We start from the raw sequence: 59,953 nt of genomic DNA, 5'->3' as shown, positions 1-59,953 counted from the left end.
TACATAACCGATTAAAATAGAGAGATAGGAAAAATCTGTTATATAAGTAACATAATCTATGAAGAAAGGCAAATAGATGACTAACTAGGCTAAGTGGCAAGATAATCGATTATATAAGTTCAATAATCGATTAAAATTGAAAGCAAGGTCTAATCTATTACACAAATAGCCTAATGTGTTAAGTCTGTTAAAAGAATCAGTTACAGGCACATATGTCAAAATAATCGATTATACATGTGTTATAATATGTTAAAATAGAGGCAAAAACATAATATATTATGTTGATAATATCATCGATTAAACTGCGTTAGGATTTGAATTTTTTATATAAACCTGACTCTAGACCTGTTTCATTAAGTTTTAATTTTCAAATACTGATATACTTTCTGAGTTTTGTGTACAGGGTCTCTCAAGAATAATTCTTGGAGAATTTCATGCTTCCTTGGTGATCATACATTCAAAGATTCATTCAAGACCAAGTGGACTTCATTGTTGCTGATATATGTCCACTTGAAGAGTGTGTTTTCATCAGTGTATCATTCTTTCTACATTATGTAGCACTTGTGCGAGTAGGCCAGGTTAGAGATTGAAGGTTTTCATCTCTTGTATTGGGTGAGAGTGAGTGTTTTCCTATCTTATTTGTGTTGTAATTTGATTTGAGAGTGATGAGGATAGCAATTGAGAGTTTCATTGTATTTTCAACTCAAATTTGATTTAGTGGAAAACTTCTCAACTTAGGTTGTTGGGAGAAGATTGGATGTAGGCTTTTGATAAACTGAACTAGTATAAATCTTGGTGTTTTTTGATCTTTCTTTTACATTTTCTTTACTTAATTGATTCATTTAATCTTTGAGTATTGATTTCAAGTTTTAAGAACTCTTTAAAGATTTGAAAAAGATTTTCGAAAAAGGGTTAAATCTAATTCATTCTTGGATTGAGATATAAGGCTTCCTATTTTTGACATTAGACATTTAAGAGATAATATTTCCTCCTTGTATTGTATTATTCTTATCTATTATGAGGAGCTAACTCTCTTAGAGTGTTGAAGTAAAGATGTAATAACCCTTTGGAAATCTCTTGTATTAGTATTGTTTTATCTATCAAAGTATGCTTTTATTATGTGTCTGTGAATTAGTTTATATTTATTGTTGGATGAACTGCGTCTTTTTTTACTAGCTTAAAATTGAGTGGGAATTAGTTCCAAATTGTGGTTTAACAAATTTTCCTCCTACTTTTAGATGTTAGGAATAAATCGTTTACCGCAGGCTTTTTTGAACACTCTCATTCATCGCTTGCACAACTTGGTCTCCCCACTCATGAGGGGTCACTCCACACTCCTTGGGGTCACATGACATCACCAAGCACCATCTCCCAACATTCAAACACCAGGATCTTCCAAACACAAGTGCAAAAGTCAGTCAAACTCATTGGTTTTGACAATGGTCACCCCTGTAACCCTGACTGACTACTTCTGTTCAAGTTTCTGTACAAAACCTCATTTTCTCTTGGGTAATCGTTAACGCACACACTGTAAACGATTACCACAGGCTTTTTTGAACACTCTCATTCATCCCTTGCATAACTTGGTGATAAGCTGTCGTCGAAGCTATCAAATTAATACTACTTTTCAAGGCAACATCAGTATTGCCAAGTAGTATTCAAGAAGGTAGATAGGGCTAAAGTAACCCTGAGTCGTCTCCCAACGAACACGGAATTGCTTCTGAATATCTGACTCTTATGCTATGCAATGCTTATGAATAAAAATGATGTTTGAAGAATGTTTAAAGAACAAATAATAAACTTAAAAATAGTTATGATTAAATAGGCTAATTCCACTGCTTTTCCAAGATAGATTCGTCATCGGTTATTCTTAGATAATTGTTCAATTGATTATTATTTAAGTTTCAAATTAATTAAAGGACATTCTTAATTAATTTGAGGGCGATCATGCATTTAACCAAAGTAAATTCTCAATCAAATGCAAAACCTTTCTAGATTATTCACAATAAATTCAACCAAAGTACATTCTCAATCAAATTTTATTGTGTTTAATCATGTCTATTCTTAAATCTCTTAACCAAATTAAAAGTTAATCAACCAAAGTAAATTCTCAATTGATTATAGTTGAAATTATTACTACCAACCAAAGTACATTCTCAATTGATAGTAAAAACCATTTAATCATATGAAAGTTTCTAAATTAAATCAAAGTAGATTCTTAATTTAAACCTAGAAACCCTAAAACTCATATAATCAATATGCATATAGATTCAAACATATTATGATGCAAAAATCTTTGCTTTTAACAAGATAGAGAGATGAAAGACATAGAGAGAACAACTTAAATCGATAATCAAAGTAAACACTTGCATTAACTGAACATAACCTCAGAATCCGTCTTGGAATTACAGCAGAATAGCCCTAGATGCTTAGCTCTCCATGAATGGAGTTGAATACAAGATGAAAGAAAAATGAGAGGAGTATGAGAGAATGAATGAAGTGAAGTCCCCCGGGTCTCTTTAAATAGGCTTGATTGGGCTTGGACTCTGAATATTCAGTTGATAGAATATTTTATCTTATATCTTCCAAATAACTAAAAGATTTAAATAACTATAACATTATTTGGAAGATATTTTCTGTTAATATTCCCAATTTAAATTAATTCAACAAATGAATTTTATTTTTTATCTTTTCTGATTTTCTAAAATTACACAAATGCCCCAGAATTTTCTCTATCTGCACTTTAGCCCCAACTGAATTCTCCAAAATTGCACCAGAACCCATGTTGACCAGCTTTGACTGAGGAAGGGCGCGGCCAATGAGAGCTTGCCACGTGTCAGCCCTTTCCCACCCAATTAGGGTTTTGCAAATTGGGGAAAAGGGCTTGCTGCTGCCGTCACGCGACCTGCGTTGCACCGTGAATGGAAAACGCTACTTTGCTTCTCGCACTAGGATTTTCGAATGGAGATGGCTCACGGCTTCTGAATTGGATTTCTGTGTGGTTGTTAAATCTGGTTTCTTCTTGCAGGTGATGCGTTGTAATGGAGAAAAAGTTCATGGTGGTGAAGATGAAGATTGTGGCGGCCTTGCGGTGTGGCAGCGGGAAGAACTCGCGTCTGGGTGTTGATGATGGAGAACGGCTTCTAGGTGGCTGCCATGGAGGAGCTGTGGTGAAGATAATGGATGGTGGCGAAGGTCGCGGTGGCTAGTGCGACGGTTGCGTGTGGTGTGCGAGAAAAATGGCGCATGATTGAGGCGCTGTAATGGCCGTTCTTGCGGCGGCTTTGGTGATGATTTCAGAGGAGCTTTGCATGATGAAGATGGTGGGGGAGTATTGACGATGGCGGTCTTGGTTGCGGCGAGGTGGTTGCCTCTCGCGAGGAAGAAGAAAGGTTGCGCGATGAAGGATAAGGTGCTCTCGTTGATGGCGTCCATGGCGGAATCACGATTTGCGATTGGGTTCCGAGAATCGAGAAGATGAACGGAAGTCGCGGCGTGGTGGTGACGGCGGCACGGCAGTGGCGTTGGGCTTGCGGCGGCGGCACGACATTGGCTGTCTGGTGACGGAGACGGCACAGTAGTGGCTGTTCGGTGACGGAGCGGCGGAAGCGGAACGACGGCTGACGGCATTGGCGGCTAGGGTTTCTACAGAGAAGGTGGAAGATCATGGTTAGGGCTGACGTGGCGAAACATGGTTGGCTAGATCTGTGTGGGGAGGATTTGGACACATGGCATGATCTGGTGGAGTCTAGCTTAGGAGGGGTATGGGTAGGAAAATTTAGGAGGTGTATTTAGAATAGGGTTACTGTTTGGCTTAGTATTGGGCCTGTTTAAGAGAAGAGGGGTGTATGTAAGGAAATTGGGAGGTGTAAGGATAAAAGTTGCCTGTTTGGCCCATCTGTACATTATTTTCCAAATAAAATCTGATTTTGGGCCTTGAATTGCCATTTGGACCAATAAAACTTATATTCTCAGCTGCACAAATAAACATTAGAACATCCAAGAATAATTTATGCGCTAAAACTTACTTTTTACGTTTCTTTATTTCCCAAACCCGATAATTCCAATTATCACAAATTCACTTAAAATCAACCATTTAAACACAATTATCCCATCAAAATTTTAATTTTCAAACATAAATGTGGGCATAAATATGCACTCATCACTTGGTCCCCCCAGTCATGAGGGGTCACCCCACACTCCTTGGGGTCACATGACATCACCAAGCACCATCTCCCAACATTCAAACACCAGGATCTTCCAAACACAAGTGCAAAAGTGAGTCAAACTCACTTCTTTTGACAATGGTCACCCCTGTTACCCTGACTGACTACTTCAGTTCAAGTTTCTGTACAGAATATGGATTTCTCTCGGGTAATCGTTTACCAGGACACTGTAAACGATTACAACAGGGTTTTTTCAACACTCTCATTCATCCCTTGCACAACTTGGTCTCCCCACTCATAAGGTGTTACTACCCACTCCTTGGGGTCACATCACATCACCCACCACCATTTGTCAACAGTCAAACACCAACATCTTCCTAAGACAAGTGCAAAAGTGAGTCAAACTCACTGGTTTTGACAATGGTCACCCCTGTTACCCAGACTGACTACTTCAGTTCAAGTTTTTGTACAAAATATGAATTTCTCTCAGGTAATCGTTTACGCACACACTGTAAACGATTACCACAGGGTTTTTTTAACATTCTCAGTCATCCCTTGCACAACTTTGTCCCCCTACTCAAAATGTGATTGAAATGAACTGGTTTTGATAATGGTCACCCATGTTACCCTGAATGACCACTCAAACACCAACATCTTAAAACACGCCTGCAACATATCAAACACAAAACTTCACCATATTCTCAAATCCACAAACCCACAAATCATAATAACAATGCTATTCAAAAAATAAAATATGTGACCGACCAAACCAAAAACTCAAATTTTATATCATTCAACTAAATCCGATACATTACACTTTGTTTTCTTAATCTATTTACAATGATCATTTACTTTCCATTAATCAACTGAATACACATATCACTCATTTTTTATTCTAAGCACTACGGTTCTGGTGTATGGAGTCCTAAGTGCTCTTCCCTTGTAACGCCTTCGTGATCCAACCCTAACATACGTCTTCAAAGGTTGTTGATTTCCGTCAATGTCAGTAGGGGATACAAAACCAGTGTTCAGGGATGGTTCTGTACGAGGCACACTTTGTCCACCGTGATCTTTATTTTGTCGTCTTGCCTTCTCTTCAGCCAATTGTGCCTTCAAACCTTCAACCCTCCTTTTAAGTTCTTCAATTAGAAATTCTTGGTCCTATAAGGCACACATAAAAGTTTCTCTTCGATTTCTTTTTTGTTTCTTATTTGGTCTTGGTTTAGCATCCTTTCTTGTTGGTGTTGGTCTGTATTCCTTCTTATCCTTGTTGAAGCACCAACATAAACATCGTGAACAACTTGAAATTTAACCACACATTTCAGACTACACAAGTTTTGTCAATATATCAAAACATAACAAAACTTCGGATAACAAACCACATACCAAACCTGTCTCCATACACCGTTTTATGAACTTGTCTACAACATAAAATCAGTAAAACTACTAAACCCAATAACTAAAACAAAATGATACGAACCCCAAACCTTAACCCAAACCAAAAAACCATGGTATGAAATGAAACGGAAAACCACTTACCTTCGTCGTCGGACAATGCTCACCGGACCTTGCCATTGCGCACAATAACTTGTACGAAAAACACCACCTTTACGAAAATGGAGGGAGGCAACACGATGCACACAGAACAATCACAGAGAAAGCAAAGTCAACAGGCAGGGAAACGGGACCTTCATTTCCAATGAAACAGACAGGGGTATTTTGAGATTTTCAATTAAAACAAAACTTACGTACTTTCATTTTCACGGTTTTTAAAAAATATTCATTTTAAACCAAACCAATGAACATGTGACACGTAGCGTTGTAAAAAAAGTGTTAAAAAATCGTTGTTAGAATATGACAATCCTATTCCTATATACCTGCTCACAACTAACAAAAAAAAATGCAATAAGGTGTAGAGTAGTAATAGGTTGACACGACTCCTTGTCACTTACACTTGTTTGACACGGTACAGGTCAGTTTTTTTTAAAAAAATTGCAAACTAATGGAGGGTAAAAGTGGAAAACTGTAAATTGGAGTTTCTTTCTTGGGTTCTCAATCGAAACCCCGTTTAGGTTATGTTTCAAAAACCTTTCTCCATCATTCTTTGTTGGCGCATTTGCTTCTCATTTCTATGTTTGAGGCGCTTCAATAGTTGGTTGTCGAGCATTTTAATGGCTATGAAGTTGAGGGTTGTGGAGGATTTCGGTTGGCATCTCGATTTCGCTTGCATTTGTTGTGTGTGTGGCTTTGAGGTAGCGGTTTTGAAATTTTTTTCTCTCGTAATTTCGGTAGTTTTTGTCTGTGTAGACCGCTTGTATGTAATATTTTAGCATATGAGTTTTTTCACGGGGGTTGTGGGGGGAAAGAGTGACCAAGCTCTTGTTTTTGGGTTGACGGGAGCTGAGTGGCTTTGCTGGTGATGTCTTCTCTGTTGGAGCTTTATGTGTGGTGCGAGAGGAAGCACACGAGTAAAAAGTAAAAAGCTTGAAACTTTTCAATTTGATTTTGACCTTGAGGAAGAAGGGTGTAGGCGTAGATTGAGACGTAATATGAAGTCGATTTGGTTAAAAATTGGAGAGCTTCAGAAAGTCACTGATAATTTTTCATCTAAGAACTTGATTGGCCGTGGTGGGTTTGGATTCTTTATAAGGGAACCTTACCTGATGCAAAATATCAGATTCACCCAAAATAAATTGGAAATAGTTATAATATATATATAACTGTTATTGTTATGCATGATAAAATAAGTTGAATTACTACAAAAATCACATTTTACATGACTTTTTGTATTGATAACATTTTCTTTTTGAGAAAAGCTTCATTTTCATCGAAATTGTGTTTATCAGTTAGTTCCGTGTTATATAGTTTCATCACTGTGATACCAAGCAACTCAGAAGAGATATTAAAGTACAAATACCTTGGTCATTTTTTATCTGAGTACCTTCGAAACAGATTCTTTTCTTGAATCTTCTAGTTAACAAGAAGCTTTGTTTGTTTTGCTTTTTTATTTTTTGTTCTTTTAAGTTCAAGTTTATCTAAATAGAGTTTATACATTAATTGAAAGGTTGTGATTTTGAAATAAGATTGAGTTGTGTTGTGTGGCAGGGACTGTGCTCGAAACTTTTGAAGATAACAGGTATTAGTCTGAGTATAAGAAATCGACACTTAGATCGGTTGATATCATCGGGCTTGGATCTGGGCCTAAATTGGAGAAGAAACTTAAATTTGCAACAAATGTTTCTTCTGGAATCATTTTTGGAAGGGAGCTTGTGAATTCTCCTGCCAATGTGCTAACACCATGTTCATATTAAACTAATGTTTATATGTTGCAGATAGGTGAATTTGACTAAACTTCTTACCAAGCTCTATAAAGAAAGTAAAATAAAGCAAACTCTTAAAAAAATTTAAAATTAATTCATATATCTCAACTTTAATCTTGTATTTTTTGTTCATGGGTTTGGTTTGACCGCCAATGTTTTTTGTTTTTTTTTTCTCATTTTCTTTTAATAATATTTGTCATGTGATGACAAATGATAGATGTATTTTAAGGTGCCGACTTAACTGAAATGTTAAACTACAATGATGCCATTTATAATAAAAAAACTTAAGACTTGACTAGAACTTTGGCAATTAAAAGGTTCTTGCATATTGAAAGGTAATAATACAAGATGGACTCTTTATTCAACCTTATGACAAAACAATTGGAAGAAAGCACGACACAAGTGTGCAAAGGTAAAATATCACAAATTCTTAGATCTATATATTTATATATATATTTTCATTATATTGTGCATGTAGAAGATAATTGTTCATATTACACACTACACACGAAGATCTTTATTTCCCTTCACATAAGCAACAAATGTTGTGTGTTGTATAGATACTAGGTATGCTTGCTTGTTGGGTGGAAGATCCAAATGGAGAAGCTTTGAAAAAGCATCTTGCTAGAATCCCAGATTATTTATCGGTTTCAGAAGATGGAATGACCTTGCAGGTAAATTAGATTATATTTTTAAATCTGAATTAAAATTAATTTATTATATTGTTATATATTATTATCAATAACGACAACTAAATAGGTAAACATAATAAACTTGAAGATTGTGTATATAATGAGGGTTGTTAGATTCTACTGTTTGGAAGACCAAGTGTTTGGAAGAGTCCTTGATGTAACACTACCTGTACTAAGTAATATGACCTTTTATATTTAACTTAAAACATTTGTTTTAGTTGTACATAACAAAGTTAATAAATAATCACATAGCACTTGTTATATAATTACTTACTGTACTAAACTAATATCATAAGCATTTTTTTAGTTGTACAAAACCAGCTTCAGAAATAACCACATTAGAATGAGTACACAACCAATTACTGGACTAATAAATGTGATGAAATTTATCCTTAAGAACCACTAGAATTGTTCTACATAACGATTTTAATTGTACAGAACCAGTTTCATAAATAACCACATAAGAATAAGTACATAACCAGTTATTGTACTAATAAATGTGATGAAATTTATCCTCAAGAATCACTATATTTGTTTTACATAAAGTGTTTCATATTAGACTAAAAACCCTTGATTGAATAGCCACTTATTGGACTAACTAATTTGATCTTTCGTATTCAACTTAAGCATTTTTGTAGATGTACATAAACAACTTAAGAAATAATCACATACAATTGAGTACATAACCAGTTACTGCATCAAACTCATTTGATCCTTCATATTGAACTTAAACCGTTTTTTACTTGTTCAGAACCAGCTTAAAAAATAACCACATACAAATGAGTACATAATCAGTTACTACACCAATAAATGTAGTGAAATTTATCCTCAAGAACCCCTAGATTTGTTCTACATAAGGAGTTTGATACTACAACACATACCCTTGATTGGATAACCACTTACTACACCAAAATCATTTGATCCTTCATATTGAACTTAAGCAGTTTTTTAGTTGTAAAAAATTAGCTTCAGAAATAACCACATACGAATGAGTGCATAACCAGTTACTACACCAATAAATGTGATGAAATTTATCTTCAAGAACCCCTAGATTTTTTCTACATAAGGAGTTTGATACTACACCACATGTCCTTGATTAGATAACCACTTACTGCATCAAACTCATTTGATCCTTCATATTGAACTTAAGAGTTTTTTAGTTTACAGAACCAGCTTCAGAAATAACCACATACGAATTAGCACATAATCAGTTACTACACCAATAAATGTGATGAAATTTATCCTCAAGAATCACTATATTTGTTCTATATAACGAGTTTCATACTAGGCCACAAACCCTTGATTTGAATAACCACTGGACTAATTAATATGATATTTCATATTCAATTTAATCATTTTTGTAAATGTACATAACCAGCTTAAGAAATAACCACATAGGACTGAGTAAATAACAAGTTACTGCACTAATAAATATGATGAAATCTATTCTCAAGAACCACTACATTTGTTGTATATAACAACTTCCTTACTACACCACATACCCTTGATTGGATAACCACTTACTGCACCAAAAGTAATATAATCCTTGATATTGAACTTAAGCATTTTTTTTTATTTGTACATGATTAGCTTTGGAAATAACCACATAGGACTTAAGACATAACCAATTACTGCACCAAAACTTGTGAAATCAATTTTTGACCAACACTTGTTTAATTTGTGTTTCATTTGTGCAGAGTAGGCGTAATTAATTGCTTTAGTCATTCTACTTTGCTGTGATATGATTTAAGTCTTATTCAAGTGCAAGATTGGATGACCCCTTATTTTTGTATTAATGATTTCGTCAGTTGTACAAAACCAGTTTAATTCATAACCACATATTGCTCAAGGTATAACCAGTTACTGCACCATATTGTCAAGTTTTTTTTATATGAAAACAACATGATATAAAACTTAGAACATAACATACATTACATAACCACTTAATGCAACAACTAATCTATGAAGTTGACTTTAGTACTTAACAAATTTTACTACAAAACACATCTATGTAAAGATAGACAATATTCCACACTGACAATAAAGATAAATCTGAAATACAAAACAAGAAATTAATGAAGTCCTAAAATTTTTCAATATTTAATATTCTTGTTTGATCCACTGTCTTCAGGTTTGTTGTTGTTGTCAACTGGTGGAATGAATTTGCTAAAGATGTCATCAACGAAATGTGTTGGAGGCTTGTTGGTAACAACTTGTAGTGATATACGTACTAGCTCATCAATTGGAAACACCTGCAAATACCGACACTATTAAAGAAAGTGGTCAAAACAAGTTAACAACAGGAATCAAAACATGGCAATATTATTAAATTTAGATGGCCATACAAGTTATCAATAGGAATCAAAACACATGAAACCAGAATCATTTGAAACAACACAACACAACCTATATGATCAATTCCACCTTCAAACCAAAATATTTGGTACAAATTTCAATAACATTGTGTGTGACAATGTGAATTCTTTTTCATCCTTTTGAAAGCTTTAACTATTTATAAGTATGAAATGTTTTTTATTTTGTTGATATAGCCTTGGCACTGCCCATAAAACATCATCTTGAAGCTATATAAAGTAAATTGTTATTCATCATTACTCGTTATTGTAAAATTTATATTTTCCAATTCATACATGTAATCTAATTTATAACACCACAAAGCATGAAACCATTCTTCCAAGTCATAATAATCTCCCCATACCTTTTTTGATTTCTTCCCTTACTCCAAAAATCCTACTTTCCCTTTCCATCTTTGTCTCCCAATTCTAACATCTCCTCTCTGATATACCACCGCTCCCTCTCTCGGTGTTTCTCACTGCCTCAACTACCACTAGCAGGTATTGCCCAGCCAGTAACGTCTGGACTCATTGGATTCCCTTTCTTCAATGTTTAACGTCAATTTGAGAGGGTATAGGGACATCTGGAAAAATTACAAAACTCACACAATTGAAAAAAAAAAATCACTACCACCATCAATCCAACCAAATATGAGAAAACCCAAAATGAAAATAAACAACATAATGTGAGAGAAGAAAAGGGATTCATCGCACTCAAATAATAAATTCTATCGAAATCAGTTTCCCCAACTCTATAGCAAGCCGACATTACTAATATAATGTGAGCATCACATATTTAGCTATATATAATTGAATAGGTCTAGTCTAAATTCTACATCTCTAATTTACTAATTAGGATTTTTGAGTATGAAGCAAAAGAACAAAAATATTCTGCAAAAACTGAGTTAATCCTATCAAAACTCCAACTTTGAGTTAACGCAAAGAGGTTTAGCAAAACAGGAAGTAATAAATTTACTGATTGAAAGAAGATTTCAAACTGAAGAGCACAAATGAAAACCCCTTAAAGCCTAAACCATTAACTAAAGGCATGAGAAACACACGTTCAAGCAGTCCATCAGTTATCAAAACCAAAACAAATTTAATGTGCATTGAAAACATAGAGAACTCACAACTTTCTCGAGGTATATAGAACAAGGAAAACAAAATGTCCGGGCCCACGATATTACGATTACAAATTCCAAACAGTGAAAAAAGGTTGATTAAGAAGATTGAGAAAAACCTTAATATCCCATTAACACACAAAACTCAGAAAGAAGGGAAAAGCTACAATGTGTAAGACCTGCTGAATAATGGTAGAGGGGAATGCAGAGGAAGTCGTGAAATAAAGCCAAAAGCAAAGAGAGAAAGTTTCGTCCTTTGCTTCAATTTCGATTGTTGAATCCTTCAGCAAAGAGTACTCTTCGCTTCCCATTGAATCAAATTTTTCAAATTTTACCACACCACAATCGTGTTCGACTTCCCGCTTTCGTGCACACAATATAAATATCAATTTCACACTTTTTTTTGCTTTGATTTAGGGTTGCTTGAGCACCATAAAGAAGGAGATTTTGTGTTTGATTTAGGGTTTTTGGAACAAAATAGAGAAAGAGAAAGGGTATTGCGTTCCTAAACCATTAAAATGAATCCAATGTGTGGAGAGACAAAGAGTTGGTTTTTCAAAGGGGCGGCCACTTTCATTATGCAAAATTCCAAACTTAATGACATTCATAAAAATGGGGTCCACCGCGTGTCAAATGAGTGTCAATCACTATAAGTGTCAAAATATTGTTTTTCTAAGGTGTAATTGACCTTTGCCTCACATTACACAACTAAAAAAAATGCAATAAGGTGTAATAGACCTTTGCCTCACATTATAACTAAACTTAAGATTAAAGTTATTTTGAATACTTGTAATACAAGTTTTTGAGCACACCAATTGAAATATGAAAAAAGTAGCATTTTGGATTTTATTTCTAATCCAAAATTTCCACCTCATCAACCTTTGCATTTTTGAATAAAACCTTATTTCTATGTTCATATACTTCAGATTAAAGTCATCCATGTAACCTTTCAAATAAGATTTCCTTTTCTATTCAATTCTAGCATGTTAAAATGATGAAAATGTTGCATGACTTTGTTTTTATTATTCCTATCCATTTATAACAAAGATCCCAAGCTAAGTTCGCTACCTTACATTCAAAAAGCAAATGTTGAACTGATTCTTCGTATTTTGTACAAAATCCTCGCATCTTACATGATACTAGTATATTTTTATGATGGAGGTTATCCTAAGTTGTCACACTATTCAAACCTACTCTCCAAATAAAGTGCTTGAGATTAGGGATTGCATTTGTCTTCCAAATCATATTGAAGAATTCACCCTAATCACCACAAGTATTACTTTGTAGAATTTTGTTTGCAAATTTTGCAGGTATATCTCTGACTTCCATTTCCAAGAATCATGTTCGTGTATTCGTGGTGCATACTGTATTAATATTTGTCTCAACATATTTACATGTGTTAATTAATTCCCACTCAAACCATTCCCTGTTCCACATTATTTTCCATTCCCATGCACATTATTCCATACACCAATTTCTAATATTGTAGCTTGTTTAAGAATGAAGTTACTATATAACCTAGGAATTTTTCAGCAAGTGATATTTCATCAATCCAACTATCTTCCCAAATTTTGATTTTTGTTCCATTTCCTATATTCCATTTAATATTTTTATACAACAAACTTTTGTCAACGTCAATACTGCATACCTTCTTCAGATCCTTCCACCATACTGATTCATAATTGGATTGCTTCATGTTCTCTAACTCTCTCTAATCCCCATATTTATATTCTAGTATGTTTCTCCACAATCCTTTATACTCATATCTATATCTTCATTTCCATTTTGCTAAAAGTGTCTCATTAAATCTTTGTACATCCAACCTCCCATCTTTTTTTGGCTGGTGACCATTTAACCCATGCTATTTTCTTTTTATGTGTTCCCATAAAAACTGTCTTTGCATTTTGGTGTTCTCTTTTACAACTATTTTTGGAACTTTAAATAATGATAAATAGAAAAGAGAAAGGGCACTTGAGACCAATTTCATCAAACCTTCAAAGGATAACTATCTACCTTTCCATTGTCTCAGTCCCTTCCCAAAATTTTGTATAAAATTGGATCCCAAAATTTACTGATGATTTTTAATTGATAAAAAATTACCGATGAACTTTTGATTAAGATGTAACATCAAAACATCTTTAAATAGATTTCAAGGTCAAGACGTTTTACATTTTATCGTCACACAAAAAAAAAAAGATATCACATGTGGTTATTTTTGTCTCTCTTCTTCCTATTTTGGCTACATTTAGAAGATGTAAATTTCTTGTTTGTTTACTTTACCGGGAAAGATTGCTAATTGGAATGATCTAACTACTTTGAATACACAAACACTAATGTAAACTTGATACCCCAAATTAGGATAAATAATCACGTGATGTTTTCTAATGATAATAGTTAACCTAAAAATGATTAATGGTTAAGGTTGTCAAACTGGCTAAATGAAAATAGGATTTAAGACCTTAATCATAATCTAATTAAGATAAAGAGTTTTCTCTTCTTAGTTTTATCATATGTACATATATGTATTGTAACTTCTCGTATTTATTCGTAAAAACTTAAAAAAAATACAATACATATAACATATGTTTTCTATGGTTTTTTCATCAAATATTTTGTTTTATTTATTTTATTTAATATTCAACTACTTATAAGTATAATACATCAAATACAAAAGAATAGTAGATGAAGAAGACTAATAAAATAGATGGAATGGAGGAGATGAGGTAAAGAAGTTTAACAAAGAAGATAATTGGGAACGAAGAAGATGAATGTAAATAAGTCTTGATATAAAATACAAATGTGGATGAACTAAACAAGTATAAAAAATTTATTAATATAATAAATGAAGGACATAAGTACGAGAAAATTTATATTTAAATTCAATGAAGAAAATTATAAATAAAAGATATGTTATTTTTAAATTTTGACTATTAAATTAAAAATATTGTACCGTTTTTTTTTCAATTCATAAATATATTAAAAAATGGGTAATATATAACTAAATACCGATTTGGCTTAACTAAACTTAAATAAATATTTTTTTATTAATACGTGTTAATTCATATTAATAGAAATATTATTCATTAAAAAATATTAAAAATAATTTTACATCTTTTAAATTTTCAAAAAATTAATTCTTTGCATCTATATTGGTATCATAATGTAGTAAACTCTAATATTTATGAGTTAATTTTACAAAAAAAAAAATTATCCACTAAATAAATATATTTAATATAACAAAATATGGGTTATAATTTTACAATTTGTTGTAGTAATTATTTTATGACACTTTGTAGTTATACACGTGTATCATGCAAATGGTTGTTAGGAATTTCTTCCAAACAAGATGTCTCTTGGAAGCAAGATATAGAAAAGTTATGAAGAACGTTGTCCCACGAACAAAAGTGACTCAAGCATCTCAAGACAAGTATCTCTTGGGCATTACACTAATACATTAATACATTAAGTAATAATTAAGTGAAATTTCTTATTGCTCCAATTATTAAATATAGCATGACTTTATTATTAAAACAGAAATATATTTGAAACATTTCTAATATGTGTATGGATGTATCCACTGAAAACAAAATTCTAAAATGGGAACTACTAATAACTAGTATATGCCTACTACAATTAAAAAATAAATAAATGTTATTTCAGAAGTGGGGTTGGGTATCACAATCACACTTTGGCATAACGGTAAATAGAATATATTACTGTATTAAAAGAAGAATATTAAAAGAAAATTTTATTATGAAAATTTTGTTGTATTTCAGATTTTGATTTCATCATTAAACAAATAAAATTTAAAAAAGACTTAAAATTTAAGTAGGTTGGTCTACAATAAACTTAAAATTTAAGTTTGTCAAATCTAAGTTGTTGTAAAATAGACTTAAAAAACTTAAAATAACATTTAAAAAAGCCCATTTTATAGTGGTGTTCACACTTTTCTTCTAGTTCTTAGCATTATCTTCAGTACTTTTAGTCAAATTTTTTTATATTCTTAATGTCTAAACTCCAAATCATACGGGCGATACCTGTTAAAGATATTCTAACGCTCAAGTCAGTAATTTAATATATCGATTATCATAATAAAATCTTAAATTCACAATAAATGCAATCATATGCTTTCTTATCTCAGACTTATATTTATAAGTTTCGATATAAACTTATGATTAACATAACTGTAATCATGGTCCAATGTCTAATAAATAAAACTTACCTATAAATTTGATTAAAAATTGTGTTTAAGCTTTCTTAGGATTTGTACCAACCGATTGTAATCCTAATTAGTATGGGGTGTTCAGTTTAACTCTTAAAATTAAAACTTAATTTTAGGATTACAATAGATAACTTCATGTAAGAAAAAATAGAAAAATAAATAATATATAGAGAAAGTTATATATATATATATATATATATTACTGTTACTACTACTCTTCAAAACATTATTAATTATTATTTTTATTCAAAAAAGAACATAATAAGATAACACTTTCGTAAAAGAAAAAAAACCTGCAGAAAGAATATAACAATTTACTTGTTAGAGGAGAAAGTGGACAGGGAAACTGAAATAGAAGAAAGAGACGGGTCACTTAAAATCCTTTTTCTCATGAATGAAGCATAAAAGAAAAAAGTTATATATGTTTTTGTACTGTAACAACCGAACAGTAAAGATCAAGTATCTAATTAAAGACGGAATGGTCAGGAGAAGATCGAGAATCTGTCCATAAGAAGATTAGCTTTAATTATAGATAACTTAAAATAAAATGTAATTATTATTAATGTGATTGTAATTAGACTGATGAAAAATTCACTGAAATATTTATAAATATAACACTAAAGTAAGAAGGTAGATAATTATATTTAATATTCAAATATCAAATTTAAAATAACTTATTTTTATATTTTGAAGTGTAATATTACTTGTGGAAGTTGATCTCCATCTTATCTCAAAACATTTTCTCTTTTTAAAAATTATACTTTTTAATACAATATAAAAAAACGTTAAATTTACAACCGATTCAAATAATATATATATATATATATATATATAATTTATATTAAAATATGAAAGAAATATGATTAAAATGTTAGTATATTATAGTATGAAGCGGTTTAATTTCTTTGGTTTAATACCAATTTTGGTCCCTCGATTTGTAGGATATGTTCAAAATTGTCCTCTCTTTTTTTAAAGTTAACTAACATCTTACTTTTTTCAAAAACAATTTAAGTGGATCCTTTTTGCTTATGACATTAAAAAACTAACGACAAAGTTGCTCTAGTGGCCAAAATTAGATGACGTGTCCAATTAGTTGGCAAGTTCAGCCAATAAGAGACTGCCACGTGGCAGTCCCCCTTTGCACTCAAAAGCTTTATCACACTTCTTCATCTTCATCATTAACCAATCACACTGTATTCAGTTGCCAAGAAACAAAAATATCAAAGTGAGGGAGAAAAACCTTCAGAGGGTGAAGACCAGCTTTGAGTTCATGAGATTGTTGTTCTTCGGTTTCTTTGCTGCTTGAATCAAGTGTCGACGTTAACTGAGAAGAAGAATCTAATGAAATCCATAATGGCACTGTTGTTCTCTGATTCCTTCTTCTCCGCTATGAAATCCATAATCGCGTGCCAAACCCTAATCCCCTTTCCCCTCTTCCCAAACCCTAATCCCCTTTCCTCTTCCCAAACCCTAATCTCTAATCGCACACTGCTGCAGAAATAATTTAATGTGTTTTTATTTATGTTTATATTCAATTTTGTTTTACTGGGATAAAAAACCTCACTATCTTCCAATCTCAGTGTCTCACCGTTGCCGTAAACCAAGATCGTCGTCGCCCGTACGCCTTCGCTCTCTCCACTACTGCGACGCGCCCCATCTCCCCGCCCTTCCGCACTCAAAACAAACAAACAGTTTAGAAATACAGTGCAGGGAGGGGCGACAAATCCCTCCGGGGGCTCCGGGGGGTTGAAGTCAATGTCTTCTAATGGGTTGACGTTGTCGAAAAAGGAGGTGTCAATGTAATAGGAGGGTTTGCATTTGGCGTAGAGGATGGAGGGGTGGTTTAGGGTTTGGCGAAGAGGAGGGAGACGGTGTGCATCGGCGAAGGGAGGAGAGAGAAGCGGGAAGAGGGAAAAAATGAGAATGCCACGTAATAATAAACTGTACAGCTAATTCAGGTTTCGCCAGGTAAACAACTCTGTCGTTAATCTTTTTAACTCTGTAAGCAAAAAAGACTAACGTGCACCGTTTTTGCGAAAAGTAAGATGTTAGTGAACTTTTGAAAAAAAAGAAGAGAACATTGAACAGATCTTACAAATCGAGGGACCAAAATAGGTATTAAACCAATTTCTTTAAAAGAGTGTCAACTTATCATTTTCTTTGTTATTTTCCTTTTTATTTTTTATATATTTTTATTCCTTTAAACCACATAATATTTCTATTCTTTGACTATTTTATAAAGTAAATATTGAAGGTAATGATACATAGATATCCAATTTTTATTTAACAAATTTTTAATATCAGTAAAAATATATTTTTTTAAAATAAAAAATAATTTAAGATCAATTAATTAAAAGAGTATAAATATTAAATTTTTATTAAGTATTGAAAAGGAGTAGATAAATGATGAGTTATGCATGTAAAATTTTCCAAATATTTATCTGTTACTGCAGTCCTATTTATGTTAGTTTTATGTTCTCTTTTTTATGTTAGTTTTAGAGTTTTTTTTATTTAAATTTTAAGTTTATTATAAATTTGAAATGTTTTAATTAGTTTCTCTATAAATGTTTTGTAATATATTGAATTTTTCAAAATTAAAAATTTTTCAATTGAGTTTCTCCAATTAAATTTTTCTGGTAATTAAGTAATGTAATTAAGTTTTGTTTTTATCATACTTATTTGAATAATATTGTAAAATTTTATAAAATTATAAAAATATAAATATGAAATTGTATGTAATGAAAACTAAGATGACAGAATAATGAAATAATCACGTTATCCAAGTTAACAATAAAATTTAAGAATAAGATGATCAATTTAAAATAATCTAACCATAAGAATTCAATTTAAAAATTTTAAAGTTTTTAGAATTTAATAGATTACAAAAAGATTAATATAATAATTCAATTAAAAGTTTTTAAATCTATCATATAGTTCAAATTTAATTAAACTTCTTTTTTTCATATGTAAAATCTTCTTCTCTTCTTTGTAACACAAAAATTTCCTCTTTTTGTTCTTTGCTTTGATACTGTGTGATATCCTTGCCTCCCTTTAAAAGCAACACCAAACACAATTATAAAATTTTGTCTTCCTTTATATATATATATATATTACAAGGCATGGCAAGATAATGTATAATGGAAAGCATTGGTGTTGCATCCCGAGGAATAGTTCGTGAAGTGCTCACAAGATACAACTATCAAGAATGGGAAACTCTAATGAAAAACTATTTGAGGGGGGAAAATCTGTGGGAAGTTGTGGAGAGTGATTCTGTTTTTGATGCACAGAGAAACGCAAAGGCTCTGCATATTATTCAACTATCATGTGCACCAATAATTTTCAAACAAATTAAACACCTCCAAACCGCCCACGAAGCTTGGAATCACTTGGCCGAAGTTTGCAGATCTGAAGTCCAACCGCATATTCGACACGGTAAGTGTTTAGATGCATCTTCAAATTTTCTTTATATAAATTATATATTTACACGTAATACTAACTCAAATATTTATTTATGTTTTAATGTGAATTGGACGCACATATAGGTGTTGTATCTGACAACGTTAGTGAGCACAAAGATTTATACAAGTTTGTGAAAAACGGTGATTGGGAAGGCACGAGCTCATACTTGAGGGATCAACCGAATGCCATATTTTGGGCTCCGCCTTCAGGTAGGACGGTTCTTCATGTTGCAACAATAGAAGGACATATGAAAATTGTGGAGTGGTTAGTGTACTTAGGGAAGAAGCAATTAGTAGAAATGCAGGATGAGGATGGTAATACTGCTCTTGCTCTTGCTGCTATTTATGGAGACATTAATATAGCAAAATGTTTTGTAAATGCGGAAGGTGGCTTCGAATTGCTTGCTATAGAGAACAAAGAGGGTGAGATCCCTCTTCTTCTGGCCGCTAATTCAGGACGCAAAAGAATGACTCGTTTCCTATTCTTTAGAACTTCTTCCGATGTCATTGATCAGCAGTCTCCAGACAATCGAGTTTTGCTTCTGGAACGATGCATCCAAGCGCATATATTTGGTAAGCAAATAAACCACAATACATCCATATACACTGCTTCCCTCATTCTCTTCTCCAACCCTCAATCTTCCTCTCCTTCACCATTTCAATGATCCTTTGATTTACGACACACACATATATGTTTAAGAAAAAAGAAGTTAGAAAATGATTGCATGGTTTCAACTCGCAGATGTGGCTTTGAGATTGCTTAGATGTTATGAGGAACCGCCCATTGAATCCTTATTACCTGTCTTGCGCCAATTGGCTCGAATAACTTCTGCACATTTACAGCCCAGTCTTTGGCAGACAATAGTTTACAGTTTGAAAAATGGTAAGATTTTCCTTTTTTTTTTTACCTAATGCTTTCTTTTTTCTCTTGCATTAATTAGACAAGTTAGATGCGCTTTTCAACATAAAACAACATATTTTAATCATTTTAACTGTTATATTTCTTACTCACTTATGCAAATATGTACGTAATACAGAAGCTAAAATACTAGTAAAGGAGAAAGTAAAATAAAATTATAGTAGAGAAAAAGTATTTTCAAAGTAGATGGAAAATAATAATAAAAAAAGGTTAAAAGTTATCTTCACTTACTTAATTGAGTGGAAAATATAGATTAAACAAATAAATTTGATGAAAAATTGTATTAATTAACAATATTATAAAAATATATTAATTTTACAACAGAGGTTTATAAGAAATTGATATCGTTATATAAGATTGCTTTATGTGATGATAATTTTCTTGAAAAAATAATAAAATTCAAGTTGAAGAAGGAAACATATGGTTGAAGAATAGTTTATAACACCAACAACGTTTAACTATTTAGCACAAAAGATATGCGACTGACTTAAACTTCTTCTTATAGTACTTTTATCAATATATTATATATGTTGATAACAAATGCTACATAAAAATATTCTAAAAGAAATTAACTGTTTGAAAATGATAGTCTGATGCTTTTTTATGAGGTATATAGTTAAAATTGGATAATTTTATAAGAAATAAAAATATTTAAATATGTTATTAATTACATGATGGTATATGTATCAACCAAGGAATTTTGAATTTACAGACTAGTAAGATATACAATTTAACTTTTATGAGTGTAACCAAGTTCTATTCAATCTACCAAGTTGAATATTTGGTTGAATTGATTTAATTTTGTGTGTCTAATTAAAATAAATTGATAATGTGTTCATGAGTTAAACTGGTCGAGTCAATCTAATTTAATTTCATAATAAACATATAAAATAAACAGGCATGCTCAATTTCATATCTTGTATCCATTTTTGGATCATATTTAGTAAATTTGATTTTTTTAAATTATTTCTTTGATTAACTAACTTCAATTTGAAATAATATTTAGTAAATTGTAAAATAAATTTATAATCATTAAATATGGTCAAAGTATATAAACTGATTATGTGGATATGGATTTTAAAACAATGTTTGTTAAGAATTAAAGATATGATGATATTTTTTATTTTTGATTTGAATTCCAAATCAAGTTGGATTAGCTTATTAAACTAAAAAAAAATACAAACTCAAACAAAAATTGATTTAAAATTACATTAATGGTAAATATTCAGATTCATTAATTACAATAAATTCTGCTACGCAGTCTAACATTCAGGAAGGTTAATTCTGAAATTGTTTGTTGGTTCAAATGATCAAATGTCTAAATATCTTTTGTTAGTAAAACCAAACCATAAGTAATTTTGTGTTCTCTCCCATTGTTTCAGAATCGACAATTATGGATTCATGTGGACTGAAATCCCAAAATAAAGAGAGAGTACTTGGACACAAGAAGGAATTTCTACAAATATTAAGGTATTATAAAGATATTATTTCGAAGTTTAATAGTTCAGAACTCCGGAATGCTTTGGTGTATGATGCCATGTTGGAAGCAGCAAAGCATGGAAATGTTGAGTTCATAAATTATATGAGGAAGGCTAACCATGACGTCTTACGGGCAATGGACAATCATGGAAGAGACATATTTTCGTATGCGGTTCTTCATCGCAAACACAATGTGTTCCAACTTATGCATTATCTCTGGAAATAAGGATATAATTAACTATTCAACAGACAAGTTTGGCAATAACCTATTGCACTTGGCGGCACACTTAGGACCTTTGTCTGATCTGAATCTCAGACCCGGTGCTGCTCTACAAATGCAAAGAGAAATTCAATGGTTTAAGGTACATTAATCTTCATTAGTTTTCTCTCTCTCTAGTGCAATATATAGTCCATGCTTGCATTAACGTGGATGAAATGAGTGCAGGCAGTGGAGGAAGTTGTGCATGTCAAATGTAGAGAGGCCTTAAATGATGAGGGTAAGAAGCCTGAAGAGATGTTTAATGAAACTCACAAGGAGCTGATGAAAGATGGAGAAAAATGGGCAAAGGAAACAGCTGGGACATTTGCAATTGTGGGTGTTCTCGTTATAACTGTCACGTTCGCTGCACTCTTCACTGTCCCAGGGGGTCTCCATGAAGACACTGGAATGCCGACTTTGATAAAGGAAAAACGGTTTACTGTGTTTATTGTAGCTGATGTAATCTCTTTCTTGGCTTCTATATTACAGTATTGATATATATTGACCTTCAAACATCGCGCTATGCTGCAACAGACTTCCTAGAAAGATTGCCCACCAAGATAATGTCAGGGCTTGGGTTCCTTTCCCTGTCCCTAGTGTCCATGATGATTGCCTTCTGTGCTGCTCTTGGAATAGTTCTACAAAAATCAAGCTTGTACAAGCACCTCTTTGTAGGAGTCATCATATTGGCAGGCATTCCCTTCATTTTACTCATACCCTCACTGCTCCTACTCCTACTTCAGATTTTCCCATTTATAACAAAAAATCCCATCACCATTCACCACAAGTGAACCTTCATCGGAAAATTTTTTCCTAATCTGTTATTGTTGCGTGTCAAAGCATGCCTGATACAACTGGGAATATTAGACTTAAAAGAATGACCCGAAGGCCTGCAGGGTGGTCAACTTTTATCCATTCTTAGAATGATTCACTGTCGTACACATTTCTTAAAGTATTCTAGAAGGAGTTTGTTTTATTTCTGTTAGGCCTGTGTGCCACGTAGCTAAAGGAATCTTATCTCTATCTTTCCTTTAATTGTAGCACTTTGCATTGAATGAAAGGGGGGAAAATTTATATTCTCTTCTTCCTTATTACCTGTTTTAAGGAGGCTGCACTGACCTCAAATCCAGTGCCTAATTCTCCATTATTTAACAATTGGTGCTTTCATTGTCCTTTTCCCATGGCTGACGGTGCACGTTTAAAAAATCTCTCTGACAAACTGGATGAGGTGCTCACACAAATATCCCTTTTCTCCACACAAATGACAGATATCCATACTCGTGTCTCCCACCTCGAAGCTCACCCTCTCACCCCTCCTTCTTCACCGCACCGTTTTCATTCCAGTGCCACCTCCTCTTCTCAACGCCATTTTCTAAAACTTGATGTGCCTTGTTTTGATGGCACCGACCCACTCGGATGGATCTTCAAAATCACACAGTTCTTCGACTATCACAATACTCCTGAAGAAGAACGCATTACCGTCGCTTCTTTTTACTTAGACGGAGCTGCCTTGGCCTTGTTCCAGTGGATGTATCGTAATGGCCAGCTCCATTCATGGCAACAACTGCTCCAAGCTCTGGAAACGAGATTCGCTCCTACGGCATTTGACGATCCAAAGGGCAAACTCTTCAAGCTAGCCCAAACCACAACTGTCTCAGATTTCCTCACCGAATTTGAATCGATTGCTAACCGTGTGGCTGGGTTACCCCCTTCGTTTCTTCTCAGTTGTTTCATCTCCGGTCTCAAGCCCGAAATCCGCCGTGAGGTGGTGGCCCAACAACCCCCAACACTATCTCATGCGGTGGGATTAGCTAGGTTGCAAGAAGAAAAAATTTGGGATCTCAACCGTGTCCCGAAACCCAAATCTGTGTCTCCTTGGCCTCCTCCCTCTATTAACCGCACTATTACGTCACAGACCCAATCACAAACCACAAAACATCTTCCCCCACTCCTAACCTCTCCTATCGAAAAATCCCTTCCGCCACTTCTAACCCCTCCTCCGCCCAAAACCCGTTACCGACAACTCACTGAAGCCGAGATGGCGGACCGCCGTGAGAAGGGTCTCTGTTTTAACTGTGAACAAAAATATTCCCGTTCCCACCGCTGTCCAGCTCGTTTTCTTTTTTTCATTGCAGAGGAAGCTGACTCTGTTGGGGAAGGTGACTTAGAAATGCCCACTTTCGATGGCGTGTTGGAGCCAATGGGTGATAGCCCAAATCAGTCAGCCCAAATCAGCCTTCACGCCCTTTCTGGCACTGGGGCTCCCGAAACATTGCGTCTTATGGGCCAAATTGGGCTTCATCAGATCAGCGTTTTAGTAGATGGGGGTAGCACCCACAATTTTGTTCAACGCAAGGTTGCTCAATTATTAGGTCTGGCCCATTCTCCTTCACCTCCTTTGAAGGTTCTGGTTGGCAGTGGTGAGGAGCTGACTTGTGCCCATGTGTGCCAAGGGGTAGAGCTCTTTCTTCAAGGTCACTCATTCACATTGGATCTGTATGTCCTAGACATGGGGGGTGCCGATGTGGTTTTGGGAGCCCAATGGTTGAAGCAATTGGGGCCTATTTTGATGGACTATCAAGCTCTTACCATGAAGTTTGTCTTCAACGAATCTACTATTGAACTGCGCGGTGATTCGGGATTGAAGCCTTCATCCATTTCACTTCATCAACTGAGGCGGGTTGCGAGAACAGACCCTTCGGCCCAATTCTTTTCACTTTCGGTTCGTCCGTCTCACCCTCCAGACCCTTCTCCATCTCATCATAACACTCAAGTACAGCAGTTGCTTCAATCGTATTCCACATTGTTCTCTGAACCAACTTCGCTTCCCCCCTCAAGAGCCACCGATCATGCCATTCCTTTATTCTCACATGCTCAACCAGTCAATGTACGACCTTATAAATACCCCCACGCACAGAAGTTCGAAATCGAGCGTCAGATTTCGAAGATGCTGGAATTAGGATGGATCCAACCTAGTACCAGCCCATTTTCCTCTCCGGTCCTTCTTTTGAAAAAGAAGGATGGCTCTTGGCGCATGTGCGTTGATTATCGGGCATTGAATGCAATAACGGTGAAGGATCGTTTTCTTATCCCAACCGTGGATGAGCTACTGGATGAATTGGGTTCTGCTCGTTGCTTCTCCAAATTGGAACTCACTTCGAGGTTCCATCAGATTCGGTTACAGTCCAGCGATGTGCACAAGACAGCCTTTCGAACTCATGATGGCCATTACGAGTATTGTGTGATGCCATTCGGATTGTGCAACGCCCCAGCAACCTTCCAGTCCACGATGAATGAGATTTTCCGACCCTTATTGCGTAAATTTGTTATAGTTTTTTTTTATGATATCTTGGTTTTTAGCACGAATTTTGAACAGCATTTATCTCATTTAAAGCAAGTCTTCCATATATTAGAGCATCATCAGTTCTTTCTGCAGCCACACAAGTGCTAATTTTTCCAGCCACAAATCTCTTATTTGGGGCACATCGTGGCTAATGGGGGTGTGTCTCCTGATCCCGTGAAGATACAAGCGATGGTTCAATGGCCTACACCCAAATGCATTAAAGGGTTACGTGGGTTTTTAGGACTCACTGGATTCTACCGGAAATTTGTTCAAAATTACGCCGCCATTGCACTGCCTCTCACGGATTTACTCAAGAAGGGGAAATTTCAGTGGTCTTCATCAGCTCATTCAGCCTTCGAAGCCTTGAAGTCAGCCATGACCAGTACCTCTGTCCTCAAACTTCCGGATTTTTCTAAACCATTTTATGTCCAGACGGATGCTTCGGGTTCGGCCATGGGAGCTGTTCTATTGCAGGACAATCATCCAATTGCTTTCTATAGTAAGGTTTTTTGCCCTCGCTTGTCTAAGTCCTCCGCATATATCCGTGAGCTACACGCCATCACAAGCGCCGTAAAGAGGTGGCGTCAATATTTATTGGGTCATTTCTTCATCATCCAAACAGATCAAAAGAGCTTGCGTGAGCTTTTAACTCAAGTAATCCAGACGCCAGAGCAACAACATTACTTAGTAAAATTGTTGGGTTACGACTATGAGATCCAATACAAACCAGGAAAATTGAACGTTGTAGCTGATGCTTTATCTCGTTCTCAAGAACAAATTCCAGCTAATCTTCTCGCCCTCACTATTCCCAAGTTTGCTTTCCTGCGAGAATTGAAGGCTTCCTTGCTCACTGATCCCGAATTCATATTGATGCGTGATAAGGTTATCGCTGATCCCTATTCCCATCAACTATTTCGAGTGCATGAAGGGTTGTTACTGTTTAAAGGAAGGATTTGGATTAGCAATAAATCTGAATTTGTGCCACTGTTATTGCGTGAGTTTCATGAAACTCCGATAAGGGGCCATGCTGGCGTCAACAAAACTTTAAGGCGTTTGAGTGCAAACTTCTATTGGGGGTCTATGGCTAAAGATGTGAAGACCTTTGTTTCTCAGTGTGTGGTTTGTCAACAAACAAAGTACAACACTAAACCTCCAGGGGGACTTCTTCAGCCCTTGCCCATTCCGACTGGAGTTTGGGAGGACATTTCTTTGGATTTCATCACCGGCTTGCCTCCCTCAAAAGGTTACACGGTTCTCTTAGTGGTAGTGGACCGTTTCTCTAAGGCTATACATATAGGTGCCTTACAATCCAATTTCACTGCCTACAAAGTTGTAGAGCTCTTTGTCTCTATTGTTTGCAAGCATCACGGTTTACCCCGCAGCATAGTGTCCGATCGCGACCCCATTTTTATCAGTTGTTTTTGGTCAGATTTGTTCAAATTCAGTGGCACACTTCTTCGTATGAGCTCCTCGTACCATCCACAAACAGACGGACAAACCGAAGTTATGAACCGAACCATCGAACAATATCTTCGTGCTTTTGCTCACCACAAACCCAGTCTTTGGTTCAACTTTTTGCCCTGGGCTGAGTACCATTATAATACTTCTATTTATTCTGGTTCAGGTTTGTCTCCTTTTGAAGTAATGTTTGGAAAGCCGCCACCATCAATTCCGCATTACATCGAAGGTTTCCCCTAACGATGGATGTGACAATGTGCTCTCCTCACGTGAAGAAATACTTTCGCTATTAAAACGTAATCTGTTAAAAGCACAAGGGCGTATGAAAAAGCAGGCGGATGCTAAACGCCGCGACGTAAATTTGGAAGTTGGTTCATGGGTCTACGTAAAACTGCAGCCCTATAGACAGATTTCAATATCTGGTAACAAATATAATAAGCTTTCTAAGCGTTTTTATGGGCCCTTCAAGGTCTTGGAGAAAATTGGGCCGATTGCTTATCGCATAGAACTTCCTTCCCACTCAAAGATTCATGATGTGTTCCATTGCTCTATGTTGAAGCCACATGAGGGTCCGACTCCGTCCCTCATAGATCAAATTCCTCCTACTTCTGTTGATAATAATCCTCTCATTTCACCCTTGGCAATCTTGGCTTTCAAAACAGTGAATATGGGAGGTAACCCAACGCGTTATGCTCTGGTTCAATGGAAAGGACTCTCGCCAGATGACACTTCTTGGGAAAAATGGGATGAGCTTAAATCACTCTTTGACCTTGAGGACAAGGTCAATGTCGAAGGGGATGGTATTGATACAACTGGGAACATTAGGCCCAAAAGAATGACCCGAAGGCCTGCAGGGTGGTCAACTTTTATCCATTCTTAGAATGATTCACTGTCGTACACATTTCTTAAAGTATTCTAGAAGGAGTTTGTTTTATTTCTGTTAGGCCTGTGTGCCACGTAGCTAAAGGAATCTTATCTCTATCTTTCCTTTAATTGTAGCACTTTGCATTGAATGAAAGGGGGGAAAATTTATATTCTCTTCTTCCTTATTACCTTTTCTAAGGAGGCTGCACTGACCTCGAATCCAGTGCCTAATTCTCCATTATTTAACACCGACATTAAGTATCATTTCAAATTATTAGTTAATGTTTTAATTTTTCTATACTGTTAGCCACGTTAGGTTATGTTGAACGTGTGCATTTGTTTAAGAGTTTTTCTGTTTTCCTGCAGTTTAGCCATGTTTTTAGGACGTTATTTATTTTAATTACTCATTTAAGTCGAAATTTGGTATTTTGCTGCTTTTACAATTTGTTATTTTGATTTTTTTTCATTATCTATATTTAAAATCGATTATTATGGAATGAATTTATTATTTTTCCTCCGTGAGTTTATCGTGCTTTCACCAACAAATTGGTATCATGAGTCTAAAGAGGGATACAAAAATCTATAATTTTTTCGGATAATCTCCGAAAAATATACTACCTGCAGTTAAGAAAAATGTTAAAACAAACTGCGTCTAAATAATTACTAACAGTTTTTTTAGAAACCACAATTTTCACATATTAGTTCTATGTAAGAGTCTTGTTTGTAGATTTTCTTTTGTACTTGTTACTGTTCGTACTTTCAATTTATTTCTGCAAGATGTTTCCACGCCCTCAACGCTGAATATATAATAATTTAAACTCACTATATAGTAAGTTAAAATATGTAAATATGTTTCTCACATTAAATTTATAAATAAGCTAACAAGGAATAATACTTTTTGTTTAGGTAGAAATCTTCGTGGGAGCAAGACACTAACCTTTATGACGTGTTCTTCTTATCCGACAATCTGAGCCTTGGTTCTGTATTTATAGGTTATCACGAGCCTAATAAAATATAAACAGATTTACCTTAAAATCCGGTTGGTTGCTAATAAATAGTTTTACGAATATTTTTAATCATATATCTTTAATTATTTTATCGTCTGCTAAACTATTGGGCCAATAATAACTTAAACGTTGGCCCAATTATGGGTCAACATTTGTTGTAGCGATTGGACTTAACGACTTTGAGTGGATGGAGCGAACGGCCCATATTGCATACCATACACTTTTATTAAAATTATTTTAAATATTAAAATTTTAAAATTACAAGTGTCATTTTATATTACATTTTTAATATTTTTAAAAAAATTATAATTTTAAAATAGGGAATTTTTTTATAACTAAACATATATAAAATAAAATTAATTTCAAAATTTAGGTAGAGTAATTTGATGTACAAATTAGAAAAAATTATTTAAATTATACTTATATATAAGTTCTAATTAAGAATATTAATTTGATCTCATTTTGGAGAGATAACATTTTTTTCTTAAAATAATGGAACTATATTGAGTCAAAATTTTAAATATAGAAACTAAATTAAATACAAAAATTTTAAATATAGAAACTAAATTAAATACAAAACACAATCACGTGACATTAACATTAATACAAGAACTCTAGGAATACATACCACATGACATATAGGGATGGCAACGGGTTGAGTCGGGCACGGATAGTGCCTACCTACAACCCGACTCGCATGTAAAAAACCGTACCCACAACCCGACCTGCTATCCGCATAAAAAAAATCCGTAAATTTTTTTCAACCCGCGGATACCCGTTTTCAACCCACAAATATTTAAAAAATATATTTTGTGAATTTTTAAATAAGGTTTAAATTAAATTACAAGTTAAATAGAACAATTTAGTATATTTGCTACATATTAAAAAAAGACAAAATGTAATTTTTAAACAAGTTAAAGAAAACAAATACTGAACAACTTTTGAAAAAAAATAAAAGATATGAGGAAGAAACACCCAGTAATTGAAGTCTCAATTTAGTCACAGGACTAACCCACAAATACCTATCAATGTATGAAACAAAGATATAAAAAATTTCCAAGAGAAAGCAAACAAGAACCCTAAACCCAAATTCCGAAAACGAACAATCTCCAAACCGCGATAACCACTAGGGTCTTCAAAAATCCAATCTGCATTAATGAACTAAAATCCAAAAAAACTCAAAACACTCATTCGAATCATAACCCCAAAATCGCGTCACCGATCAACAAGGAAGAAATCAAGAAACGAACTCCCAAAACACGAATAAAAAAGAAACCCCCAAAATCAGAGAACAAATAAAATTCTAATTTCAAATCCTAAATTGGAACAAAACCCCAATCAGAACCAAGAGAGAGAAGAAGAGGAAATGAAGCCTAGTCCCTACGCGAGCTGAACCAGAAGGAAGAAGAAAAGAGTCCTCCATGGATTCTATGTATATGTCTGATATCTCTATTAGGGTTAGGTCAAAAGTAATATAACCTTTTTTTTTCTCTTTTTCTTTTAGAAAAAGGTAATTGAAAGGAATCCTAAGTCATTGTTATTAAAATTTCCCTTTTTTAAGAGTAATAAAAAAATTTAATTTTAAAAAAATATTAATTAAATTTTTATTATATTTTTTCGGGTAACGGGTACCCGCGGGTTAGATAGTATAATACCTGCATCCGACCCATTTAGAAGCATGTATTAAAATACCCGCTACCCGTTATCCGCGGGTAATAAATATCCGCGGATAGTAACTATCCGTCGCAGGTTTTATCTGCGGGTGCAAATTTTTTTGCCATCCCTAATGACATAACAATAAAGGGTTAAATATGTTTTTAGTCCCTCAACTATCAAGGGATTTTATTTTTCGTCCCTCTTTCAAACTTTGGTATACTTTGATCCTTGTCTTTAAGGAAACTATACTTTTTCGTCCTAAAAAACTAACACTGTTTAAAATAGACTAAGCTAGCCACGTCACTTTTCACTTTAGTCAAACGTGTCAATCCTCTCTCTTCTTACTCCCGATTTTGTTTGTTCCTTCAACAGTTGTAGCTCTGATGGCCATCAAGGGTGACTTGACTGACCCTTAAAACATTTTGGAAAATTGAGATTCTAGTTTTCTTGATCCATGTAGTTGGAGAATGGTCACGTGTTCCTCTGATGGCTCCGTTTCTACATTGTCGTGGCAGTGTTGGCATTAGAATGTCAAGAGCTTGCTTGACCAACATTTTATTTTCAAGAGCTTGCTTGATATGCCTCCGAGAAATGGCAAACATTCACAAATGCCTATTGTTTGCTGGTTGTGTGTTCTCACTTAAGATGATTCCACCTAAACTTTATCAGTTCCTTTCTATGATGGACAAGATCTTTCTGAAGATATTTAAGAAGCAATGTAACAAGCTGCAATAGTTCTATTCTTAATGGCTCATCAATGCCATATGTTCGACACAATGCCTTTTAGAAATTTGCACTCATAGGTCGCACTCCTGCGTGTCTGTTGTAGTTCGAAGCTCTTTGAATGAAAACCTTTTTAAATGACCAAGACGCACCTCCTGTGTGTTGTCACAGTATGATGATGAGCAACCCACTTTTTGCAAATTTGCCATAAAGTTTACTGATAGAGCATAAGAGATAAAAAGAAAAAGAATTATAAAAAGAATTATAACCGTTAACATCAAAGAATATCTGTTGGTTGGGTCTATATCGCCACCAAACAAGAGACCCAACTATACTCACAATGACAAATGCAGTACCAGAAATAACAACAATGTTCTTTATTAAAACCACACTATAAAATCCACACTTTTTTTTGCCATTTAGTAATCCTTAAACGCAGAACCAAAAATAACAACAATGTTCTTTATTAATCCCATTTTTGTTTAATGGTTAAGTGGAGTATCCTTTGTCAATACGTGTTCTCTTCTCTGTCTTCTTAGTTCTAGGCTGTGACCACTTGGCAGCTGTTAAACCCTCGACAAGTGTAATCGAATCGTATCAAGTAATAATAAATGGTGATACCAAGTATCGTTTCTGAATGCAAATGCAATAACATAAACATGAATGCAATTTGATCAATTGAGGTTAAACACAAGAAAGAATGGATGAAGTTGATGATATTGTTGTTGGGGTTTAGATTTCACATAATTTACTCTCATGCATATATGAATTCATCTTTCTTTATTAATGTTAATGTCACTCTCTAAATTACCTTAAACCCGATGTCTCGGCAAAGAAAGCCTAATCATAATCACTAGTTTACAATGTCTTGTCTCCCTAGCAATTATTCATGCATTACACAACATAGAAGCTTAAAGGAAACCAACCATCATATCCCTCTGTCTAGGCAATACTACTATTGGGAGAGATTCCCCAGATCTAGATTTCCCCGTATGTGTCCATATCGACAAAATCAATAATCATGACATCGAATGAGTTAAACAATGCATGCTTAGAGCAAAGAGGAAAAACTCTAACTATTAATGAAAGAAAACATATATCTTAAAGATCTTAAAGAACAAATTCAATACATGATAGTTTACAAAAGTTACATCTTTCCCAACAACAATAAGGTTTAGCCCTCCATCGTCATGGAAAATCTAGATGAATAATGGAATGAAAGAGATAGAAAAATCCGAGAAAGAGAAGAGAAGAGCCGTCACCATCTCCAAATCTACCCCCAAGGGGTGAAAAGTGTGTTTCTATGCTTAAGCCATCAAAAGATACTAACCCTAGGACATCCAAGTCCTTAAATAGAACAAAAAATGGGTACAAGCCCAAAACAGATCATAAAAATTACAGAAAATTGGCCCAAAGCCCAATAAAGTGGCGCTCAGCGGTAATTACCGCTCAACGGTAAGTGCGTTTCTTCTATTTTGCCCCTCAGTTGCAATTTTGCCCCTCAGCTACAATTTTGCCCCTCATCGGTGACCGCGGGTCTTCAGAGTGCCGCTCAGCGGTAATTGGCGCTGAGAGGTACTTGCGACTCTTCTTTTATGCAGTTTTTCTTCATTTTCTGAATCCAACTTGTGCCTACTTCACTTCTTTCACTCAATTCATCTTAAAACCTGCAAAAACAAGGAAAACCGAGCATAAAACTCATCCAACTCTCTTATTTCAAAAACATAAGCAAAAACATGATTCCAAGCTAGTTTCTAAGTCATAAAGGGTGTTTTTAATATCAAAATTAAGTATAAAAATAACGGTTTTTCAACCGTTATCAGTAGCCACGCTTCAATTACCTTTTCAAGTAGGTTTCATCATCACTCATTAGGAAATTTGTGTTCTATATAAATAATAGTGGAGACCCTCTTGGCTGTTCACTTTTGTTTTGTCTTACTATTTCTTGTCTTGTACTGTAGTGTCTGACGCAATTTGGGGATTTATGATGCTAAAGTGTAAGGGTTTCTGACTTGCAGTGTTTCTTTTTCTTTGCAGATCTAAGTGAACAACAAATGGTGGAGCAGGTGCTGATGGGATGAAGCCACGGTGTTTGATGATGGTAATGGATGTTTTGGACTGTATTTGAGATGATAGACCCACCAAGGGTGATGTGACTGCGACGTGTATGTGGTGGTGGCCAAGGAGGGGAGGTGTTCGACTGCGACGTCGATAGGGGATTTGACGAGGAAGAAGAGTGGAAGATGGAGGGAGGAAGAGAAACTCAGCGCGAAGATGCAAGGAAGGAGACATTGACTCGGTGTCAGAAAAATAAAATGATGTGTCACAACACCGTTAGCCAACTCAGTCTATTTTTAACAGCGCTAGTTTTGGATGACGAAAAATTATAGTTTCCTTAAGGACAAGGATCAATGTGTACCAAAGTTTGAAAGAGGGACGAAAAATAAAATCGCTTGATAGTTGGGAGATTAAAAACATATTTAACCCAACAATAAATAACCTAACACGTGACAATTTTTTTAAAATAAAAAATAATAATTAATTAATTAAAAATATTATGAACTTATGTTATATGGATGTGACATTAATGATAATTTAATAAAAATGATTTAATTACATCATTTTTAAAAACTAGAGAACTTAATTATACAAAATAAAAATTACGGATATTTATTGATTTTCAAACAAATTAAAGGATAAAAAGTGCAATTAAGCTTTATTAGTAGAATTGTAATTTATGTCAAACTTTGGCAATCTTTTATAAAATAGAATTACATTTAATTGTACTACTGTTTAAAGCCCAATCACAATAATACATTAGTATCGAGTAGTGTTTAAAATTAGTTGAAATGAAGAAAAATACTTTCAATATTCAATTGCACACGTTGTTCTTTGGTGGAAACCGAACATTGAAACTTTATTCCGAAAGAAAGAAGATATGTTATTATATTGAAGAAAAGATAATTTTTTTATAAAAGGCTGGCATGTTCACAATTTAATCAAAAGACATAATATACATGCGAAATATATATTAGTTTATCCATGCTAACATATTTATTATAAATATCAATTAATTTATAGTAACTAAATTGTTTAAAGATATATTGAATGTTATGAAATCAATATATTACAATCTTTAAGGAAACATTAAATACAAAATGTATGATAATGCTAAACCAAATATTTCAAGTGTGAATTATTATTCAAACTCTAACACTTCGTTTAACTATAAACTCAAAACATATAAAAAAAAATACAAAGCATATACATTAATCCTCTGTAATAAATTTTATTACCTTCTTAGACTTTCACCTTCAAGTACAATCATACTTAATTTCCTCATTGATAACAAATAAATGGTAAAATATTGAAAGATCATTTCTTACAAGCATATAATTATATTAAAGGGAGTATTTAAGATAGCTTTATATAAAAACACAGTATAATAAGAGGTTAGAAAATTATGTTTTAGAATTGATAGTGTGTTTTAGAAAATTGTATTTTAGAATTGATAATGAGTTTAGAATGGTGAGATTTGATTATTTTTAATAATAAAAGTTTAAAGTATAAATAAAATTCTTATAAACAAGTTTTATTATTTTAAAGTATTTTTCTAAACCCTTTTTCCTCTAGACTTCTCTCCCTTCTCTCTAGATTTTCTCATCACCTATGAATTTGTTTGAAGACCGGAGATTGTTAAGGTGATCCCTGAGACGAGATCTCCACTTCTGTTTGGTCAGTTTCTCAAATAAAGTAAGTTGATTTTATGCCTCTTGTTTTTGGTTGGAATGTTCTTTCTATATATCTTGGTTCGCATGTAGTGTTTAAGGTCTTATATAAGAGTCTTTACTGATCTTGTTTGTGTTGTTCATAGTTAGATAGGGCTTCCTGTGTTGTTGGAGGTGTTCTTAGGATTCCTCGAGCCTTTGGTTCATCTTTAGATAAGAGAAGTTAATTGCATTACTTTTAACTGATAAATAACTTGTAATAGCTTATTTTATGCTTGTATAATAGCCAGTTTGTGTAATTGAGTTATTTGATGAAATATGATATGTGGAGTTGAGTTTGGTTTTTAATTTGTCTTATATAAGCGTCTCTACTAATAAATGGTCATAATGGTTTGTCTTGATCTTGTTTGTGTTGTTCATAGTCAGATAAAGCTTCCTGTGTTGTTGGAGGTATTTTTGGGATTCGTCGAGCCTTTGGTTCCTCTTTAAATAAGAGAAGTTAGGTGCATTACTTTTAACTGATAAATAACTTGTAATAGCTTATTGTATGCTTATATAATAGTTAGTTTGTGTAATTGAGTTGTTTGATGAAATATGATATGTGGAATTGAGTTTGGTTTTTAATTTGTCTTTCATGTTTTGCATGTTGAAATATGGTATGTTGTATAGTTGATATTGCAATTGAGATGAATTGAGTCATTGAGTTATGTATAATTTGATGATTAGTATGTTATGGCATATGTGGTTGTTGTTGGACTGATTTGCAGGGCTTGAATGACATACATCTATAGATTTTGTTTTGCGAAATTATGCAAACTCGTTGGGCGAGTATATACTTCTTGGGTAAAGTCAAAGTTGCAGAGCTACTGACTTGGTAGTCATTAGGTGAGTATATACTTGTTGGGTGAGACCAAAGTTGCTCACTAAATTGATAGTCGTTGAGCGAGAATGTATTCAATGGATGAGGTTAAAGTCAAATAACCACTAACTTAGTAGTTGTTGGTTGAGAATACATTCGTTAGGTGAAACCAAAGTCATAAAGCTGCAAGACAAGTCTCGCTAGGTAACGTATGCAAAATGGTTCCATTTATCATACCCTAATTCTCCTTGTTTTGAGAACTTCACAATGATAAAAACCAATCATGCATGAAAAAATGTTCAAACCAATGCATACAATAAACACCACAAAGTATAGTCAAAACGAAAAAAAAAATCTAAAATATAAAACATTTAGAAAATCATTGAACAAATACAAAAGAAACGAAAAATTGAATAAATGAAATAAAGGAAAAATAAAATTAATTAATTTGGTAAGGAAGGGAGCATGGATATAGGAGAGAAGATAATATAATTCATATATGTTCCATATAAATGAGTAACTATAAGATATATAATTCAATTTTTCAACCAATCTTTTATACTGCTTGGGGTCTGACATAGGCTCTCCCTATTTTGGTAGAAGTAGTATTATGATTCATGAGTATGTCAAAAAATTTTGAATTCATCAACCTAGTTTCCTCCAAAATATTCAAAGCATACTTCCTTTGAGATATAACAATACCATCGCTAGATTGTGCCACCTCAATATCCAAGAAATATCTAAGTTTTCAAGATCTTTGATCTAAGAATAATTGCAAAGATGTTGTTTCATGTGAAAGATGTCATGATTGTCACTACCTATAAAAATGATGTCATCAACATGTATAATAAAAACTATGTATAGGATTAATATCCCTTGTTTTGAATATACACATAACATATTGTATTTATAATAGAAGAAATATGGGTTAAGCTCAAAATACAAATAAGGAATAATAAAAAACTAACTAAAGATAAAGGATAAATATAATATATTTATCTAAGGTATCTAATAATCTAATATATCTAGCACTCTCCCTCAAGCTGGTGTATACAAATTGTATGTACCAAGCTTGTTACAAATATAATCAATTCTCGACTCATAAAGGCTTAGTGAAAATATGCTAACTCATTACTTGGATTAACAAACTTAGTTTTGATGTCTCCAAATACAATATTTTCTTAAATGAAATGACAATTAATCTCAATGTGTTTGGTCCTCTCATAAAAGACAACATTAGAACTAGTGTGAAGAACAACTTAATCGTCACCTATAATTGTCATTTGAGTGACATCTCCAAATTGTAACTCTCTAACCAATTGCTTAAGCCAAACAAGCTTACAAATGGCTGAGGCCATAGGCTTATATTCTGCTTTTGCACTAGATCTTTCTAGAACACTTTTTTTCTTGGTTTTCCAAGAGATCAAATTACAACCAATGGAGACACAATATTTGGATGTAGACCTTTTATCAAAAGAAGATCCTACTCGATCAACATCTAAATAACAAACCATTCTTGTATAGTTATTGGAACCATATAACAACCATTTTTCCAGGAGATCCTTTTATGTACTTTAATATATAGATAACTGCATTCCAATGATCTTCACACAGGGAATTAAGAAATTGGCTTATCACACTAACTGCAAAGGAAATGTCAAGACAAGTAAGTGTAAGATAATTCAATTTTTCCAACTACATATATACTTTAAATTAGCCTTATCTCTAGTCAATATGAGACTTCCAATACATCCCCCCACATCGAGGTATATACATCTCATGCATATGACTAGACATTAATAGGTGATCCGATAGCGGTTCGATAATGGGTGAAATAATATGCTCAAAAGATAAAAATTTTGCTAGGATAGGCTTTAACCCATGGCTCTGATACCATTTTTAATATAATAAAAACTACGTATGAGATTAATCTTCCTTGTGTTGAATATACACATAGGGTATTGTATTTAGAATAGAAAAAATATGAGTTAAGCCAAAAATCACTAGTACAGTAAGGGGAAAAGACACTGGCTAATTTTGCTTATAACCGAGGCATATACAAACGAGGTAAAAAGAGGTAATCTTTTTGCCTCGGGTATGAACCGAATAGAAAGAGAGTAGGATTATGCCTCGGTTTTTAGGTAACCAAGGTAGTAATGTGTTTTTTTTTTCTTCATATTTTAGGCCTGTACTGAAGCAATCCGTTATTCATGACAAAATAAACCAGTAACAAGTAAAATAACACTGAGATTCTAGCTCACCATATCCTGTTAATTATTTTTTAACAAAATACAACTAGACTAAATCCCCAATTCTCCTTCCATTCCACATTAAATTGTAATAACAAACTTGCATAAATACAAATTTAAACATGAAACAATTTCGATGCTTCACCACTTAAAGTTCCATTACGAAAAGATAACTTCATTTCATTTAAAAATTGATAAATTAAAATTAAAATTTAGAAAAAATAGAAAAAAAAGCAGCTGACCTCCTTGAGTCTATCATAAAAGGCACTGAAAACGTTAATTCCAGAGGCAGTTTGGCCTCTGAGTGCAGCAATCTCGTCCTTCCTTGCATTGTCGTTATCTTCTTATATCCCAATCTGAAACGTAAAAAAGCAAGCTAGGTGACGATGAGAATGGAAAAAGAAGGAAAAACCTAATAACAAGAAAACACACAAGCTTTTCAGTGGTGGAGGTAATGGTATCGATCATGTTTTGCCCTCGGTGACTCTGATACAGACCCTCCTTGTTGGTGTCGGGCTCATTCTAGAGCTCCTTCACTATCAGCCGCTCCAACCATTCAACCTTGTGAGCTCCATGAGGTCGCCGCCATGACCACCGCGAGAGCTCTCTCTCTCTCTCCATCGCACAACCTGCAATTAGAAAGGTAACCAGCAGATCACGCCACCACAGCCTTCACCACCACCGTCATCGTGCGCAGAGAACTCGCGGTAGAGAATAACAGTTTCCCCCAATCTTCATCTGCCGTGATCAAACCCTAATTCCCCCAATCTTCATGTTCGTCTCCATGGCGCAACCCCGTTCAATGTAAGACCCTTGTAAACTCAAAATTTTACCAAGTTGTAAAACTTTCAAGTTGTAGTGTAAAATAGAATGCTGTCAAAATTTGACATGGTTTACTATTTTATGTATAACTTTTTATACAATTATTATTTTGGATTGATTCTTTTTCCATTGGAAAATAGACTCAAATAGCTTCGATTCGAGTACTCATACGCCTAATTCCGACTTCGGGAAGGGGTTCAACCGAACTGTCAAAGTTGTGACAGATGTGCTGTTTGAGTTTTTTTTTTGCTGGATTAATCGATTAACAGCTGTAGTTAATCGATTATTACAGAGAAAATTCGTGTTTTAGCCTCTGGACTTGAGTTAATCGATTAGCACTTGAGTTAATCGATTAGCTACGTCAGTTATGGAAACATAACAGCTTGGAACACGTTTTTTTTGAGCGTGCAAGGTTGGGGAATCTTCCCACAAACCATTCTTTCCGGATTTTGGGGCTGGAAAATGCATTAGGATGGCCAGATGTTGGTCTTTTATTGCTAAATTACAATATCTTGGGTCCTGGCTTATCTTGGAGCCATTTCTTTAAATCCAAATCAGATTTGGAAATTTGGGGAGAGTGGAGAGCTTTTTGGTGTGAGGAGAACGAAACTCTAAGTGTGCAGAGGTGTTGGAGCTTGCTTGGTCTACCAAGGAAAGGAGGAGTTACTCTCTTGGAAGAAGAAGTTAAGATCTTCAAGAGGTAAGGGGAGCTAACTTTGATTTGGAAAAATGCACATGTGTTGTTTGATGAAAGTTCTGTGAAATGTTTGTTGTGAGATCTTAGATTAGAAATGTCCTATTCTTAGATGATGGTTGATGAGTATGTTTGGATGGTAAAAAGATGAATCAAATGGGTATTTGCTATAATTTTGATATATGAAATTTGTATGAATTGGATGAAATGTGTTAAGCATATGGAGATGATGTTAGATTGATCCTTGATCTTTGGTTTTCTGTTTGAATCTATGGATTTGTTATTATCAATATGATAAGGTGAGATAATCAAATGATGGATTGAGAATTCTGAATATGAAAGAGGCTTGAAGGTAAAGTTGTAAGGAAAGTTAGATTTAATCTATGAATTCTGCATAAGTTGTATGATGAAATAATTGCGCAAGGTAATGAATATATGTGAATTGGATGATGGAAATTCGTTCTAGCATGTTGGTATATGCGTAAATGAAGTTTTTGATGGATTTGGGTGTGAATTGGGGTGGTAAACAAGTAAGTTTTAACTCACTTTTCATGGAATACGAAAATTGTATGTTTTGCTTAGTTAATGAATTTTTGGTTGGATGAATTGATGGGAGTATGAGATGACTATTGGAAAACAATCAAAATGTTGGATCTGTGATGAACGTAAGTTTATTGATTTTTAAGGATTGATTATCATGAATATGAGAAGAGTCATGGTTGAGAGTTAAAGGAAATCAAGTGTCTTTATGGTCAATTTGGGCTATTTTAGAGGAAGTGAGGTAGGGATTTTGAGTAAATGAGGGCTGCAGTGTTCCTGGACTGTTTGGGCAGTCTAGACAAGTCCATTGTGACTTGTTAGAAACATAAAAGTAGTCAAAAACATGTTCCAAGTAGTAGAATCAAATTTGGGTCCCTAAGTTGTTGAAGTTAGTGTTTTAGAGCTGAAAGTGAACTTTAATCACTTAAGAATGGTAGTAAAGATGCTTAGAATCATTTGGATAAGTTTAATTAAGTCTAAAACGAGAATTAAGAGTTTAAGAAGTTGAGAAAAGTGGTTAAAAATGGTTAAGGGAGGTTCTGCTATCATTCTGCAGAATTCTGCAGAATGCGAAAACTGACCGTTCGTCCTCGTCGGATTTGGACGATCGGTAATGCCATGTGCTGAGTGGCGTTCGGTCAAATGTTGGCTTGGTTAACGTTCGTTCTTGGTAGTAGCGTTCGGTCATAATCATGCTTTGGCTTAGGCATTTAGCGTTCGTTCTTGTCTGGAGAGCGTTCGGTTTTAGGGGATGATATTAATAGCGTTCGGTCATTAGTTTAAATAACGATCGCTCAAGTTATGGTTTAGTAACGATCGCTCAGGTGTTGGATAGTAGCGTTCGTTCATTCGCTGGTTAGTAGTGTTCGGTCAGTTGATGATTAAGTGAGCGTTCGGTCTTCATAGGGTTTGATCGTTGAGCGCTCGTTCAAACAATGTTGAATTCAATATGGTGTTCGGTTTTGAGCGTTCGGCAGAGTCTTTGATCTCAAAGTGTTCGTCCGTGAAGAGCTAGCATTAACAACGTTCGTCCCAATAGTGCTCGACTAAGGGTAACAACGCTCGTCCCAATAGTGCTTGACTAAGAGTAACAGCGTTCGTCCAAACAGTGTCCGTCCAATGGTTTATGACGTTCGTCCAAATAGTTAACTCGCACCTGCACTTTGCAGAATTTGTTTTCGATAGTTTTGGGGGTTCTGGATGTCTGTTTTGGACGTTCTCAAGGTCGTTTTGGGGGTTCTTGACCCTTCCAGAACTGTTGGTGATGGTTTCAAAGCTGTTTGAGTTACCTAAAAATGAGTATTAAAAGGATATAAAGAAAATGTGTTATGTGTACACTGTTTTGAGTTGTTTGATATATCTATTTGATATGGGAATGTTGGGTGATCTGTTTGAGATTGCAAATTGATATGAGAATGATGTTTGGATGGTTAAGTACTGTTGAAATTATGGTTGTATATGATTTGATTATAAGTTTCATGTTAAATGAAGAACTTGAATTGTTTAAAATTTGGTATTGTGATGATTATGTGATGATGATATGATATGTGTGTTATGGTATGGTTGGATTGGTTTTGTGAGGATTATCGGATATGCGTATTTTTGGCTGCTTGGTGTCATTAAATGAGTGGTGGATAGTAAGCGTTGTGGTTGCTGGCCCGGGGAAGCTCTATAGAGTGATGAGAAGTAACCCTATACACGGGTGACGCGTATAGCCGCCCGGGGAATCTCTTACATTTATGTAAGAGTGATGGGGGTGACGTGGGGTACTAGTCCGGTGAAGCTCATTACAAATTTGATTGGCGTTGTGCTTGCAGGCCCGGGGAATCTCTTTAGGCGAGTGATGAGGGGTATACTTGCACTTGTCCGGGGAAGCTCTTGATCAGAGTGATGGAGGGTGACTTGTGTACTTGCTCGGGGAATCTCCCTATAGAGTGATGGGAAGCAGCACTACACATTAGGGTAATGTGTAACGGCCCGGGGAAGCTTTTAAAAGAGTGATGGGAGTGACGCTAGTACATATTGAAGTATGTATTTTGATTCGTCTGTAATATTGGTGGATGTAGTCTGATTTATTTTGTAATACATATTGTTGTATGCATTCTAATTTGATATTTTGATACATATTGGTATATGCATATGGTTGAAGCATAATTCGTACTCGGGTATATAGTTTGATCTGGTTAAGGTGTGGATGATAGCATGTTATTATAAGTATGTTTATGATGTATAAGAATTGTATTTTTGTTAGCTCACCCTTGCTTGTTTGTGCATGTGAATGCGATGATCGTATAATGCGTGATGTTATACGGGAGCAGATGTTATTACAGATGTGATGGCTAATGCTTCTGAACATGCATAAAGGATGAAAGAGAGATGGGATAGAGGATTTGGGAATGTATTTTAATATTTTATTCGATCCTGACTATTTGAACATTTTATTTTCAGAATAATCGGTTTGTAATAAATAACGTACTATTTTTCCATTGAGGTTGAATATTAAAAACTTGAATTTTACTTACGTGTTTTACGGAAAAATTAGTCGGCGTAACACCAAATTTCGGGGTGTTACATTCAACCTCCATGGCCGCCGCTCATCAGTAACCTCACTTCACTCCCATTGGCCACCGCTTGCTCTTCCCTCCAAAGGCGATGCACTCGCAGGCGACGACGAGGTGGTGGTGGCTCTCGGAAGTAGGGTCTTGGCGAACAAAGAGAAAGGCAAAAGGATCTCGTTTTCGGTTTCGGGTTTGGTCTCTACGTGGAGGGGGAGATTTTGGTTGCTGACGAGAAAAGAAGAGGAAAAGGGGAAAGGGGCGAGAACGAGAACAATTGTTTCTCGAGGAAGAAGGAAATGAATCACTTGTAGGTTAAGTTTTTTTTAAGCAGCTGGGTTAAGAGGTAACTAATAGGGCGTCGTTGAAGCTATCAAATTAATACTACTTTTCAAGGCAACCTCAGTATTGCCAAGTAGTATCTAAGAAAGTAGATAGAGCTAAAGTAACCCTGAGTCGTCTCCCAACGAACACATAATTGCTTTCGAATATTTCAATCTTATGAATGCAATGCAATAAGAATAAAAGTAATGTTTGGAGAATGTTTAAAGAACAAATAAGAAACTTAAAAACAGTTATGATTAAATAGGCTAATTCCACTACTTTTCCAAGATAGATTCATCATAGGTTATTCACGGATAATTGTTCAATTGATTATTGTTTAAGTTTCAAATTAATTAAAGTACATTCTCAATTAATTTGAGGGCGATCATGCATTTAACCAAAGTAAATTCTCAATCAAATGCAAAACCTTTCTAGATTATTCACAATAAATTCAACCAAAGTACATTCTCAATCAAATTCTATTGTGTTTAATCATGTATATTCTTAAATCTCCTAACCAAGTTAAAAGTTAATCGATCAAAGTAAATTCTCAATTGATTATAGTTGAAATTATTACTACCAATCAAAGTACCTTCTTAATTGATAATAAAAATCATTTAATCATATGAAAGTTCCTAAATTAAATCAAAGTAGATTCTCAATCAAACCTAGAAACCCTAGAACTCATATAATCAATATGCATGTAGATTCAAACACATTATGATGCATAAATCTTTACTTTTAACAAGATAGAGAGATGAAAGACATAGATAGAGAACAACTAAAATAAATAATCAAAATAAACAATTGCATTAACTGAATGTAACCTCAGAATCCATCATGGAATTACAGCAGAATAACCTTAGATGCTTAGCTCTCCATGAATGGAGTTGAATACAAGATGAAAGTAAAGTGAGAGGAGTATAAGAGAATGAATGAAGTGAAGTGAAGTCCCCCTTTCTGCCTCCCTTGGGTCTCCTTATATAGGCTTGATTGCGCTTAGAATCTGAATAGTTTGTTGATAAGATATTTTCTGTTGATATATTATATCTTTCAAATATTCATTAGATTAAATCAGTTTTAAAGAATATTTGATAGATATTAACTCAATTATCTTATATCCTATATCTTCCAAATAACTAAAAGATTTAGATAATGATAAAATTATTTGGAAGATATTTTCTGTTGATATTCCCAAATTAAATTCAACAACTAAATTTTATCTTTTAGATTTTCTGACTTTCCAAAATTGCATAAATACCATGAAATTTCCTCTATTTGCACTTTAGCCCCTTCAGAATTCCCTAAAATTGCACCAAAACCCCTGTTTGACCAACTTTTACTAGCTTTGACTGAGGAAGGGCGCGACCAATGAGAGCTTGCCACGTGCCAACCCTCTTTTTCACCCAATTAGGATTTTAAATAAAATCTTATTTTGGTCTTAATTTGCAATTTGGACCAATAAAGTTTCAATTTCAGCTACACAAATAAATATTAAAACATCCAAGAATAATTTATGCAACTAAAAATCACTTTTTAAGTCTCTTTTTTTATTCCCAAACCAAAAAATTCCAATCATCACAAATCCTCTTTAAATCAATCATTCAAGCACATTAATTTCATAAAAAATTTAATTTTAAAGGATAAATGTGGGCATAAATATGCACTCATCAGTAAGCAATACTACCTCGGTTCTATGCTCAACCGAAGCAATACACACATATATGCCTTGGTTCTACTCTCAATTGAGGCATATAGTCCTCAGAAAAAAATTAAAAAAAAATATGAAATGGTTATACACCCGGTTCCCACCTAAACCGATGCATAAACATGGTTTTGCACCAGTTCTGAATGAACCGAAGTGATAACAGTTGAAAAATTGTTATTTTTATACTTAAATTTGACATTAAAAACAATCTTTATGACTTAGAAACTAGCTTAGAATGATGCTTTTGCTTATGTTTTTGAAATAAGAGAGTTGAATGGGTTTTATGTTTGGTTTTCCTTGTTTTTACAGGTTTTAAGATGAATTGAATGAAAGAAGTGAAGTAGCTAGGAGTTGGATTCAGAAAAGGAAGAAAAAGTGCATAAAAGAATAGCCGCAAGTACCGCTCAGCACCATTTACCGCTGAGAGGCACTCTGAAGACCCGCAGTCACCGTTGAGGGGCAAAACTGCAACTGAGGAGCAAAATGAAGTATCGCGCTTACCGCTAAGCGGTAATTACCGCTGAGCGCCATTTTCATGGGCCTTGGGCCACTTTTATGTAATTTTTAGGAAGCTATTTAAGGCTTTAGTCAAATTAGGGTTAGTATCTATGGCCAGAACGAAGCAAAGTCACACTTTCTTTACCCCTTGGAAGAGGATTTTGGATGCTAAAGCTCCTTTCTCAACTTTCTAGGGTTCTATCTTTCATTCTTTCATTACTTTTCATCTAGTTTCACCATGATTATGGTGAACTAAACCTTTATTGTTGTTGGGGAACCATTGTAATCCTTTGAAACTCTCATGTATTGAATTGATTATTTATTATATATGCTTTCTTTCATTAATTGTTAGGGTTTTTCTTCTATACTCTATGCATGCTTTGTTTAACTCATTCAATTGCATGACCATTGATATTATTTGTATGGACACATATAGATATATCTAGACATGAAGAAACTCTCCCAAAAGTAGTATTGCCTAGACATAGAGATACGATGGTTGGTTGCCTTTAAGCTTCTGTGCAAATGTAATGCATGAATAATTGCTAGGGAGACAATATATTGTAAACTAGTGATTAAGAGTAGGCTTTCTTCACCGAGACATCGGGTTTAAGGTATTTTAGAAAGTGACATTAACATTAATTAATAAAGATGAGTTTTTGAATACATGAGAGTGGATAGGATGAATTGGTAAATCCCAACAACATAATCCTTCACATTATACATCAACCATTTTTGCATTGTTCAAGTCCATTGATCAAAACTTTGCATTCATGTTTACTTTTGCATAATTTAACAACAAGATTCTTTTGTACAAGTTTAAGATAATCAATAAATACATGAATGTTTAGGCCTCTGAGTCCTTTGGGAAACGATACTTGGTCTTACCACTTTATTATTACTTATTACGATTCGGTTACACTTGTTGAGGGTTAACACGAAGCCATAGGCTCTGTGCAGATTTCAAATTTCAGAGACCTTTTCAGGGGACAGGTGGGCTTTTAGGCATCAGTTGTAGTATCAACCGAGGTAATATGCCTTATATGCCTCGGTCCGAGGCGTATAAGTGTTAGCAAAATGATGAAGATGAAGTTTTGATGATGTCCAATTCAAGTCAAGAACAACCAAGACTCATGAAGAATGATCTTTGAAGACTTGTAACCTTTTGTAATAATTGTATAAACATAGGAAAATTAGTAGTTTTATATATGCATTTAAAAGTGATGTAAAAATAAACCAAAAGCAAAATTCTGTGCAGTGTTAATCGATTAACAGAGGGTGTTAATCGATTAACGTTAATCGATTAACAGAGGGTGTTAATCGATTGTTCCAGAGACGAATGGCGAAGCACAGCATTTCAGTGTTAATCGATTAACCGAGGGTGTTAATCGATTAACGTTAATCGATTAACAAGGGGTGTTAATCGATTAACAAAGTGAACGTTTGAAAAACTAGCCGTTTTTAGAGCCGTTGAACTATCCGTTGGGGTGTTAATCGATTAACCATTGTAGCTAATCGATTAACACAGTGTGAAAGGCTGAAAACGAAAAATGGAAGAGCCTTTGGATGAGTCTATAAATAGACTCTCATTTCCTCTCAAGAAACAATCCAGAGAAACAACAACTCTTCCCTTGTGCTCAAATACTCAGAAACTCTTGAGAATTGTGTGATCTTGCTCAGCTAAGGAAACTCTGTCTGTAGAGTTGGTGAAATACTGCTACGGTGATAGAGGAATAGCTGGTTCATCCTTGGTGTGTCTAAGGAAGTGTTCGGAAGAGGAAGTCATCCTTCGTGAAGTATTCGGAGGAAGTGTTTCATCCTTTGTGAAGATTCAAAGGAGGTGTTGGTTCATCTCTTGTGGCATCAAGAGAGGTGTTTTCTAAACTCTTACAAATTGTATCTGTGTGATTGTAGTTTGTAATAGTTTTGTGATTAGTGAATTGTTTATCTTGTTTTGAGATAAGCGACTGGACGTAGGATTGGTAATATTCGAACCAGGATAAAATCATCTGTGCAAATTTCTCTCAACCTTACTCTATTTTATTTGTCTTTATTAATCGCTAAGTAAGTTAAATTAAGTAGAAATTTTTAAGGCACACGTTTTTAATAAGAACCAATTCACCCCCCCTCTTGGTTTGTTGTTCCACGCTAACCCATCCGCTGCAGCCGCTCTGACAATTGGTATCAGAGCTTGCTTTGATAGTCATTCAAATGGCGGGATCGTTTCAAACATTTGCAGAGGGTGCTTCTATCAATAGACCACCACTATTCACAGGTGAAAATTACGCATTTTGGAAGGTAAGAATGCAAATATTTATGGAATCTATTGATATAGATATTTGGGATGCTGTTGCATCTGGTCCTTTTGTTCCAACTAACAATATGCAGGAACCAAAGCCCCGTGACCAATGGACTGCTGAAGATAAAAGAAAATTTGGTAATGATGTAAAAGCTCGTAATATTATTTCATCTGCTTTAACTGTTGATGAGTTTTACAGGATTTCTGTTTGTAAAACTGCACAAGAAATGTGGGAAGTACTAAGAGTAACCCATGAAGGTACAGATGATGTTAAGAGAGCTAGAAAGAATACCTTAATCCAGGAATACGAAATGTTCAGGATGAAGCAAGGGGAAACAATAGTAGATGTTCAGAAACGCTTCACCAACATCGTAAACCATCTTATTGGACTAGGTAAGTCTTTCGATACTGATGAGCTTAATATAAAAATTTTGAAATCTTTAGACAGGTCTTGGCAACCAAAAGTGACTGCAATTTCTGAGTCACAAAATCTCAACACAATGACAATGGCTGCATTATTTGGAAAGTTGAGAGAGCATGAACATGACCTTGGAAGACTAGATGAAGAAGAAGCAAAAGCTAAGAAAAAGACTCTAGCCTTCAAATCTGAGGTAGAAAAGAACAAAAGCAAAATGGAAGATGAAGACTCAGAAGAAGATGAAAATTTGAGTCTACTAATCAAGAGGTTCAATAGGTTCATGAAATCAAAAGGCAAAGGGAGATTCAGAAATGAAAAGAGAGAAAATCAAGGATCTTCCTCAAACTATAGATGCTATGGTTGCGGAGAAAAGGGACACTTAAAAGCAGACTGCCCAAATCAAAAGAAGGGTGAAGAAAAGAAAGAAAAGAAATTCTTCAAGAAAAAGAAAGTATACATCGCATGGGACGATGACAACGAATCAATTTCTGACTTGAGCAGTTCTGATGAAGAAGCAAACATATGTCTAATGGCGGATGACGATGACGCTGGAAGCCAAGTAAGTACATCTAACGATTCAGATAATTCTAGTCAATATGATAGTGAAACTGAATTGCATGATACTTATGCTGCTTTATTAGTAGAATCCGAAAAATTAGATATAGCTCATAAGAAATTGAAAAAGGATTTCAAAGAGTTAAAATTAAATTTTGAAAATATTCTTGAAGAAAATGAAAATTTGAAAATTACTTCTGAAAATTTCTGTAAAATAAATAATGATTTGAAAAATGAGTTTACAAATTTGTCTGAAGAAAACAGAAGTTTGAAAAATAAACTCTTATATCAAGCAGAAGAAATCATAAACTAGAAAAATAAAATTTTATTTTATGAAAAAGGTAAAAATACTAGTAGTGATGAATGTGCATCTTGTATTAATTATAAGAAACTACTAGATGAAACAACCTTAGGAGAATGTAGTAAAATTAATGAAAATAAGGTTGTTAAAAATAAGTATGTTCCTAGAATTAAAAATAAGCATAATCATAGAACCCGCAGAACTTGGGTAGAAAAAGGAACAACTTATAGGAACACAAATGTTGCATCATGCTTTTATTGTATGAAAAAGGGTCATACATCTAACAAATGTAAAATTAAGCATTATGGTGTTCCAAGTGGTAGATATATTTGGGTTGTAAAATGATTTCAAATTTTCAATCTAACCCAAAGGACCCATACAAAGGAGTTGGGTACCTAAATAGCTTGTTCTTTTTATGTTGTAGGAATTATCAAAACCAAGGAAGTATATGTGGTGTCTTGACAGTGGATGTTCAAAACACATGACCGGAGATAAAAAGAAATTTACAAGCTTCCGGAAAAAGGAACGAGGCTTTGTCACCTACGGTGACAACAACAAAGGAAAAATCCTTGGAATAGGAGATATTGGAAGTGAAGATACCTTGATGATCAAAGATGTACTATATGTGGAAGGATTAAAGCACAACTTAATTAGCATTAGCCAATTATGCGATAAAGGATTCAAGGTAACCTTCGAACAAAATTCTTGCACTATTTATAAAAATGATTCTTCTGAAATTTCTTTGAAAGGAATTAGGCATAACAATATTTATTTGATTGATTTAGAAAATGCATCAAATAGGAATATTTCATGTTTGGTAGTAAAAGAAGAAAATCCATGGTTATGGCATAAAAGAGCTGCACATATTCATATGCAACAATTGAATAAACTCATTTCTAAAGACTTAGTAATTGGTCTACCAAAACTAAAATATGTGAAAAATAAATTGTGTGATGCATGTCAAAAGGGAAAACAAGTGAAATCATCTTTTCATTCGAAAAATGTTGTTTCTAGCTTAAAACCCTTAGAACTTTTGCACATGGATTTATTTGGTCCCTCTAGGATAAAAAGTTTTGGAGGAAATTATTATGCTTTAGTTATTGTAGATGATTATTCAAGATATACTTGGACTTTCTTTCTTACTCTTAAAAGTGAAGCTTTCAAAGAATTTAAAAAATTTGCAAATTTAGTTCAAAATGAAAAGGATTTGAAAATAAAGGCTATCAGAAGTGACCATGGAGGTGAATTTCAAAATGAATCTTTTGAAACCTTTTGTGAAGAATATGGCATTTCTCATAATTTTTCTGCACCTAGAACTCCTCAACAAAATGGAGTTGTAGAAAGAAAGAATAGATCCTTGGAGGAACTTGCTAGAACTATGTTAAATGAATATAGTGTTCCTAAACAATTTTGGGCTGATGCTGTGAGTACTGCATGTTATGTATTGAATAGAATGCTTATTAGGCCAATTTTGAAATGTACTCCTTATGAACTTTTTAAAGGTAGAAAACCAAATGTTTCACATTTAAGAATTTTTGGATGCAAATGTTTTGTCCTAAACAATGGAAAACAAAATTTAGGAAAATTTGATTCTAAAGCCGATGAAGCTATTTTTCTAGGATATTCTCTAACTAGCAAAGCTTATAGAGTTTTTAATCGGAAAACATTTGAAATAGAAGAATCTGTGCATGTTGTCTTTGATGAAATTGTGGACCTTGAGGCAAAACCTCTTGAGTCAGATGAATCAGATGCAGGTGAAAATGAAGACTTGCAAAAGACAACAAATGAAGAGAAAATGAATAATCCTCAAGATGATGAAGATCTAAACAAAATATGGCAACAACCTAGAGGATTATCACTGGACAACATCATTGGCGACATATCAAAAGGGGTAAACACTAGAAGAAATTTAGTTAATTTTTGTATGAATGTAGCTTTCATGTCGCAGATAGAACCTAAGAACATTAAGGAAGCTCTTCAAGATGAACAATGGTGTATAGCAATGCAAGAAGAACTCAACCAGTTTGAAAGAAACCAAGTCTGGGAATTGATTCCTAGAGAAGATACTCATCAAGTAATTGGAACAAAATGGGTATTTAGAAACAAACTGGAAGAAGATGGAAACATCTCCAAGAATAAAGCTAGGCTTGTGGCTCAAGGATATAGTCAAGAAGAAGGTATAGATTATGATGAGACATATGCTCCAGTTGCCAGGTTAGAGGCAATACGCCTACTTCTTGCTTATGCATCTATAATGAAATTTAAATTATTTCAAATGGATGTTAAAAGTGCATTTCTAAATGGTTTTATAAAAGAAGATGTGTATGTTGAACAACCACCCGGTTTTGAAGATTTTAAATTTCCAAATCACATCTATAAGTTAAAGAAAGCACTTTATGGTTTAAAACAAGCACCTAGATCTTGGTATGAAAGACTTAGCAATTTTCTCTTAGAAAATAATTTTAATAGAGGAAAAGTTGATTCCACCTTGTTTATTAAAAGAGTCGGAAAACATATTTTGATTATTCAAGTATATGTTGATGATATTATTTTTGGATCAACTAATAAATCTCTTTGTGAAGAATTTGCTAAGACTATGCAGGGTGAATTTGAAATGTCTATGATGGGAGAATTAACATTCTTCCTCGGTCTTCAAATTAAGCAAATGAAAGAAGGTACGTTCATTTCTCAAACTAAGTATTGTAGAGAAATTCTTAAGAAGTTTGAAATGGACAAAGCAAAGGAAGCATCTACACCTATGGGAACCTCTTGCTATCTTGACAAAGAGGAGTCAGGTAAAGAGGTAAATCAAACTCAATATAGATGCATGATAGGTTCTTTGTTATACCTTACTGCTAGTAGACCGAATATTATGCAGAGTGTTTGTGTGTGTGCTAGGTATCAATCTAGTCCTAGAGAATCTCACCTTACAGCAGTTAAAAGAATATTGAAATATCTTAAGGGAACTGCATCCTTTGGTTTATGGTATCCATCAGGAACGGAACCTAATCTTGTAGGTTTTTCTGATGCAGATTATGGAGGTTGTAAGATAGATAGAAAAAGCACTAGTGGAACATGTCATCTTCTAGGTAGTTCCTTAGTTTCTTGGCACTCTAAGAAACAAGCCTGTGTAGCCTTATCAACAACTGAGGCTGAATATATTGCTGCTGGAAATTGTTGTGCGCAAATTTTATGGATGAAACAACAATTAGAGGATTATGACATTCATTTAGATCATATTCCACTTAAGTGTGATAATACAAGTGCAATAAATCTTACAAAGAATCCCATAATGCACTCTAGAACCAAGCACATTGAGATTAGGCATCACTTTCTTAGAGATCATGTACAAAAGGGAGATTGTGAGATAGAATATATTGATACACAACATCAATTAGCTAATATTTTCACTAAAGCATTGCCTAAGGATAGATTCTATGAGCTTAGAAGAGAGTTAGGAATATTAAAAACATCTTAAAAAGTGGAAATAGGTAATTTTTGCTGTTTTTCGGAAATCAGCGTCTGTTAATCGATTAACACACCCTGTTAATCGATTAACGCTAATCGATTAACACACCCTGTTAATCGATTAGCGACCGTTACAGGCAGTAAATACTGCAAAAACTAGCCGTTATAACGGCTATTTTGAGATTTTTGCACGTTGGAGGATGGTTTTTAAGCCTATTTATACCCTTACAATCTCTCATTTTACCCACAAACATTACCATTCACTCTCCCACTCAAAATCTCTTCAATTTCCTTGCTGTCCAAATTTTGGTGCTGTTCAAATTTCTTTGCTGTCCAGTTTTTCTTGCTGTCCCAAAATTCTCTCTACTTATCATGGCTGAACCATCAAGAAGAAGAAGAAGAAGAAGCTATGGATCGGAAAGCACGCCTCCCGCACGTGGTCCAAATCTTCATGGTTGGATTTCCGACATTGGAAAGCATGACGAATATTTGCAATGGTGGAAAGAACGCAAGGTTCTACGCCAAAAATTTGTTGATCTAAATTGGTTTACTGCAAATCAATTTCAGTTCTCTGGGCAATTAGTTGAGCAAGGAGTCCAACATTTCTTGCAACTTCAAGGACGTTATTATCCAGATTTGGTAAGAGTCTTTTACTATAATCTGAAAGTTCACAATGGTATTGTTTACACTCATGTTAAGGGTGTAGATATTGTTCTTGATCATGACATTTGGACAAATGTCGCTCAACTTCAAATCTTAGAAAATACCATGAATGTGCCAAATGACTTTGGAGATTTTAACAAAATTTTGGCCTATCGCTCCTTCATGAGAAATCCTCAACAACCTCTACCTAATAGGAGATATCTTCTAGTAGGCAATCTTAGAATGGAGGAACGGGTACTTCATTATATTATTGTGTGGATGCTTTGTCCAAGAGGTACCAACTTAGCCCAATGTTTTGAAACCGATTTGATGCTAATGTCCGCCATAACCCAAAACATCAAGATCAATTGGGCAAGCCTCATCTCCGATACCATGGTTCGTGCAAAGAGGTATGACAGAGGTCATCTTCCATATCCTCTCCTTATTTCATTAATATGTATCTATAAAGGAGTTGATGTCACGGGAGAGAAATTTCTCACTGTCCTACCGACTCATCAAATTGAGGAATCGGCATTACATCAAATGGGCTTTATACGACAAGGAAATCTGTTTGTCCGTGCTGAAGATGATATTGCCCAAGAAGATGACGCATCCGCAGAAGAAGATGAAGCCATTCCCATGCCAGATCCAACCAATGTTGCTGGACCATCCCATCCTCCTCAAGAATATAGTCTAGAAAGTATATCTAGACAAATTGACGCAATAGCCTCCATGCAACAAACTAGGATGGACGAAATGATGGCTTATCACACTCTTCGCTATGATGAGATTAACACTCATCTCCAGGAAATAGATGACAAACTAGCCAAATTATATGTTCCCGATAGTGAGGATGAGTCTTAGGCACTATTGCTTCTATGATATTTGTAGTGTGTGCTCTTTATATTTCCTTGTATGATTGCCTCTTTAAAATTCAAATAAAATGTATGGTGTTTTTCTTATTACTATGCATACATGCTTTTATTAAGGGGGAGTATAATTTGTAATAAATTTAGGGGGAGTTATTCTACATCACTTTTTAATAATGATCAAAAAGGGGGAGAAATATTTAAAGCCTTAAAATTATTTCTAAGTTCACTAACAATTGTCTCTTCCTTAAGTTGTTTTGTAAATACAGATTATTACCAAAAGCTTTAAATCAAGAAGGTTTTGATCATCATCAAAAAGGGGGAGATTGTTAGCAAAATGATGAAGATGAAGTTTTGATGATGTCCAATTCAAGTCAAGAACAACCAAGACTCATGAAGAATGATCTTTGAAGACTTGTAACCTTTTGTAATAATTGTATAAACATAGGAAAATTAGTAGTTTTATATATGCATTTAAAAGTGATGTAAAAATAAACCAAAAGCAAAATTTTGTGCAGTGTTAATCGATTAACAGAGGGTGTTAATCGATTGTTCCAGAGACGAATGGCGAAGCACAGCATTTCAGTGTTAATCGATTAACAGAGGGTGTTAATCGATTAACGTTAATCGATTAACAAGGGGTGTTAATCGATTAACAAAGTGAACGTTTGAAAAACTAGCCGTTTTTAGAGCCGTTGAACTATCCGTTGGGGTGTTAATCGATTAACCACTGTAGCTAATCGATTAACACAGTGTGAAAGGCTGAAAACGAAAAATGGAAGAGCCTTTGGATGAGTCTATAAATAGACTCTCATTTCCTCTCAAGAAACAATCCAGAGAAACAACAACTCTTCCCTTGTGCTCAAATACTCAGAAACTCTTGAGAATTGTGTGATCTTGCTCAGCTAAGGAAACTCTGTCTGTAGAGTTGGTGAAATACTGCTACGGTGATAGAGGAATAGCTGGTTCATCCTTGGTGTGTCTAAGGAAGTGTTCAGAAGAGGAAGTCATCCTTCGTGAAGTATTCGGAGGAAGTGTTTCATCCTTTGTGAAGATTCAAAGGAGGTGTTGGTTCATCTCTTGTGGCATCAAGAGAGGTGTTTTCTAAACTCTTACAAATTGTATCTGTGTGATTGTAGTTTGTAATAGTTTTGTGATTAGTGAATTGTTTATCTTGTTTTGAGATAAGCGACTGGACGTAGGATTGGTAATATCCGAACCAGGATAAAATCATCTGTGCAAATTTCTCTCAACCTTACTCTATTTTATTTGTCTTTATTAATCGCTAAGTAAGTTAAATTAAGTAGAAATTTTTAAGGCACACGTTTTTAGTAAGAACCAATTCACCCCCCCTCTTGGTTTGTTGTTCCACGCTAACCCATCCGCTGCAGCCGCTCTGACAATTGGTATCAGAGCTTGCTTTGATAGTCATTCAAATGGCGGGATCGTTTCAAACATTTGCAGAGGGTGCTTCTATCAATAGACCACCACTATTCACAGGTGAAAATTACGCATTCTGGAAGGTAAGAATGCAAATATTTATGGAATCTATTGATATAGATATTTGGGATGTTGTTGCATCTGGTCCTTTTGTTCCAACTAACAATATGCAGGAACCAAAGCCCCGTGACCAATGGACTGCTGAAGATAAAAGAAAATTTGGTAATGATGTAAAAGCTCGTAATATTATTTCATCTACTTTAACTGTTGATGAGTTTTACAGGATTTCTGTTTGTAAAACTGCACAAGAAATGTGGGAAGTACTAAGAGTAACCCATGAAGGTACAGATGATGTTAAGAGAGCTAGAAAGAATACCTTAATCCAGGAATACGAAATGTTTAGGATGAAGCAAGGGGAAACAATAGTAGATGTTCAGAAACGCTTCACCAACATCGTAAACAATCTTATTGGACTAGGTAAGTCTTTCGATACTGATGAGCTTAATATAAAAATTTTGAAATCTTTAGACAGGTCTTGGCAACCAAAAGTGACTGCAATTTCTGAGTCACAAAATCTCAACACAATGACAATGGCTGCATTATTTGGAAAGTTGAGAGAGCATGAACTTGACCTCGGAAGACTAGATGAAGAAGAAGCAAAAACTAAGAAAAAGACTCTAGCCTTCAAATCTGAGGTAGAAAAGAACAAAAGCAAAATGGAAGATGAAGACTCAGAAGAAGATGAAAATTTGAGTCTACTAATCAAGAGGTTCAATAGGTTCATGAAATCAAAAGGCAAAGGGAGATTCAGAAATGAAAAGAGAGAAAATCAAGGATCTTCCTCAAACTATAGATGCTATGGTTGGGGAGAAAAGGGACACTTAAAAGCAGACTGCCCAAATCAAAAGAAGGGTGAAGAAAAGAAAGAAAAGAAATTCTTCAAGAAAAAGAAAGCATACATCGCATGGGACGATGACAACGAATCAATTTCTGACTCGAGCAGTTCTGATGAAGAAGCAAACATATGTCTAATGGCCTTCACTTCCACGTCCACGAGGTTTGCTTCCTCCATAATTTCTTCTTCCAAAGCTTCCTCAAGCAACGCCTCTCCATCTGTTCACATCCACACGAATGATCATTGCAAGGACAAGGACGAACGTACAAAATGAGACAACACAAGGAAACATGCAGGGTAAGCTTATTGAATTTAATTCAAGTAAAACATATACAATTCGTAACACATCAACCATCTCAAATACATTCAAATATACAATTCAATTTAACTCTTTAACTCAACCAAATCCTGATTCTAGACTGACTGTCCGGACCGTATGAATTCTGTGTAGCTACGACGTTCGTGCACCCAGGTGGTGTAGTAACTGCTCCTCAGCTGCCACCCGAGGTTAGTCTGTTCCGTCCTAAGTACAGTCTAGGACTAGGACCTCCTGTCGTTCCCACACATGACATACTCCCTTCTACATGAGGACGAGCACTCACGGAACATCAGGATGAATCGCCAGCTAAGCTTTGTCCACATTCATACTTTACAATTCCAACTTTCATTCAAGAGTCGTTCCTCCCCGGAACGCTCGTTCAAATTCCACAATCGTCAAATCACTTCATATACTGTTCACTCTTTATAATTTTCCATTTTAATATCATTTTCTTATACTGTTCCAATTACACAAAAAGACGAGCGTTCAACCCTCTTCGTAACGAGGACGAACGTTAAAACACGAGATCGAGAAACCCTTGCTTCAGAAAGAATAAAACCGACACATATGTTAAGACGAACGTTATTACCACTGGAATCAGTTAAATGAACTGACTCTAGTAAGATCCGATCAATACTCATAATAAGTTAAGTATAAAGGCTCTAGGCCGAATCCAAATGGATATAAACACCACAAGACAAATAACGACTTATACCGAGATCAATTCAATTTGAGAGACCGTCTGCCAGTCAATGACCGAACGCGGTAATACGTATTTACTGAAATTTTGGACGAACGCTATATACACCCGGTTGGTAATTGAAGACAAGGACGAGCGTTCGGTATAAGACCGAGCGCCACTCATAACGAACGTTTTGGGTCGAGACCCATTACTGATTCGAATTAATGATAGAACTAGAAATTTATATAATACGAGAGGATGAAATTAGGTTTTCAAGAAAGACTAAGTGTCTGAATGTGTATTCTCAAGTTTCTCAACTCCTCACTTAACACTCAGGGCATCTACGTTTGCCCGAACGCTCAAACGTAGTACTAATACAAGAGGGCGTTCGTCCTCCATCAGAATTCTTTCCAAATGAAAGAATTCCATTTCAAATAAGTCTACTAACAGCAACGAACGGTCAAGGACCGTTCAATGACGAACGTACGTTATCATAGGGAAGTTCAGATTTACAGATTCAATTCCATTTACTCATTTTTCAGCATATACATTTCATACTTTCAAATAATCATATCATAGTACATCTCATAATCAATATCCTTCAGTTCATACTTATAATCATATATAAAAATCCAATATCACAGATCATATTGCATGCAACACCAAAAACGTCCATACACCCAAATAAAACATATGAATTAAATTGAATAAGCTTCCCTTACCTGGATCAGGGGTGAACGTCTTAAGAGTATGGTTTTTGCTTCGCCCAACTACAGCTTTCTACCCTCAACGATTTAGTCTAACCGTAAGAATAAAGAAGAACTTAGATGGTACCACTACATGCACCCAAAACTGGGTTTTGCATGTAACCAGAAAACGAACGACCAGAAACGAGAACTTACCAGTTTCAGAATCTGGATCTGTTCGGTCCAAATTAAAGCTTATGATTCCGGGAGTACTTCTATGGTTTCTGAATGATGAACGGAGAAGGAAAAGGGTGAATTTCGGTAGAGGGAAGGAAGAGATTTCTAGAGAGAAGGAGGAGAAAAATGGAGGTCTGAAGTTAGGAAGAAGAAGAGGCGTGCAGGACAATGAGCAGAGTTTTTCAGAAATGATTTTTGTTTGCCCACGCCCAAAACGGTCGTGCGCTCTTCTGCTGACACCTGCCCTCCACTTACTGACTTCAGAATGTTCCATTTGACACTTGGCATTAGCACAGAGAGTGTGTGAGTGCGTTTTAATGGCACTGAGCGTGTGACGTGGGTGCATTTATGAGAGTAACCAGGTGACTCAGCAGTGCATTTAATGAGACATGACAATTTTAAACTTATAAAAAATATGGATTAATAATATATTAGGTTTAAAGGCTTTTATAAATTAAATTAAATTTATTTAATAAATATAATAATATGTATGCTATAAATAACAAATAACGTCAAACTTAAAATAAAATTAAATATAGAATAAATATTTGTCTAACTTTAAAATCTTAAAATTTAAAAATTTATTTTTACATTAAACTAAAAATAAAAATCTATAACAATATAATATGTTAAAAAGGTTAATTTTAATAAAAATAAATTAGATTTTTAAACCAAGTGATCATTTTCAAGTGGTAATGAATATTTGAATTCAATAAGTTTAAGTAACATCTGAGGTTTGAGATAGTAAATTTAAGATGAAAAAAGTTTAGATGCAAGATGTAATGAAAAGTGAGTTATTTAGGGTATTATATGTTAAAAAATTTTGTTGAGTTCAAGAGGGATGAATGAATTCAACTCTTTTTTACTTTAAAACAAGTCTTGAAAACTTACGAAAAAAATATATGAATCAATCTTGACTCAAGAATTTGTGATTCAGATTTGGACAATGATTTATTCAAATCGATGCATTAATTTAGAAATCACAACACAAACCAGATTCCTTATATACGTGAGCAAACACACTTAGAACACACAAAAATCAGTTTAATTAAATTCGTTGAGAGAAAATTTAAAGATGAAAGAAGGGAGAAAGACTCCACACACAATTTTATAGGGGTTTACTCTTCACAAAGCTACATTCTAAGCAACAATAGCAAGGCTTCCGCTTCCACTAATCGCAATGTTTTACAAACCTGCTGCCACAAAAAATCACTCAAAAATAGGGATGGCAAGACAAGGCATGTAGGCCCACAAGTAAAACTGTGGGTGATTGAGGAAAGCAGCCGAAACTAACCAGAGTTCAGCAAAACGTCAGTATTTATGGAGATTTACAAAAACCGTCGATAGTTGTTGGATTAAGCAAAATCATTATACTTGTGAAAGTTTCCCGCCAATAATTATTAAGTTTATATAGTTTGAGTTTTCAAAACTGTCGAAAATATAAATAATTTAATTTTTTTTATTATTTAAATAGTTTGATTATTATAAAGAAATCAAAATTAAATAATATGAAACCAAAATTAAATATAAACATTAAATATAAACCAAAATATTATTATATAAACTATAAATATTAGAAATTCTTAAAAATTAAAATAAACATGCTAACAGGGAATCTGCTCGCAGATCCAGGTTGCGTAACAGGTAATAGAGAGTACCCTATAGTGATTTCTCTGGTTGATTGATCATAATATATCTTAACTCCTGTGTGGGATTTTTCTAAAGGCCGAGTGTGATGAGTTAGCTCAGCGTGCTGAGGCTTTGAAGGAAGAAAATGCTTCTCTCCGGTCAGAAGTGAGCCGAATCAGGAGGAGTGATTATGAGCAACTACTCTCCGAGAACACTGCTCTCAAGGTAGTGTCAGTACCATGTTATGTATGACTCCAATTTACCTATCTTAGAAAATAATAGGTTCAGAGTGATAAATTACATATTTGAAAGTTATTCAGTGAAAAACATAGATATAACTAAACCTCTCCATCACTCTCCTAGAATCCTTTTAGGTGTGAATATTGACCATGTTTTTTGATCTACAGGAAAGACTTGAAGAAGTACGTGCGAATGATGATCATCAAAGGTCTGGGAGGAGTGATCAACACGTGGGTAATGATGCTCAACAGAATGGGC

General features: G+C 34.4%; 1 protein-coding gene, 2 long non-coding RNA genes and 1 pseudogene across 3 annotated transcripts; 3 read left to right on the top strand and 1 right to left on the bottom strand.

The window, feature by feature from the left end:
• The first annotated feature begins 7,784 nt into the window (after positions 1-7,784).
• Positions 7,785-10,391, top strand: LOC128194196 (uncharacterized). Its single transcript, XR_008245515.1, has 3 exons — positions 7,785-7,898; positions 8,047-8,160; positions 10,310-10,391. It is a non-coding gene; the product is annotated as an uncharacterized LOC128194196 (long non-coding RNA).
• Positions 10,061-12,211, bottom strand: LOC108335391 (uncharacterized). The gene is made up of 3 exons (XR_001832734.2): positions 11,830-12,211; positions 10,895-11,113; positions 10,061-10,445 (listed from the first exon to the last, which is right to left on the bottom strand). It is a non-coding gene; the product is annotated as an uncharacterized LOC108335391 (long non-coding RNA).
• Positions 12,212-19,009: 6,798 nt separating this feature from the next.
• LOC108334873 (uncharacterized) lies at positions 19,010-23,945 on the top strand (annotated as a pseudogene).
• On the top strand, positions 23,168-25,438 carry LOC108334872 (uncharacterized). Its single transcript, XM_017570802.1, has one exon. The coding sequence runs from the start codon at positions 23,168-23,170 to the stop codon at positions 25,436-25,438; it is 2,271 nt and encodes a 756-aa protein (XP_017426291.1).
• Positions 25,439-59,953: the final 34,515 nt, after the last annotated feature.

Source organism: Vigna angularis, chromosome 10, assembly GCF_016808095.1.
Source record: "Vigna angularis cultivar LongXiaoDou No.4 chromosome 10, ASM1680809v1, whole genome shotgun sequence".
Taxonomy (NCBI): Eukaryota; Viridiplantae; Streptophyta; class Magnoliopsida; order Fabales; family Fabaceae; genus Vigna; species Vigna angularis.
This window is presented reverse-complemented; position numbering and strand designations above follow the sequence as displayed.

Coding starts and splice junctions, on each gene's coding strand:
- LOC108334872 (XM_017570802.1), top strand. CDS start 23,168: ATGGCTGACGGTGCACGTTTAAAAAATCTCTCTGACAAACTGGATGAG.